This window comes from Poecilia reticulata, linkage group LG14, assembly GCF_000633615.1.
Source record: "Poecilia reticulata strain Guanapo linkage group LG14, Guppy_female_1.0+MT, whole genome shotgun sequence".
In the NCBI taxonomy this organism is placed as follows: domain Eukaryota; kingdom Metazoa; phylum Chordata; class Actinopteri; order Cyprinodontiformes; family Poeciliidae; genus Poecilia; species Poecilia reticulata.
In genome coordinates this window covers 11228441-11287742 of record NC_024344.1, presented here as the reverse complement: position 1 = coordinate 11287742, position 59302 = coordinate 11228441, and the positions used below count along the sequence as shown (strand labels likewise).

The 59302-nt window shown below is 40.7% G+C and overlaps 3 protein-coding genes across 7 annotated transcripts; 2 read left to right on the top strand and 1 right to left on the bottom strand.

The window, feature by feature from the left end:
- The first annotated feature begins 6289 nt into the window (after positions 1–6289).
- On the top strand, positions 6290–34155 carry LOC103475842 (voltage-gated potassium channel subunit beta-2). Of its 2 annotated transcripts, none has more exons than XM_008427760.2 (14): positions 6290–6910; positions 27343–27386; positions 27467–27504; positions 27663–27742; positions 27932–27976; positions 28382–28426; positions 28505–28548; positions 29696–29782; positions 29877–29962; positions 30049–30169; positions 30278–30372; positions 30502–30622; positions 31335–31423; positions 32802–34155. In XM_008427760.2, the coding sequence occupies exons 1-14, from the start codon at positions 6615–6617 to the stop codon at positions 32889–32891; spliced, it is 1281 nt and encodes a 426-aa protein (XP_008425982.1). In that variant the 5' UTR covers positions 6290–6614; the 3' UTR covers positions 32892–34155. The 2 variants fall into 2 exon arrangements, with proteins under 2 accessions (XP_008425982.1, XP_008425981.1); XM_008427759.2 differs by lacking the exon at positions 6290–6910 and adding an exon at positions 10836–12549.
- A 5156-nt stretch (positions 34156–39311) lies between these two features.
- Positions 39312–44840, bottom strand: LOC103475841 (sialidase-3). The gene is made up of 3 exons (XM_017308720.1): positions 44581–44840; positions 44177–44416; positions 39312–43538 (listed from the first exon to the last, which is right to left on the bottom strand). The coding sequence occupies exons 1-3, from the start codon at positions 44725–44727 to the stop codon at positions 42531–42533; spliced, it is 1395 nt and encodes a 464-aa protein (XP_017164209.1). The 5' UTR covers positions 44728–44840; the 3' UTR covers positions 39312–42530.
- Positions 44841–45080: 240 nt separating this feature from the next.
- xrra1 (X-ray radiation resistance associated 1) lies at positions 45081–52159 on the top strand. 4 transcript variants are annotated; one of them, XM_017308719.1, is made up of 17 exons: positions 45083–45231; positions 45311–45439; positions 46608–46753; positions 46812–46901; positions 46984–47056; positions 47140–47237; positions 47755–47903; positions 48315–48419; positions 48495–48595; positions 49157–49284; positions 49355–49448; positions 49532–49626; positions 50425–50556; positions 50656–50788; positions 50912–51027; positions 51148–51253; positions 51449–52159. In XM_017308719.1, the coding sequence occupies exons 2-17, from the start codon at positions 45418–45420 to the stop codon at positions 51592–51594; spliced, it is 1734 nt and encodes a 577-aa protein (XP_017164208.1). In that variant the 5' UTR covers positions 45083–45231; positions 45311–45417; the 3' UTR covers positions 51595–52159. The 4 variants fall into 4 exon arrangements, with proteins under 4 accessions (XP_008425979.1, XP_017164208.1, XP_008425977.1 ...); XM_008427755.2 differs by having other exon boundaries at positions 45083–45236; XM_008427756.2 differs by having other exon boundaries at positions 45085–45439; positions 46830–46901.
- Positions 52160–59302: the final 7143 nt, after the last annotated feature.

Genomic DNA, 59302 nt, shown 5'->3' with positions numbered 1-59302 from the left:
GGGGGGGGGATAAAATGGAAATGCGTGTCCACCAAAAGCCACCTCGCCATTAGGGAAGCAGCCTCTTTCATGCTGACCACCAGGGTTTGATCTCAAGTTTGTTGAACTTTCAGAAATTTAGAGAAGCTGCTAAACAACATCAAAGGCTTGTTTTTTTTCCCCCGTTGTACTGCAATAAAATCCATCTTTTTTTTTTCCTGCCTCTTTGCTGTGTTTTCCATGATTACAGTGCTTCATATTTGTATTGTGGTCGTCGTTATTTACCTTGACTGGATGCCTCTGCTTTTCTTTACATCGTAATTACAGTTTTGGCAACCGGTCGCCCTAATGTGCTGTTTTCACAGAAGTTTACAGGCCTAAAATCCAAATAAACACTCTCCACATGTGGGCCCCACTGTGCAGAGGACATATTTTGCACTTAAATGAAAAGTTGGATAAATGCATCTCCCCACACAGCAGGACAAAAGATTAAAGAGCATCTACCCCCCTCCACCACCACCACCACCTCCACCTTCTTTATTTTTTCCCCTCATGTGGCCCTGCACACGGCGTTTCAGACAGTTTTTGGAGCGACAGTCCATCAGAGCTGTTGTTTATACTGTAAAAACATGACCGCTCACGTTTAGAGCTGACCCTGTGAACAAGCGCGTTTTAAAACGCTCACATTCTGGAAATCTGCAGGGCATGAAGGCTTGTTTCTGAATGTGAGTGCGCGTGTATGCGTGTGTGTACGTGTGTGTCATGTTTAAGTGATTGTTGCCCACTTGGAAATTTGAGGAAGGGAGCATATGGTTATGATTTAACAGCATCTGGACACAATACAACAAGCTTAAAAACAGCACAAAGTGTGTGAGTTGGTGAATGCAGCTCCGTGATCAGAGATATAAATAAATATAATGTTGAATATGCACCACAATATGTGGCTGTGTACCTGGATAAAACAGCACTGACCAGCAGGCACAGTGAAGTTGGTGTATTTTACACCCTGAACCGAAGAATTTACACAAACACAAACCCGCAGAGGCACAAAACTCACTCCACTGGGTTAAGAGCTCCCTCTAGCGGTCAGAAAGTGCCCCGTCCATCAGAAAACACTCGTGTATTTTGACAGCAGCCTTTAAGTATGGTAAAGTTGGGGGCGGGGGGAGGAGGGCAACATAACGCATTAAACACATCTTCTCATATTTTTTTTGCCGATACCGAGGTTGAAAAAAAAAAAAAAATCAGCAGTTCCAAGAATTGATAACCGTTTTGTGATCCATTATCGGCCCGAATAACAATCAGCAAATCTCTCTGCAGCAACCAGCTTGTTTCACGCCTACAAAAATCAGCCCGTTTTGGTGGCTGAGTGTCTTTTCTCCAGCACAGCCTGTTCACACTGAGCTCTCCAAAAACTACCGTGTGCAGCCTGCGCCACAGTCTGGGCGGACAGACAGCGTGACACGGCGGTGCGCAGCTCTCATCTGTAAACAGGTCAAACACATTGCAGATATCTATCCGTCCATTCTGCCGACATGAACGACGCGAAGCCGCTGTGCTCCACAATTTCAGGCTGACACGTTTAACATTTTAATTTCTACGTGTATTTTTTTTTCAGTTCCGAGCAGAAAATTGCGTTAAACGCTTGGATTTCACACCGCATGCTAACTTTGGATCTTATTTTTTTTCACCTGTTCTTTTTTATTTATTTATTTTTTTGGCGCCTCCTGGTGGTCAGACTGTGGCACCAACAGTGAAAAGAAAATAAACACCTGAAAAAGTTTAATAGCGTCACTGCATCTGAATCTTAAAAAGCGAGCAATTATCATTATTGCCATACTCTTTCAATAAATTATGGATTGAACAGAAATGCTAAAAGCTTGGGAAGTTGTTTTAGAACTGAGGTCTGAAAGCAAATAGTTGCACAGAATTGTATTTAGAGAATTGTAGCTTTTTTTTTTTTTTTAATGAAAACTTTGTCTCCTTTTCTAGCCACTGCACGATTATGTACTTTGAGTTGTTTTGTCAAATTAAATCCCAATAAAATACATTGAATTATGATTTTACAATGTGACCAAATGCAGAAAATTCAAGAGACATCACAACTTTTTCACAGAGCTGCATGTAAAAGTGATATGTGCTCTGAGGACGGTTTGGCAGTGAAAGTCGACTCCTTCCCTATGAAAACAAAACAAAAATGCAGCAATAATGCAGCCTTCACAGATGTGCAGAGGCGCTGGTGTCATTTGCACTAATACCCCCTCTGTCAGAGGTGCTGAGGGTTTATGGGTAACGAGCCAGATGGCCCCTCTGTCCTTCACTGCACAAGACACAGGAAATTAAATTTTTGATTTGTCAAACTTAAGCTGAGCTGTTTTGTTTTTCCACAGGTCCATCTTTGAGCTGCGGCTCAATGAAGCAGAACTCAATGTTTTTCTCTACAAACGTTCCATTATCTTTGGATGGTGAAGTTTGAAAAGATACAGTCTTCTAATTTCATTTTGAGTAAGTTTGCTGGGGTTTCTTTTTGTTTGTTTTATTTCTGGAGTTTTTTTTTTTTTAATGATCTCTTGAAGAAATTTACCAACTTTTTTTTCTTTAGAAAAGTTCAAGCTGAAAATGTTTTCTTTTTTTTTCCCAAACACTAAAGCCTGCTGTAGCGATGAGGTTCACTGTAACGTCATTTAATACTCAGCATGTGTGCAGGAGCAGGAGATGAAAGGGCTGCTATGCCGAATCGAACTCTCAACCTTATTACATGGATCTGCTATTTATTCTGAGGCTGACAGATGGATAGGTTTTTATAAATCACTGCTGAAATCTAAGAACAATGTGCCCCTGACTGCATTACCATCGGTCAAAGGTCAATATCTCAACAATAGCTTTATGAAGGTATTTTTCCCCACATTGCGCCACGTAAGTCTGACCCTGGAATGAAGCCTATCATCTCTCATCTTTCTTTTTTTTTTTTCATTCTTATCCAAACATGGAAAGTGCTGATTATCAAAATCCAAACTTTTTCAAACTGTGTCAGACTCCAGCAATGTTTCCACCTCTGATTCTATTGAGTGTGTACGATAATAMATAAAGTTATACCATTTTTAATGTCTGTAAGGCATCAAATTGTAGCACTATTAATTACTTCCAAAGTGCCGGAGTGTTAGATTACAAAATATTTTTAATTTGAGAAGATTTAGTAAGATTACGCTGATGATTTGTGTTGCTAAAACAGATGCAAGACAAAGGAAGGATTACCAAAGAAGAGGAAAACTGGGCTTGTTCTCTTGTTTCTTGGAGACTCTCGTCCAAAAGGCTCCTTCAGTTCTGAAAACATTTTGAAGTGACGGGCTCATTAGTTGTGGTCGGGAAAATCACAATAAAAGTCCCACTGATGTCACTAAATGTCTGCACTTCAGAGGAATATGCAGGATAACTAAGAACTCTTACTTTCCCACTGCCATCACACTTCACAGGCTATGAACTGATACATATTTGCAAATAATTTTCTCTATGCTATATTTGCACTGCTTATGTTTTATTTGTGCTGTTTCGTGTGCAAAATGTACATAAATGTATTACTTTTACCCTATTGATGGTATTTGTAGATAACATTTTGCCATGTTTGTAAGGTTATTTCTTTATTTTTCACTCTTGCAGACAACAAAGCAAGTTTTTTTTTATTCTAAATGGAATCGTGTTTATGCTTGTTTTCTAACCTGAACTCAAAGACTCTACTGGTAAATGAAAACGACAGATTAACTGGTTTATTTTGATCTGTCAGTGACGTTTCGTAATTGAAGAGACGAGGGCTAACAGTTTGGTTGGTGGCAGTGAAAACAAGGTGAGCATGTTTGTGATTAAAAGACGGAGGGAATCTCTGCATCTGCTGCAAACACAGTGAAGAAGAACACCACCCACTCATCACCATACAGTATGTACAGGACTGTGTTCTCCACCTAGGAGTTACTATACTGCCGGACTTAACTGTGTCTATCTTTGTGCTGTTACACAACAAAAGACTAAAAACAGCCCAGATACCCAACAGTTACACAATGCGGACACCGGGAATGCCCACAGAAATCCACACGTACATATTCTTTATCATCTTCTCCCCTCTCATCAGAATAATCCACCACTCAGAGCTGACGGAGACCTTCACCCTGAGCCTGGCGACGCAGCCGCAGTGTCGGTAATTTACAGTGGGAAGATCAGGACTGACCTCCGCCAGCTGCATGTGGGACTGTGGTCAATTGAAAGAGTGATTATAGCAGCTTAATCCCAGATGATCTCTGCCTCTAAAAGCCACTGCAGCAGAGGGGGGAAAAAATGAATGACTGCAGCTCCGGAGTGCAGAGCCTGATGGGTCGGACATGAAGGAGCAGAGACGTTTAATCAGAGAAATGATTGGACCATCGGACTGTTAACGAGCCCAACATCAGTGCACTGATGCACTTTTATTCGTCCGTGAAGTCTTGATTGTTACTTAATGGTTTATGATTGATAGAGCAGCAGATGATGGCAGCTTGGTGTTTTTAGAGCTGAACAAAAATTGTTATGTTTTGTGATGCTATGAGGTAGAAAAAGGGCAATAAAAAATTTAGACATGAGATATACATTTATTTTGACTTTTAGTCGCAATAGCATCTTTTTTTTTTTTGCTCTGCATGACTTCTTGTTTTTCTGTGGGGGGAAAATGTAATGAATGAATAAAACACTATATAATCCACATTATCCATCAGCCTTACCCAACAAAGATAGTGAGCAGGACTAGAACTGCTATTATAATTATTCAAAATGACATTTAAATTGTGACATGTAGAATCAATTTTGAGATGCTTTGTTTGTTTAATTGTATAGCACGATTAAGCCACGTTATTATCTTTGTTTTTTTTAAAAATAATAATCTGTTTTTGGCTGCCACTGGTGGCCTTTTCCCATTTATTCTGACAGGAAGTGGAGAAATATGCGGCAAGAGTCCCGAGGTTGGGAAACGGACTCGGGATAACTGTGACGAAGACGATGGCCGCCGCATCGCCTCCACTACGCCCGTGACGCCCCATGCTGGATTGTTTTAAGGTATATAAAATTTTTGTTCTTATAATCTTTCTGAACATCATGCTGTAATTTTACAAAAATAGAAGAATGTTGTTTAGCACACAATACAAACCACGAAGATTTATCACAAATGAATCTTGAAGGTGTGGTGTGTCATTTCTGACTCTGGTAGAGTTGATTCTGAAGTGTTGTCCGAATCTGACGCGCATCCGGAGGAGGAGTCATCAGGAAGGCCCGATCAGCCAATCAGGGGCAAACGTTAAACAACTCAAGATAAACGGACTCTACTTCTCTCTTTAAACCATCTGTTTGTAGATGACAGAAACTCCTCTTGGTCTGAAGACTGCAACCGTTTTCCCTTTGAAATATTTAAATATCACGCACCATTTCAAACATGTCATGGTTTCACACATTAATAGTCAATATGGATATTTATGCTTCATTGTGGATCATCTTGAAGGATTTCTAAACAAGTTGAGAACATCGACCTTTATAAAATTTTCTCTCTAGCTTTTCACATTTCATAGCAGCTTTCATATAAACATATGGGACAATAATAACATGAAAAAGATCTTTTTCATGAGCTTTTTCCCCTCTTTGGAAGAAGGCCTGTTTTGACTGAATCTGAAGTTCAGCGAAGGCATTCAAAGCGATGTGGAAAATGTGACGTGCACGTGCGCTACCATACGCCTCCCTCTTTCTGTCTGTTGTTTGTCATTATTTTTATTCTCTTTAATTTTGCTGAGCCAGATCCTCTCCTCCGAACAGGACGCTTTGAAATCTGAAATTCCTCTCTGCCCTCTAGCAGTGAAAGCGTCTCACATTCTGCACTCTTTAAAAGTCTGTGTGAGGTTTGGGTTTCACGCGGGTTTCCACTGGCCTCAAGTCCCATAACCCGGCATTTGAGAGGATGCCACGTCCACTAGGCTTTGCTGGCAGCATGAAGCGTTGGCTGTGATGACACTGGCAGATTAAGTGATAGTGTATGCAAAAAAAAAAAAAAAGAGAGAGAGAGAGACAGGAAAAAAATCTCGCCGTTTCATATCCGCAGCAAAGGTCAGAGAGCCGGGCCCTCCCAGCCTCCATCTGATTTTACAGTAGCCACAGAAATACAGATACACCCAGGCGCTCTTAATCTGAACAAATGTAAGCTCGCAAATCCCTTCAATGTCCCTCCTATGAGAGATAAAGAGAGAAAGATCCTGATTACGTTCCCCTTCATTTTACTCAGAAAAGCTCCTCAAATCAGCAGGAGTCGTTCTTTGTGACTGCTTGCCGCTGCCTGACACTTCAGGACCGGCTTTGGTTTATTTTGGATATAAACTCCACAAAGGAGGAATCATTGCGTTTTGACATGTTCCAAGAGCTTTAAGATCTCGGTTTTTTTAGCAGTTTTGACGCCAGACTTCCTCGGGCCGGACGTTTCAGATCTCCGAGAGTCTCTCAAAAATAGCACTGCCTTGTTGTTTTCTTTTCAAACTCAGAGGTAGATGATGGAAGCAGGTAAAAAAGTGAGCAGAGCAGAGGCGGAAGAGCAGTTTTAATCAGTCCGACTCAGGAAGCCCGAATCCGGATTAACGATGTTCGCCAGTCGCGGTGCCAGCGGAGGAGGCAAAGGGGGGAAATACTCCGTGGAGGACCTCTACGGCATCAGCAAGAAGCCCAAGGCGTCCGCTTCCTCAACCAGCATCGTCGCCAAGACCGGAACCAGGAGCAGCAAGACCCCAGAGCGGAAGACAGAGTCGGAGGCCTTGGCATCCCAGATCCTGGAGGCAGCCCACCGGCTGGTGGAGCGACGGCGACTGGAGCTGTTCCTCAGGGAGTGTGGCCTGTCCCTGGCTGAGTGTGAGTCCGAGCGCTCGGCTATGCCATACAGGTGAGAGGGACAAGTACTGAGACATCAATGTTGCAGTGAGTGGAAAAAAAACCAACTATATTTGCAGATTTTTTTTTCTCTCTCTCTCTCTCTTCACTGGTGACCTAGAAAGAAATGTTTGATGTGGTTTAAGAGCAGAGAGGCCACTGAGTAAATGCAGCTGGAACCACAGAAGACTAATGGGACTCGCACATGAGTCAATGTCTAATTTTGACCTCCAACGACGGAATCATGGGGTCAATATCATCGGTGCAGAAGTTCATTGTTAATGATGCGTGCGTTGGACAGCGGCAGACGGGGATTAGTTCGTTACGTGGCTCTTTCCGTTTAAAGTGCTCAGATTAAATGGGATGTGAAAGCCTGCAGTTCTGTGTCGCCCTGGAATGAAAAACAAGATTAGAAGACACAGATCCGTGGCAGCAGGGCGTATGTTGCCTCTCTGGTGTGTTTTGCTTACATTGCCTTGCAAAAGTTTTCACATCCTGCAAAAATGTTTCACCATTTTGTCAAGTCAGTGCAATTACATCTACAAGTCTTTTGAGCCATGTCTCTAACAATTTTGCACATTTGGACACTGAATTGCTCAAAACTCTACACTATTCTACACTGTAGTCTTGTACGGAATATCACTGCTATTGTTAGTCTTGTTTTTTTTTTATATACTATTTTTAAGACTTTAAGAACTTTTTGTGGGAAACTTTAAATCTGTTGCTGTTGTTACACCTGAATTTCTCAGGTCTGTTTCTATTCTATTCTTTTATTCTAACTCAGATGGAGAGTAGCAGTTAGCATCGATGTTGCTGCAAATTTCCAATTCAGTTTAAGGCTGTACTTTGACCGGGCCATTCTGACTAATAATCTCTGGATGAAGGTGTACACCCACCTCCAGGTCTCAAGTCTTTCTCAGTATTTACCTCTATCTTCCTCCTATTACCTCTGATCAGCTTCCCTGTTCCCCAGCTGAACAAAAGCCTACCCGAAGCATGATGCTGCCTCTACTATGCTTTAAATTGGGCAAAGGTAATTGGTTGCTCAAGATTTCATTTCAGGATTTCAGCAGAAAGGAGGACTGAACACAAATCCGACTACATTTTTTTTTTAGTTGCGTAAATTCGTTTCCTTCTGTTTCTGAATTATGCACTGCTGTTTGTTGGACAATCGGAGAAAATCCCAATAAAGTAAAATTAGGTTTTTGATTGCATCATAACAATCGCAACATGTAATATGACCAAGGGACGCTGGATGCAAGCCGCTGTAATGAGCTTCCTCTGCAGGATTCAGCCTTAGAGACGACGAAGAGCTTCGTCATCCTCAGGGAGCTCAGAGCAAACCTGCTGCTCCTCTGAAAGGAGTCAGCTGAGGAGGTTTAACTATCTGAGGAAGAGGCCTCCAAGGTCCCCATCCTTTGAGTTTTAGAGCTAACAGTATAACTCAAGTCACAATATGGCAGAAACACTTGGAAACCTGTCACGTCGCCTCTAGGTGGCAGTGTTAGCCATGGTTGACGGCAACACACAGGGGAACAATTAATTTTATGTCTTTAATGTATGCAGTCATCCCTTATATTTGTCATATTTGTTTTCCCTTTATGCTCAGTTTATTCAGGATGGATGAGGCATCAAATAGTATGAAATCTTTTTATTTCTGCACTGAATCATAACTTGACAGGAAGGTGAGTCGTTTTTAAAGTAAACCGCAAGACAGATACTAATTATCATCCTCTCTGGTAAGAGTCAATTCAGGAAACCTACATTTTTAACCAACAGTAATAAGTCTTAATGCATCATTTCATCTTTGAAAGTTGGACATTTTTATGACTATAAAGCATTATTTGCTGTCCTTTCTGACTATATGGATCAGATAATGATCACTAGAGAGGCTTAAAAGGTGCGATTTATTTTTGAGGCAGATCAGAAAAGCCGCACAGCATGTCGCTCGTCAGGAAATTAGTCTCACACATCACACAATTTCTATTTTTAATCAGAGGCTATCAAATGAAAAGCAGATCTGGAGCATTTGATTGGTGCAGGTTGTATCCGCCTGCGAATGAGAAACAGCCTCACCTTTCAGGTCGGCCTTTCATCTCTCGTTGAGACTTTGAAGTTCCTGGAGAATAACAGCTAAAAAAGAAACACCTTTGTAATGAGCACTGATGCTGAGACAGCCTGGATACATGCATTAATAACACACACATTTGTCCAAACACTCCACCGCATGTGTCAAACTCAAGGCCCGTGGGCCAAATCTGGTCCACCACAGCTGTTTATGTGGTCCTATAAAAACATAAATAGAACTTCAACAGTTGTGTGGTTAAATATTATTTCATCTGTCAAATCAAATCAGTTTTTACTTGTATATTGCCGAATTACACCAATCAATAAATAATTGAAGTACTCATTGAATACACAGAAGGCTATATTATTTCTATTTTGTGAAATGTATGCATTATTTTAACAGTTTAGGTAGTTTTATTTGTACATTTTGCCATAACTGACTCTTTGAGGACATTCACCATTTTGCTGTGGCTCTAAGTGAAAAAGAAGTTGACACCCCTGCTGTAAGCCATGCATTTGTCTGCATGTAGATAATGCATATCTAAGTATAAAATGTTTTTTCACAGACTATTAGCGCATGTCAAATATATTTTCTCTCAAATGCAGATCTGCAACCTTAAAATTGACCAAAAGGGCATAAAGATTCAAACAATCACTGAATCAAACTTTATTTATTGAGCACTTTTCATACTTTGGGTGAAATGTTGTAAATTAATTATAATTTGTTGCAATATGCTCCTGAAATCAGCCCTGTTGGAAATGGAGACGTTGTTATTGCTGCATGAAGTGATGGAAGGAAGAAACAAAGACAAGGTCAATGTGATGATGAAGGTTCCAGGTGATTACTTGACCTTTGAACAGACACAACAACTTGTTCTAAAACTATCATAATATGAGGTCTGTACACCTGGAAACCTGCCCATCCCAGCTTCTACACGTCCTCAAATGGGTCAATCAGCGTCACATCCAGCTGCTCAGTGCCTCACAATCTGCTCTGGGGCTACAAACTGATTTAAAACATGAATGTAGGAACTAATGAATGCAGGATTGACATTTTTCCCCAAGGACTTAGCAGCCAAGGCTTTAAACACAGCCTCAGAGGGACTACTTCCACTCCCTGGGCAGCTAATAACCCATCTGTTTGAGATTAATTTGATGACACATACAGTAACACAAAGTAATATGTGAAGCTTAGACAATGCACTTCAAATAAAGACGCGTAAAGCCTTTAAAAAGTTAGCTTCTACTGACTTCCTAAGGAAAAAAATGTATGTAATTTTCGAACTGTGGCTGTAGCTGTCTCCAGAAAATCATTCCATGTACCACAAATAGCCTGCGGACCTCATTTTGGACATCTTCTATCCATAGAGAAGTTTACTCCAAGCCTTTAAAATGTTAAAGGAAAAATTGGGTCACACAAAATATAAACTGAGGAGTGGTAGTAGTTATTAAATTAATTGAAACCTCAGAGGAAAAAAAACAAACATGTTAAACACAATACATTTTTAATTGATCAATTTTTACTTGAGTAATGAAAACAAGGGCTTGTTTTTTCTTACATTTAATAGGCGTGAGATTTTCTACTATAACAAGATTATTTCTCTGAATCCAATAATCTTCCTGCTGTTTTGCTTTAGAGAATGGGTGTGGCAGAAAAATTAAAAACAGGGAGCCACGTGTGGAAAAACCAGGAGGAGAGCAAAAAAAAAAAAAAAAAAAAAAAAAAAAACCGCAAACTTATTGAATTGGTGAAAACTGATGCTTAAAAATGTTCTCCTTCCATTCTGTTTGGATTTATAAAAAAAAAAAAAAAAAAAAAAAAGGTAAAAACAGAATAACTAATGCCATGTCAGGTCCTTTGGGAGTGAATGTGACGGATTTTGTAGGGGTGGGGACACGCACACGGTTGGGAACCATTAATTTGGCTTCAAGATGTGAAGAAAGAAGTGTTGTCACAGCAGTAGCAACACAGATTGTGATGAAAAATGTAGAGAGTCCACCCGGGAGGAGAGACAGAGACTGAGAGAGAGCAACACACACACGGCACGCACAGAGTTACCCACCAAACCATCACACTGCTTCTGTGTCGTGAACATTTTGGCGCTACTGCAAACGGAGAAAAAAAATCCTGGGACTGACAGAAGAAAACTGAAGGAGAGCCGACAAGCGGGATCGACGCCTTAAAAAACCCCAAACAAAACAAAACAAAAAAAACCCCGCCTGCTGCAGCTGATTTTTTATTTTGGAGGAGGTGTTGGTGGGGAGGGAGAGAGAGAGGCCAGTATGCCGGCATTTTTTTCTCCTCCGTGCACCGTGAGATTCTGCCGCCACGCAGGAAACCCCCACAGCAGCCGCTGCTGCCGGTATATGAGCAACTTGATGCGCTAAAGGTAACGCCGCTGAATTTCGCTGCCCATTTCCTTTCCTTGCATCAGTTTGGTGCTGCGTGAAGCGATGATGATGAGGATGGTGAGGATGGTGAGGATGATGCTGCATCGGCGGGCTTTGAATGTGTGAATCCTGTACGGGACTCTCCTCCTTCGCGATGTAAATTGGAGCCACTAAAGTCTCTTTTTTTTAACCCCCTCCAGCTCTGCGTTAATTACAGTGACAACAATAAAAAAAAAAAAAAAAAAGATGCCTTTTTTTGACGCTTGGAGTGAGGATGCCAGTGGCTGTGATTGTGTCTCTCCTGCTGCGGCAGCTCCTCAGCTCAAGACAGACTCAAGTAGCCTTAGCTGAAGAGAAAAACAGCAAGCTGGCAAGTGCTGTATCACCCAACACAAGCCGAAGGAGCCGGTGCATGTATGTGGGGAAGGGCATCCATCACAGCACAGCGCAGGGGCTTCCTGGGAGCCGCCACATCCCCACATTCGTCTGAGGACTGCTGAGAGATTACAACCCCCCTCCTGATGGTTGTTGGAGGGCAGCCCCGATGCATCTTGTGCGTGTGAAAACTCTCAGAGTCCCCCTTGGCCAGCTCTGCATTAACAGAAAGGAGACAGAGCAGACGGTAACTCGGTGTGTGTCATGTTAGAGGCTGGAGTCTTGCCTGCTCGCACCAGCTCCCTGCCAAAATCTCTGACCTGCCCTGTCTGAGCCCTTTGTATGAGCATCTCTGCGCTGCCACAACAGAACCAGTGGTTTGTAGACATTACTGSCCGTTTTACTCCGCTCCTCCAACAACGACGACAACAAAAAAAAGGCCCCCCCACGTCTCTGACTGTCGGTGCAGGRCAGAGCAGAGGTCAGGATGCAGGTCTCCTTCGCATGCACTGAGCACAACCTGAAGAGCCGCAGTGAGGACCGGCTCTGTGGCCTTCGCACCGCCCCACCTCCAGGAGGAAGCAGCGGAGGAGTTGGTGGAGGAGGTGGCGGTGGCGGTGGAGGAGGAGGTGGYGGCAGCGGATCRGGAGGAGGTAGCAGCGGAGGAGGGGGAGGAGGTGGTGGTGGACAGGGGGGTAACGGTAACCACGTCTCCCAAGGCTCRGTGAAGAACAGGGAGGGCCCCGGGTCCCGGCAGACTCCACAGGGCCATGCCCACATGAAGGAGGCCATYGGGCGGCACACYAACATGAAGTACAGGTGAGTACGGGCCACAGGAGCAGAGCAGAGGCTGGGGGCTGGACACAGAGGGAGCGATTAGTTGTTCACTTTGACCTGACAGTACTTCCAGTTTTTCTTAAAGAATTATAATTACCACCACTCAGAATATCTTAATATCTTCCCTCTGTGGGCAGTCATCGATTACTACGATGATGGCAACGGTGGTAAGAGTAMATCTCTAAATCGGMGTGTTACTGGTTCAATTCCACCTGTCAGATGGTAGCTGTGGCTACTATCCAGTAGCTCGSCACCATCAGTGTGTGAATTGGTGAATGACTGATAAAGTGCCATACAAATCCAGACCATTTACTTTTCAAGGGGAAGTCACACCAGTTAATGCTTGAATACCATCTGTGAGTCCATCCATCAGTACTTTCCCTGCCACCTAACACATCGACTGTACTGACCAAACCCAGTCTGCTAAAGCAGCCTAAACATATATATTTATATATTTATCATGTATACATTTTCCAGTAAAAGAATTGTGAGCGTCAGACCCTTTGCTTCCCAAGAAGTATCATCAGAAYGGTAGTGTTGGAAAACTGTATGGCTATCTTTGGAGTTTTGACTGATGTTCATATCTGAATAATAATTATTGACACCTTCACAAGAGTTGACAGGAAGGGATGCCAGTTTTTTCTCAGCCAAGTTACGTCTATTTTACTTTATTTATAGTGGTTGGTTCTGTATTGCTCTGCTTTGTATGCTGTAAGCCAACCGTTTTTGGTCACTTTGTCTTTTTTCTATCAAAGTATGTGGCCATTTTGTAAAATCTAAAAAGCTTTCAGACACCGAGCTCGAGGTTGTTAAGTGAGGGACACCCTGGAAAGGTCACCAGTCAATCACCAGGCAACAAAGAGACACACAGAACAAACATCCGTCCATGCACATAATCGCAAGGCAATTTAGAGACACCAAATAACTCCACACTCTTGTTCTTGGATTGTGGGACCTTTTGGCTACAAACCAATCATAAATGTTGTTTAAATTGTCCTTGTCCTCCACTTCCAAACTGACTCAGTTGGCTATTTTGCAAGTGCGTATGGTTTGTGCAACAGCACTGGAAATGGTCTGTTCCTGTGTGTTTTCTGCATGTTTTCTGACTCTATAGGTTTTGTGAAAATCATGACCTGGAGGTTAAATCTGGCAGTCAGTAAATGCTTTGCAGTAGCAAACTSTGAAACTTTACACAGTTCACATCCACTAACATCAGCTTTTTTCAGATAAAGCCCCTACATATACTGATAGGTGATATGTATATGTTTAATATCTGAACCAAGTCAATTATAACTTTTTTGCAAAACATATTTTTTCCTCTGACATGTGACTCCAGTCATTTCACATGCACATTACTTAGCTTCAAACTTTCAAACTTAGTATAAAATAAGTTCCAAAATAGATGCTGTTTCTTAGCTAATTCCCTGTTTAYAAACCAAACCTGAACAAAAATACTAATTTCCCATGAAAAGGCAGCTTGCATAAAGACAAATTTGATTTGATTTCCTAAAATAAACTACAATAAATCAGATTTGGTAGGAAGAGGAGACTTTTTTTCACTTCGTCTTGGTGCTACCTGCCTGATTTTAAATTGCTTCCTGTAGGGTTATTYACTGTTTCCTACTTTAGTAAGCGACATAATAATGTCCAAATACAAAACTCACACAATGAAAGAATGCTACCAAAATATTTCTCCCAAAAACAAAACAAAGAAGCTCCAAAACCAATTGGATTAATAGTCTAAATCCCAATAAAAGACAACATAAAACATGGCATAAAAAGGTCAGAGCATATTTAAGATATTTAAAAGTCTAAAACTCAAATTATTTTTCATTTAAGACATTTTTTAGACCCTGTTCCAACCAAATCACACTTACAGGTGATAAGCTCAAGCCTTTCTGTCTCCATTTCGATCAGACTTTTTGCTCAGGTGAGCATGAGGTGAAATGTAACCAATTTGCTTCTGATTACCTGCGAGCGCCACCTACATATTATCCATTAGCTGGATGAGGAGCAGCCCTCAGAGTGAGCACTTTCTCTTAACGTTAAAATATGACATGAAAACCTAGAAATGCTTATGCTGATGGACATAAAAGCATAATCCACAGCAAACAGCCCTCTTGACTTAATGCAGATCTCKGCCTGGCCTCTTGCTGCAGATTAATACAAATCCTTACAGCAGTAACAGCTTTCTGCAGCATCTCTCCGGGTCACTCAGCTTTGAAAGCATTCCTTTCCCATAAAACAGCATTTCAACTGAGCKACGGAAAACCTTAGTTGCAGAATCCAGCTCTGAGTCACGAAGGCGGAACGAAATTTTGACGAGATAAACCAGCACGGAAAGCCCTGTTGGTGTCTGATTCGGTTTGGTTTGACGGATTTGAGCCTTCGCCGCGATAAGAACAGCAGCTCATGCAGCTTTGACGCACAGGGGGATTCTTAAAGGGGTGTGAGACCCAGTCGTACCAAAAAAAAAAACCCAAGCATGCAGTTTGATACCGAACCCAGTTCATGTGTTTCGTTTAGTTTGACTGGAACAGCCAGTAACTCGGAGGAGAGTTTTAATGACCTGTTTTTCTAGTAATCAGGTTGATTGAATTCCTGCCATTCTCTTCAGGCAATTTGGTTCATTTAATTGGATGCTTAAAAAGGGAATGAGGCTCAAAACGAAACTGGGATATCTCCTTTAGCGGCTCGTCCTTTTTAGAACTGCACTCGCACTTCTGATGTCGTCAGATTATTCTGCTTGCTCTGCTTTCTTCAAAGGAGTGTCACTAATAGGGAGCGCAGYGGCACAATAAGTCTATACAGCATATGGACAGCTAGGGTTGCCATTGGCAACTCCCCAGGCACTGCCTTTAGTTTTTTTTTTTTTTTCCTCTTTCATTCTCTCTAATCAGTAAGCGTGGCTGTCGTTCTTATCAGCCCTCTGTGTTACTGAGCCCGGTCTTTGCTCCAGCATCATCAGGCTGTATTCTAGATGAGGTGGATATTAAAATCTCCCCGACGAAGAGCGCGCAAACATGTCCGCGCACTGCTCAGATGAGACAGTTTATTTCTGAGCCGATCTGGGAGGGCAGCCTAGCATGACACTGATTGAAGCCAAACGAGTGCTGCACGAGAGCAGAAGTGAACAGTTGGTAGTGAATTTTGATCTAATCCCATTTTCCAGATGGCTCACATCTTTGCCTCCACTCGCCCTGTTTGACTACATGTTTTCTAAGCCACTTCCTACATCTGATTAAACTCGCTACTCGTCAGTCACCGGCAGGTGACAGACGACGGGCCCTGCTGTCTGGCCGTAACTCCCATGACTCCCTGCAGCCCTTGACTCCAGCTTTCTTACTGAGAAATCTGGCATTCTGGTGTTTCTGTGTGTTCAAGTCTTCTTGTGATGCTCTTGAGTCAGATTCCTCACAGGGAAACTGGGCTATAGAGACCTTATTTCTTCACATACAGCAGTGGATTGAAGACATGTTCATAACTCTTAAACCTTTTTACTTTTGACCTCGTTACAACCACAAAGGTTTTGGGCTTTTTGGAAATTATTTCCATTTCCATGACATGTTTTTTAAAGGTTTGTAAGACACTATAAACTGTTAACGTATATGGTATATAGATTGGAGTTGGTTTTGATATAGGCGTCAGCTTTAATCTCTAGATTTTAGATATCTAGTAAGATATCAACTCTTTCCAGTATTTTTGCAAAACCTTTAATTTACATTTTTTGGGAAAATGCTTGTTGCTCACTTCTGCAAGTAATGCCAGTTTCAACATCTTTGTCCTCTGTCTGTAAATTGCCGATATGCAAAATAGCCTGTTGTGCCACGGTTCCAAACAGATGTTGATGAGTTCATGGCTGCCGGGCAAATCGTCGCAGCAGCAGTCATCTGCATGCCTTTACATTAATGCAGGAGAAAAACACAGTTTATGTGAGTAGCGAAGCATTCACCATGCAAAGAAAAAGCAAAAGTCAAACACAATTCAAGCGTAAATAATGTTTGAAAGAACTTCAGAACATCAGGAAAAATTAAAGACAGGCAGACAGACGGACATCCTGCCGCTGCGTTGAAGTGTGAGGTCTTTGCCTTCCGTGCAGCAAAACTTTCTCACAGTTTCTCAAATGAATATTTTAGTATTCTTGAATAATCTGCCTCCAAGTGGTCTATCACAATGTAACACGTTCTGACATTTTAACCTTCGGTTCCTTGGGAAAAGGCTTCTTCATAACCCTGGAACTTTTCACATTTTATCAAGTTACGGCCTCAGCGGTTTTTACTTGAACTTTTTATGATCAGACCAAACAAACGCTAAGCAGTGGATTAAAATGTCGCTGCGTATTTTCATTCACCAAGTTTTGGTGTTATCACAGCTGCAGGTCTTTTGGGTTAAAATGAGGTTCTGTTCATAAAAACAATGACATTTAAGGAAGTGATATACTTCCACTAGCTTCACTCACAAACACATCCAGCTTCAAATCTTATCTTACTACAAAGTCTCTAAAAACCTCCGCCAAGTTTCTTCCAGATATTTCTCATCCAATCTGAGGAGAACCATCTCCACAGCATGATTCTACCCCCACCGTGTGTCACAATGAGATGGGTGAAGTGCAGTGTTACTTTCCTACCACAAAGCATATCGGATGTAGGTGAAAAAGTTTAATTATTGTCATGTCTGACTGGAGCACCTTCGATTATATGTCTCCAGTGTCTTTGGGAATGCACAAYTAATTAGGCCATAACTTTATTACTTGGGTTTCATGACGGTAATGGAGTCTTACAAACCTCTGAAGTCTACACAGAAAAGCTGCAGGTGCTGAGATTTAATTATCCACTGGTGAAATGCATTAGGCTTCTGAATTTAGGTCATTTCTGAAGTCATTTTTTAAATTTAGGGTTGAATACATGCACACACCACATTTTTATTTGAAAAGTTAAATATTGAAAACAATAGAAGTTTGTATTTACTGCATTAGGAAAGAATGATGGAGTTACATTTTACAAAGGTTACAATATCTCATCTATTTCACCTTTATATATTCAGTTTCATCTAGCAGTAGATCACCACTAAAGTAAAATGTAATCAATTTTCGATAGAAGTGTCCACTGAAATGTCGCTTGCATTGCATAAAACATGTGAACTTGTTAGTATTAGTCATAATATGTCACTGTTATTATATATATGGCAACATATATAAGTAAAAGTGTTTTTCTTTAAGTGATTGTACACACAGCTCAAGCAAGACTCATTTACTTACAAGCCCTGATTGTAACCTAATAAATCCCAAGCACTCGTTAAAAAAAAACAAAAACAGATTCATTTCATATAGTAGAGTCGTCATCATCATCATCATTATAAATTAAATTGTAATTACGCAATCTGGCCTTGTATTGTTCCAGTGATTAATAATCAGAGGGAAACAAATGCTTCGTGTGGCTCACAGATCACAGAGTGCAGCTGCTGGAGCTCTGACCTTCAGCTCTCCTCTCTCTTCCAGTCTCTGGGTTTTTGTAGCCGAGTTTCCAGTTGGATGAACAGATTAGTGACTCACCATGAGGGCCAGCATGTCTCAGGCGAAGCCCCCACTGTATCTTCACTTGCTTCATTTCAGCCTGGCACGTGATCAAAAAAGGACCCGACTTATGAGATGTTTTTTTCTTCTTCTTTTTTTCTGCCCACTTATTTTGTCACCTGCAGTTAAATCCTAATCTCAATCCTGGAATTTCTCATTTTAAATCATTTACCCAAACTGTACTTTGATTACCTGTGCTTAACAGCTTGTGAAGAAGTACATAAAAGCAGATAACTTAATCCCCTCAAAATGTGAGGCGACCTCTGGGTCAGCGTTGTTTGACGAGGGATGGATTTGTCAATAATTAACAGCTGACGGCTGCAGTCGTCAGCAGGGCTGCTCTGGACCGCCACCATCATAATCAGAGCCAGAAAATACTCATCACTTCCACTGAATTAGCGGTCTCGTCAAAGTCAGACATGGATGTTTTCCTCTGAGTCCGGATGGGCTCAGACAGAGATTTAGAAATGAAGTCTAACATTTTGTTTATCAGCTTAACCTTGAACATGTTGTAGGTGACTGCAGTCTGTTTCATAAAGACGTTTTTAAAAGTTCACATCTGCTTCTTAAGCTGAAGGATGAAAATTTTCTCATTCAAGGTTGGAAAAATAAACAGGAAGGACTCCTGAAGTCATGACTCCAGGTTAGAGAGTCATTATTCTCACCTCAGAATCCAATATGGCTGCCAGATATTTAAAATGTAGTAAACACTGTAGTGATACATCATTTATTTGTACTTCCTTTGGTTTATATTTCATTAAATCTTCTTGTAATGTTACTGTACAACCTATGCTAAAACAGTTAGCTTTTGAATGTATTAATTTCAAAAAGTTAGCATCGTTAGCCAGTTGCTCTTCTGTGTGGCTGCATATTGTTAGTAGCATTTCACTGTTTTTGTCCCAAATAATATTTTTAGAACCAAGTGCCACCCAACAAGCACTAATTTAAGCACTATTTCCCTGCTGAAGACTTATATTAATAGCGCATGCTTATCTTATCACACGCTGACAGCATCTGGATGATGCTTTGCACTTTGTGGCCTTTTTTAAACGGTAATCAGACAGGAAGTGGGCAGAGAGAAGTGAGGGTGAGGAGTCGAACTCAGGATGTGGCACCTGCCCTAATCACTGCTCCATGTGACGCCCCTCAGTTATTCCACTTAACGAAGCGTCCATCATTTATTTAGAAGACAGTTTGCCATGTTCACATTGCGGAGATTTAGTTTGGTGTAGGAGACCGTATGCAAAAAGCATGACAGGAACTCCAAACATACCAATAAATCCACAAACGGCTTATTTATTTTTAAGAAATGGGGACGTCCTAAACCTAGGAAACCATCAGAAGGTGTTGGGTGACTTCAAGCTGGATATCCATTCAAGAAATGCCTCACACATCTCACAACTGAAAGAGAGGAAGAGCAACCTTTTCCTCAGAGACTGACGGATTGTGACGAGAGAAAGCTCTCTCTGAAGTTAGTCCAACGAAAAAGGAGTAAAACTAGGTAACAGTCTCCTTGTTAGGGCTAAAACGATTCCTCGAATTATTCGAGCACCTCCATTATTAAAATTCCTCAAGGAAAATTTATCTTTGTCAAATTATGCTTTATTATTTAGCGCACCGTTTTACGGCCGGGTCATTATTTACATTGGGCAGCGCTCTCACTTCCACCTGTAAGTTGTTGCTAAGTGCTAGCAGCATAGCGTCGAATTTTACGGGTTTTCATCGATTTTTGGGGACCGCTGAGCAATCTGAAATTGCTTGGCGCGATGCTTGAGGTACGGCAGCTTTTGTCCTCCGCGAGGCGACCGTGTGAAAGCGAACGGTGGGAAGAGTGATGCCGCTGTATTTATACAGGTGAGCAGATAAAAACAGGAGAGAGAAAGAGAGAGAGTATTCTGATTACTCGATTAATCGTAAATATAATCTGTTGACCAATAATCTGTACTACTAAAACATCGGTTACTAAAATATTCTTTTCCAACAGACCTACACCTTTTTCCTTCCCAAAGAAAAAAAAGTGCGATTGACATTAACAGAATATCCTGATATCCTGACTGCATTATCTTTGTACCTTGTACATATCAATTAAGTTTACTTTATAGCACATTATAAGCATATTATAACTTTATAGCATATTATAGCACAGCCATGAGGCAGTTCAAAACACAAATATGAAGTTATTGAACAACAGAGAAAACTCTACGTCTTCTGAGTACCACATAAGGAGACGCCTTGCAAGGCAGTTTGAGAAAACGTTTTCCTCTTGAGAACCTTAAGCAAAGTCTGAATTCAACCCGACTTTAAACTCCTCAAAATAAACACAGAGTTTAAAATATAACGAGTCCAAAGCAGCAGAACTGTTTAGATCTCTGAGGCTTCAGTAGGATAAACTCCACTCCACTGGCTATTTTTCATCGTTATTAATTCATTGAGTTGTCATTTACGAGGTAGCCGTCTAGGGAAAATGACACATCAATGTATTCGTCTTCCTCTGTCTGCCAGAAATCAAACAGCAGCGCAGGGTGGTGACCTTTTCACACAATCAATTTTATTAACTCTTGAATTGTGGATATGACTCTGAAATTGACTTGATGTTCCGTCCCCATCTTCAACCAGGGACGGAGCCACACACACATTTATTAATATGCCTTTTTATTTGAAAGGTCTATTACCATAAATATATCTCCCAACGCCAGGCGGCTTTAATAAATGTATTCTGAGCTGAGAAGAGTCACGACGGCCGAGAAAATGTTATGGTTACTGTAGAATCGGAGGAGGGCGGCTGAGATTGTGTGCCTATGCCTGCATGCGAGGGAAAGTGAGCGATTTTTGGCCTTTTTCCCACTTGCTTCACTCTCAGCATGTGTATTTTATAAATAGTACAGACCTACTTGTAAAACTGTCTTTTGTACATCTCAGAATAAAATATCTTCACATAACACGCAAAAAAACCAAGTGTTATAAATAGTTTGAGTTTTAAACAAAACCCTCATGTCAGAATTAAAACAGTCTCGTCCAGCCAATAAAATAAATTGACACAGAATCTGCTAAAGAGCTGAAGGACTGGCTTTATTTGTTTAATTTTGACCCTGCATTGTGTTCAAAGAAGGAGATTACTTTTTAGGAATTGTGGTATTAACTGTATTATATGGATGGATAGATAAATGGATGTATTAGACCAGCACATAATTCTGAAGTGCGAGGATTCTTATTTAAAGCCAGACTTTAACTACAGATGGTACATGTGCATAATATATCGTCTTTTCCAATCTAAACGCTCTAGGTGTAGATTTAGGGTCGTGAATCTAAAACCCAATGTCAAGTTTTTTAATCCCACTAACAGGTTTTCTTATCTAATTTTAATTTCTCTGCAAGCCCACCAGTTTTCTTTCAAATTATTTGAAAGAAATTCACATATTTCTGGACTTCCAAAGAAAAATGCACTACTATACTTGAAAACTAGTGGCTGACATTTTCAAAGCAGCCAATATGGGATCGCAGATGTTTTTATCCTGTGATTAAATGACACTAATAGATTCCAAGGTGCTGTGTTGTATGTTACATCTGGGAATTGGCTTAAAAGGGGCCTGAATGCAAATGCATGCCACACTATTTTAGATAGTTCTGATTTTCTACTAATCTAAAGTATCATCACATAAAATCCCATGAATAAATAAAGTGAAGTTCTGCGGATGTGACGTGAGAAAATGTGAAGTCCAAATCCAGAATCAACAGAACCGAGGCGATGGCTCCCCTCCTCCCATCTCTGAGTGGAGCTAATAAGTTTGAAAACCATGAACAGGTGGCAAAAATATAAAAAAAAATAACATTCAGTATGTGAGAAAAAAAAAAATCTAATTTTGGGCGAACTGACCCTTCAGAGCTTGGAACACGGCGTTATTAAAAGACAACAGACTCTCCACCATCTTCCCACAGCTAGTGTTCAGAAAATGCTCATATAAGCACCAACACATACACACAAACACGCATGCACGCGCGCGCACACACACACACACACACACACACGGTTGTTATTAATATCTAGTTGTGCTTCCCTCTGGAGAAAAGCCTGCTCAGCATGTGTGTGGCATTTTATGACAACTGCAAGGGGGAAAAGAAAATCTCCATCATCTGCACCTAACCATCTGTATCCAGCACCTTCCTTCTGTCTGGGGTGAGAACTAAGTGTAAATGTCAGCACAGGTTAAAATGCTGACTACACCATGACAACGCACCTGTGTGCGTGTGTGTGCGTGTGTGCGTGTGTGTGTGCGTGCGTGCGTGTGCGTGCGTGTGTGTGTGTGTGTGTCTACTTCTCTCCCTGTGTCTCTTTCCTTTTCCCCTCATTAACAATTTATGCACGGAAGATCCCGGTCTTTGTAATCATCTTATTTGGATATTGTGATGTATGGCAGCAGGAAATCAGAAATGAACGAACAAACACAGGAGGAGAACGCGGGAAGCCGCACTTTCAGAGGCCACAGAGAAGCATCTGTGTGCCCTGCTCACGAGTGCATTCATGCGTGTCCACATGTAGATCTGTCCCTGCGTTCCAGCGCAATTCCCACTGAGCGTGAACGTTCACAACTGTCAGCCTGCACATTAAGGATTTTGTCCGTTTTGTTTTTTTTTTTTTTTTTTTTTTTTTTTTCAAAATATGGGCTGAGCAGTCTGCTGACGTGTGCGCGAATGTGTGTGCTGGTGATACAGTGGAAGAGGCATGACGGAGGTGGCGAGAGGAAAGGAGTGAGCATGTGTCTCTCCAGACTCTCTGATAGTAATTCAGCAGACTGCAGCACTGCAGAGAGCTGTGGAGTTAAGAGTGGGAGGAGGAGGAGGAGGAGGAAGAGGATGGTGGTTGTGTGTGTGTGTGTGTGTGTGTGTAGGGGGGAAGGCGGTGGAAGGGTTAGCTGTCACACACAGGAACGATGACGTCCTCCGCTGCCCAGAAATAAACAAACAAAATACGATTTTATGGGACACGGCAATCAGCACAGTTCGCCCAGTTCTGCACGCCATTGCATTCGGCTCCCGGCAACAATGCAATAACTCGCAACGCTCGGCAAAACATGCCACACACTCGCATCACGCACTCCCATCCTTAACGGGCGTATTGGATGCAAGCGTACAGACAAAAGGGAGACTTGCAGTTGTGTAACGGCTCTCTTGGATGCTTGACATTCTTCTAATGCTGACTCATGTTTTGTTTTTGTGCTTGTCGCACATAATAACCTTTGTGTTTGTCATTGTGGAGCAATTTGAAGAGGAAAGTATGGAAAGAGGCTGGTGTTGTTCTGCTTCGCCGGTGGAAGACAGCCCTGGGCTAAATAACAGGCTGCGAAAACGCAACACACCTTACAGTTTTCCTGAAAGTTTCTCTCAGAGCGACTGCACGCACATTCAGCTTAGAAATTTAGCTACAGGGATAATAATGTGGGCTTTTAATTATGCATTTGAACAGCTTTTTTTCGCCCTCCCAACAGTGAAGTGATTTCACAGCAAATGAATTTTGGAAAGAAGAAACAATACACTCCAGTTTCTCTAACTGAAAAAGTGTTAAAACTCTCAAAATGTTGCAGAGACACATGCACTTCTAGTTGCTATAAATGAGCTTCTGACATAACTTATATGTCCTCTTATCATAAATGGTATTATTTATTTTTATTGGTTGTTTTTTTCTTTTATATAAACCTAAACATCATAAAATTACCCACCAAATTTACAATAGGAATTGGGTTCTTATTTTCAGCCAGCTTTGTTTATCCTGAGGTCTTTACAGTCAAATGAGGCAAATATTGAGCTTCTTCTGATAAGACATATGTTTGAAGAAGTTAATGTAAGGGTTTCAAACAAAACAAATGCACTACCTGTTAAGCCTGGTGGTGGCAGCAGCGAGCAGTATTTCGGTAGCTTTAAGTGGATGGAGTAATGAAAAAGAAAACTACATTCAGTCTTTAAGGGACGACGTCCTGCAACTTTAAGATGTCCCTGGTCCAACACAGATTTATCAAATGTCTGAATTTCCTCCTCAGGATGAAGTCAAGTTCTCCAGCGTCCTGATAATGACCTCATTATTTAACTCAGGTGTGTAGAAGGACAGACAGATTTAAAAGTTGCAGGACATCCTTGGACCCAACAGGATGTCCGTAAAGGATGTTGGTCCTAAACACACATGCAAGCTGGTTATGGAGTAGATAAACCCCTCAGGGTTTGACTCCAAACTCAACACAGATTTGAAGTAAATAATTGTGTTAATGAGTTAAAGGCAGCTCTGTGCAAGAAAATCAACCGTTTTAAATGTTTGCCAAGACTTGTAACAAGAATATCCAGTAAGAACAGTGCTTATGGATACTATTACTACAACTAAACTTGTTCTCTGTTACAGATAAGAGCGCTTCAGATGTATAATTATAAACCTCAAAGTAACATGACTGGCGTGACGGTGACACGTTCTCCGTAAATAAACTCTTTGCAGCAAACGAGTCCGCTGATTTCCATCAGGAAGAGCTGAATGTTTAGCTTAAAATCCGCGCAGGCAGGGACAGTAGCTTATTTTACTGGGCTCACTATGCGGCCAGTCGCATGCAAAGAAAGACAGCGACCTCGCATCATACTGTTATGTGAAAAAAGAAAGAAATGAAGACAGAAAAACCGATTTAAAACAAGTGAAAATATGAATAAATAACTGATCTGACATCTGCTCTGAAAGAAAAGCCACTTGTTTACATGAACTCCCTCAGTGTGAAAGGAGCAGAGCTGTTGTTGCCTGATGAACCAGAGCCAGATCACCATACAAGGATTTAGCGACGCACGAGGCCCACAAACACATTTCCCTTCATCTGTCATCCCCGGCCTTTCACCTGCGCGGTATTTTGACGTGGTTTAATGCAATGGCATAAACACTTTGCATCTGACACCCCCACGCACATACACCGACAAATGCTGCACACGCAAACGCTTACATATGCAGGGGAGGGGGGGGCTAAAAATAGTTCCACGTCCAGCATTTAAAAATAGACCGGGACAATAAAAGCGGGACTCGTTTGGCTGTGTCTAAATGCTTTGACAGTCTGTCTGTCTGCATTTGGCCGTTTGTGTGCGGACGCAGGCAGACAGGCAGAGGAGGGGAGGAGATGAAAAGACGAGCAGCGATGAGTTTCACCGCAGTTCTGCTGTCCCTCCAGCTGGCTCCTCGGCTAATTGGGATGGGGGAGAGCGAGCTTAAAGGAGGAGGAACAGGAGGAGAGCAAGCATGAAGCCCACGTCAGCTTCAGCTGCACAGGCTGCTGTTTGAGATGCAGCTCTCTGCTTCTCCCTGCCAAAGCCTTCAACACTCTGCTGTCTGGATAATCAGAGGTGGCAAGCTGGGTAATGGACTCCTCTATAGCTTATGGGGCATTTTGGGTCATTTATAGTAAAGACCAGAGAAGCTTTTAGCAGGAGCTGATCTCCAGCTGCCCCCCCGGAGTGGTTTTAGTGACCCACACAACTGTTCACATATAACGAATAAAGGTCGCCTATTCAAAAATAATTAGGCAGAGTTATCAAACTTAACCTCGGGCAGAACAGACTTTCACTTCAGCTGCAGAGGAAGAGTTCATGCCTAGAATAGAGGTAGTATTCAATGCCATGCAAAGGTTCTTACACCTTTTTAACTCTTCCTCATTTTGTCACTTTGATACAAAGTATCGTTTAATTTTGACGTTAAGCATGCAGTATTATGTAAAATCAACTTTTTTGAGGTTTAAGTGATGTTATAATGTTATTCCCTCATCAAAATCATGACTGGACTGTTGCTTTGATCCTTTAATCTCCCATGGCAACCGCTCAGGGTGCAGAAACGCTTGCTCTCACCGAGCTCCGCCCTGTGCCCCTCCAGACTAGCGGCAGCAGCAGTTAGCAAACACCTGGTGAAGCTACGCATCTGCTAAGATCATCAGCAGATGATAAAGAATGACTTCTCAGTGCAACACTCCTCAGAATGACGTCAAAGGCTGAATGGAGGAATGCTGTTGTGATGACAGGAGTGTCGGAAAAAGCAGGAGCTTCTTAAAGAGACAGACGCCCAATTTCAAGGAGTTAAATTGCGAATTTACATTTCTTTTAAGCTTTATTTGATGTATGTTTTTACACAAGTGAAGGTAACATAGTTCAAGGTTTCCTAGAAAACTTGCTAAGCCTGGTGGTTGAGCTCCAGGGCAGTCATTCATCCAGCATCCCGTCATGTTTTTGAGTTAAAATCTTTTTTAAATTGACAGGAAATTTGAAAATATCACTTGATAATTATGTGTTATTGGAATATTGGAAGATTAATACCTGAACACCAACTATGCAGTCTTAAAAAATGCAATTTTTAAAAAAAAAACTTAAATAAATAATCAATAATTAGTCTGGTGGTGACTTAAGTAAAACCTGGTGGCCCGCCAGGCTTATAATACACTGGCAGAAACCTTGATAGTTTCTTGATTGTGCTGTAAAATGGCACTATGTGCTTGAAAAATACACAATACCACCCTTTAAAGAAAATTATACAGATTTCACATTTGTTTTATTGTTTTAAGTGTTTTTCTCTTCTTTTCCGTCTCTTTCATCTAGTGAAGTTCATCAGTCAGTGATAATTGTTCCTTGTGAAGGGAAGACGTGGGTTTTACTTTGTTTAGGTCAGATGCAACATTTGAGCCTGATTAATGCTTGGACCCTGACTGAGTGAATCCAAAAAAAGCCCTGATTTCTTCCTTTCTCAGCTCTTCTGTGGATTTTATTTCGTGCTTCAGATAGTTGTCCAGCTGTCTTGAATAGTTTCCAGGTGTGAATAATGTTTCTCACTGCTGGATACAAACATTTTTTTTTTTTTGGAAGTGGAAGTAGAAACCTTGCCAGATTGATTGGCAACAACATTTGCTTCTCTAAGATTACTGCTTTTTGGCATCAATTTGCCATACCTGAAGGCACAAATGTAGGTTTTAAACAGGCAGTCTCACTTTCTGATGATAATTCTTTTAAATAATGTTCAATTTTCTGCATCTGCCTTCATACTTTTTTCACTGCAATAAAAATTTTAAGGCTTTTTTCCATTTTCTTTCATGTTGTTCATCCGATATATGAACAACATATAGCATATTGTCTTTAGCTTTAAGACAAACAAACGATCAAAGAACTAAATGTCCGCTCATGAAGTGGTTTGTCTCTGTTTTGTTTCACAGGAACCTGGGGAAGTCCGGCCTTCGTGTATCCTGCCTCGGGTTAGGTAAGTTGGGTTTGAAGGCGCTGAAAAATTAATCTCTCTTTAAAATCCTCCACACCAACGAGCCGTCTCCTGCTATTCAGGCACCTGGGTGACATTTGGATCTCAGATCTCTGATGAGGTGAGTGCAGCTCTGCTGGTTTCTGTTTCCTCTCCCACTGGGTTTTGCAGAACTAACACATTTCTGTAGGGATTTTATTTCTACTTGTATAACTTTCATGTGCTGCCGTGAACGTGTAGGTCGTCTCCAAACTTTTCTGATTGCTTGCGTTCCCGCAGATGGCGGAGAACCTGATGGCCCTGGCTTATGAAAATGGAGTCAACCTGTTTGACACGGCAGAGGTCTACGCCTCTGGAAGGTCAGACTCCATCATCTACTTTTTCTTCCATCTTTTCAGCAATCGTTACATCTATCATTCTTTTTTGTGAGAAACAAACCAAGAAAATTGTACATCTAAAATATGTTGAATTTCCGAATGGTTTCATGCAAGCGCAGGATTTAAAAAAAAAAAAAAAAAAAGACTAATCTCTGGTTTGTTTCTCCACAGAGCGGAAATCACCCTGGGGAACATTATCAAAAAGAAAGGGTGGAGGTGATGTGAATCTTTTTTTTTCTGTCTGACTCACATGGATGTAAAATGCCTACGAATGTTGTTTTTGTTGTTAATTCATGTTAAACATTTGCTGATAATCCCTCCTCTAAATGCATCACATTGCTTTTAAACCCAATCTCAAGGGAAATTTATGCACTTTAGAAAACTATAGAGCTTTGACCTAATGCAAACTATAAAACCATTAAATAAACATCATACAATATGTGAATAAACTCCCAGATCAGAACCTTGTTGCCCAAGTTTCACTGCAACATAGTGAACAGAGGGAATATTCCTTTTTGAACTTCTTACTCCACCCGATGAGAAGAAATAAGCCAAATTAAAATAGGCTTTCTCCTTTTAGGGTTTATAGATGTAAACTCACAGTTGTGTCCCCTTTTTTAGGCGCTCAAGTTTTGTCATCACAACAAAAATCTACTGGGGAGGCCAGTAAGTCCAACTCTACGGATTTATTGTTTCCTCAATACTTTCCATATAACCTTATAGTCTGTTTTTATCACTGCACAGAGCAGAAACAGAGCGAGGACTCTCCCGAAAGCACATCATTGAAGGTGAGACACATTCTGCTCTTAACATTCAAGTATTTTAACCTACAATTACATCTGAGTCTCTTCTCAGTCTTTTCATTACGCTTAAATTAGAACATACAGAATAGCAGAGGAGAAATATAAAGCACAGTACGTCAGCGAGTTAAAATGTCAGAGAGCCTGAAAAACAACCGACAGGTAAATTATGAGATGCAAACAAACAATCTAAACAAATAAAAGGAAATTAATTTCTTTCCTCCAGTAGGAAGGAGTTCAATTTTGTTTAAATTGAACAATAAAAGCTACCGTACATGTGACTTTTAATAATCTGTATAAGAATAAGGGACAGGGCTCTAGTTAATTTCTAAATTCAATCAACATGTTTCTTCTGCCTGGACATAACGTTAATGTTTTAGGTTAGCCTGAATCATGGCTTTGTTCCCGCAAAGAGTCTAAAAATTAGGGTGATGGGAAGGTGGCCTTCCGACCTCGAAAACATGGATCTCCACACCAGAGAAATGATCAAAATCTCAATAAAAACATACAAAAATGAGCAGAGATGCTAATAAATATTGGTAAGGTTCTAATTAATTTTCAAAAGGCCATTTTTCATAAAATGTTCACAAAAGCAGTTTCCATATTAGATTCTCCTTCTACGTTGTTTTGGTATATTTCGCGACACATCTGCCTAAATTTCTTAGTTGAATTAAAAAAGCCTTAATATTTTTTTAAATGTATTCATCAATCAATCAAATGTTATTTGTATGGCACATTTCAGCAGCAAGGCATTTCAAAGTGCTTTACATCATTAAACACAAACCCACAACTGACGAGCAATTTCATCTCTTGAATTTTTTTTTTTCTGTTTTTCACTAATTCTAGTCAAAGTAAAATGTCTTCTCCAAAACCTGGGAGGCTGTATCTTCTTTAAAATGCAGCAACTTGCTTGTAATTCCAAATGTTTTGAATGATAAGATCAATGTTCAACTCAGAGATTTTCTTCATAAAACTTTTTTTTTTTACTAAAGATCTATGAGGTGTGTGAACACTACAGCTACCTGTGTGCATTGCTCTTATGTGGTTATCAGCAGCAAATTAAAGCTTTTTCTTAAAACACATTTGTGCCTAATTGAGTGTATCAATCTAAATGCCTTACCGCTGTTTTTCTCAGGTTTACGAGGATCCTTATCAAGGCTCCAACTCGATTATGTGGACTTAGTTTTTGCCAACAGAAATGACGTGAACAGTCCGATGGAAGGTCCGTTTTAGACGCATCTAACATATTTGTCAATAAAGCGTAACTTCAAGAGGTGTGATCTTTAATAACCGGCTTAACGCTGTGATTTTTGCAGAGATTGTTCGGGCCATGACATTTGTAATAAACCAGGGCATGGCCATGTACTGGGGAACCTCCCGCTGGAGCGCAATGGAGATCATGGTGCACACTCAGAAAACCGCAGTCGATACTAATTCATTGTTTTCAGCTCTCCTCTTTGCTCATTCTGGCTCTGTTTCGGCCTCCAGGAAGCGTACTCCGTTGCGCGTCAGTTCAACCTGATCCCACCTGTGTGTGAGCAGGCAGAGTATCACTATTTCCAGAGGGATAAAGTGGAGGTGCAGCTTCCTGAACTCTACCACAAGATCGGTGAGGCGTCCACGTTCCTACACTTTTGGCCACTCGGATGAGTTTAATAAAGGCTTCGTTTTGTTTCACTGGGTTTCATTGTTCTCTCTCTCTCTCGCTCTCTCTCAGGTGTGGGGGCGATGACCTGGTCTCCACTTGCTTGTGGATTAATCACAGGGAAGTACAGCGACGGCGTGCCCGAGTGCTCCAGAGCAGCGATGAAGGTCAGTTTGATTTAAGCGGCTCTCGTCGGGGACTTCTCTCGCTCAGAATAAGCCTGGTTATGTTTCTCTACCTCAGCAGTCTGCCTATGCAAAAGTCACTGATTTTCCTCAATGTTGCCTCTGCTGAAGGGATACCAGTGGCTGAAGGAGCGAGTGAACAGCGAGGAAGGCAGAAGGCAGCTGGCGAAAATCAAGGAGCTCCATCTACTGGCAGACAGACTGGGCTGCACCGCCGCTCAGTTAGCCATAGGTACCACGGCAAAGGGTCTGGTTTCATGACGACAACATAAAACATGTCCACTTTCATGTCAGTGATGTGTGAGAAGAAAGTCGTGTCTGAAATCTGGTAGATTTTCTATCAGGTGCCTTTCTTCAGGTTAGACATGGTCAGGATTAGGTAAGCAGTTGTTTATGTGGGCTATTCGCTCTCACTAATGCAATGACAGGTACTGACTTGTTATTAGCATGATCACAATAAGCTGCTGTTTAACTACACCACTCATCATTTCTTATTTTAATTTGTGAGACCTCGGGATATTTATTTATTTWTTTATTTATTTTTGCATAATCTTAAATGTTTGATTCTGAAAACATTTCTGGGTATTTTTAGATTTAGTTTTCCCCCCATTGATCTTCAGAAACTGTCGAGACAAAGATTTGTTCTGCATCTATTTAAAGTGCACTTTCATTAATTGTTTTTATCTTTGGCGCAGCTGTTTACTGTGATGTTCCTCATCAGGACATCTCATCTGATCTACTCTGTATATTCCTCTGGAAAGTTGCCTTAGCATGTTCTCAGCTGTGCCATCATCCCCACACCAAATGCAAACATCGTTTAGCTTTTTCTCGTACTCTGGCCAGTTTTTTGCAAATTTGCCATTTGGATCCTGCGCACTGAAGGAATAAGGAAAAGTGCTTCAAAGTAAGTCAGCAGCTCATGGTTTTGTGTTTATCTTCTGCAGCCTGGTGTTTGCGAAGTGAGGGTGTCAGCTCTGTGCTTCTGGGTGTTTCTAACACTGACCAGCTACTGGAGAACCTCGGCGCTCTCCGGGTAAAACGTTTCTCCTTTTTTCTCGGTATTCTTTCTGCTGAGCCTCGCAAAAATGCTGATACCACTTGAACACCCTCCAYATTTTGTTTTTGTTTATCCAGGAAAARCTTTTAGAGGCTGCAAARGACTTGGGCAGAGCGGAAAAACTACATATCTCTCCATACTACMCTATTATATTGACGACATAATTAATCAATTTGACTGAATTATCTGTGCAAAATGAAACAGCGACTTGTCAGTCTGAGGCTCTGATATGCTCACTGATAGAGGAAATTGTTATTTTTTTAGTTTGATATTCATTTAATTAAAAAAACAGTCATATACAATAGAAGGAAATATGCAGATCAACAAAATGAAAGGCAACAGAAAGAAAAAACTAAACTAAACAAAAACATAAACTCAACAAGAAAACAATTCAATTTGTAGGTAATCCATGGTGCTTTGCTGGTTTTATGAGTGGCTTTGATAAAATGTTAAAAACACATGTGAATATATTTCACATGTTCTCCTCTAAGAGTAAAATCTCAGACTCTGAARGGACCTGCCGGTCCGGAGGGCGGTACTCTAACCGGGGATGTTATGAATTCTCTATATTGAATTGAACAAATGGTTTTTTWAAAAAAATATGACTGCTTATTTTTCMTTGCACCTTTCTGGAGATGGGAGTCAGAGTGCAAAGAAGAGTGTTGAGGAAGAGCTCAGTCAAGTCAACAAACAAATCCAAACTAGCTCAAAATTTGGCTGTGCTGTTTTTATTCTCCCAAATCTTTTCGAGGAAGTTTTCTTTCTCGCATTTCTTACAACGCAGCAGACAGCCTCCCGGCCTCGGGGAAACCTCCTCGGGGAAACCTCCTCGGGTAAACCGCGGCTTCTCTGAGCCCGAGCCGGTTCCGAGACAGAAAAGGGCGACTGAAGAATGCAAATTACGCACATTTACTATGAGTTTACCTCAGAGAGAGAAAAAGAGAGAGAGAACTTGTATCAAGAAAAGCTGAACATTCATTCCCAACCAAAAATCCTCTTTAAGTCTTTTTTGGATTTCATATTTGTTCATTTATTTCTCGCTAGTGAAATATCCCTTTAGTGCGATTACCAATAGTTTAATGATTTATCTTTTAGTGACTCATTAGRGTTTGAGGCTGATGAAACTGATTGTTTTATTGAATGAGACTGATATGGTTTATTTTATGTATTTAGCTGGGAACCATTTAATAAGCTAACATCACTTTTTTAAAAATTGGGCCAATGTTTGAAAAGGTTCAAGTCACATGAGCTTCTCTGCAAGGCAACACACATATAGACACAGTTGTTTAAAGCAAAAGATAAACATTACAGAGTGCTATTCAAACTGCCCTGTTTCTTTCCYCCCTCCCTCCAGATTTTATCCCAAATGACACCACAGACCATCACTGAGATCGACGCCCTGCTGGGAAACAAACCACACTCGAAGAAAGAGACGCGTGCTTGAAGATGCGAAACAAACAGTGACGGATGACGTTTCATGACAAGAAAACCGTGGGAAGCTTCGCTTTTTGCTCCGCTGTATACTCAAATTGCATGTTCTCCGCAACATTATGCTTCCAGTCTGTGCGCATACCCATTTTTGCGCAACAAATCGTATTATGTACAACAGAAAAAAAAAAAAAGAAAATTTCTCTCAGCTGTAAAAAGAAAAAAACAAAAAGGATCACATATTGCTCACTGTCAAACGTTCGCAGACTTCATAGACGCAAAGTGACAAGCTTCTGCCGTCCGCAGGAACTGAGAAACGTTTGCAACTTTCAGCTGCAGTCAAAGCACAGGACAAGGCCCAACGTGGAAAAGAAACCCCACCTTTTTGCAACATTTCTGGTTAAATGGTGCTTTCGCTGGACGTGCAGGYGGGTCTGCTCCCCCTCGCAGCAGCCTGCTATGGGGTTTGACGTTCAGCCAGCAGCCAGAGGTCAGAGGTTAGCACCCATGTGTCTAGCTGAACATTTCCCATCATGTGCATGTGACTGGTCTGCAACGCTCACTGCTTTACAGGGTTGGGAACATTGGGTTACTTGTGAAATAAAAAACAATAATCTAAAAAAAAATGATGAAGCAGTACAAAATTAACCATTTATTTTGGTTAGCAAAAGTCACTTTAAAAAAAAATGCAAACAGATATTATTAGTGGGTGCAGTTTTGAAGACTTTCCCAGCCCTGCTGCTTTCCCAGAAGTCTTTTTGCCTCCTCTGTTTGTAAACTGTGCGCATGTCCCTTTAAGAGAGAATTAGCCCCAGTCGGGCGTAAATGTGGCATGGCTTTTATGGCTTATGTAGATTTGCAGTACCCTTGTAAGCCAATGTTTTGTGTTTTTCTTTTTTTTACTTGAGTAGTCCTGCAGTTTGATCCAGCACCCTGMTGCCGGGGCCTCGCTTTAACGAGTCCCCACAATCCTGGGACACGGCCGTGTCCATCTGACCTTTGACCTATACCCTTTGTATTGTCTTGAACTGTACAGAAAAGTGCAGACGAAAAGTGTCAATACTGTAAAGACTGTACTAAAATAAAAGGTTTGCGGTAGCTGAAGAGTTTGAAGGCGACAGCTCTGGACACACTGTGGTAAAACTGTACTTTTCCAGGCGTAGGAGAAAAAAAAGTTTTATTTAATATGACACAAAGAGCCCCGGGGTAAGAATTAGCAAATGTATTTTTTCTTCATTTTTTTTCTTGAAATTTAAAATATATCTTCTCTGCTCAAATTTCTTGAGAGTACGCCTTCTGTATCCCTTTCTCTTACACACACGCACGCACACACACGCACACACACACACACACACACACACACACACACACACACACACACACACACACACACACACATATTTTCTTTGCTCTTCTTCTTTGTGTTGACTTTATTTCCAAATGACGTAAAGATTTGTTCATTTAGTAATCTTCCAAAAAGAACAGGGCAACATTAAATTAAATACAAGCAGCTGTTCTGGCTCACATAATGCTTTTATTCTTTTCTCAATAAGCTCTAATTTAATCCTTTTTTTTCTTTGAATTGAGGAAACGAATGAGAAATTACAAAATTATTGTTTTTACAGCACAAAGTCTTCATGACTACCATCAGATGTTCTTTACATGTCAGCATGTTTCTCTTCTAAAGGCCCTGGGAACATTTTAAAGTCTAAAACAAAACTATTTAAAATAAAAATCTAGTGGGTTCCTATTGAGCCTTTCAGCTAGATAATGACCTAAAGCATCTGAGCGTAGAAAAGGATCAGCGTTCTTCCAACGTGGTTTTTTCATGTTAAAACCTAAAAACGTAAAGCAAAGATGAGGAATTAGAAGTAAAATCTCGTGTTTTTAGGTTTTTGTGACCCTGAGAAGCTGGACAGGAAGAACGGTATCGACCCAGACCCGGGAGTCGCACAGAGAGAAGCTGGCCTTGCTCTACTACTGACTCACTTCAGTAAAAACGTTTATTCATTAACTTTAGCTTGTTTATTAGACATCAGCAGCCTAATCACTAAAATATTTCAGATTCTTTTCAAGCTTTTTTTTTTTTTTTGCATGATATCAAGCAAAACAAACACCTGCAGGTTTCTGCTTCCTCTAACTGAGCCAGACTGATAACATTCAGAGCACAGTGCATTCCTCWGAAGCTCACCAAATCTGTTTTCTCCATTTCTGCCTGAACCGAGAGTTTGGTTTCAGCCAGAGATGCAGAACTGGCTGAAATAAACCCTCGACTCTGCATAACGTTTCAGATGAAACAGACAGTAAGCAGCTGAAATACTTGGAACGTGACATTCATTCCTATTTTTCATAAAGTTTTACCAAACTGTTTTATTTTTGACCCCCCTAAGTTTATTTCTTGACAGAAATTTCATCAATTACCGTATTTTCCGCACTATAAGGCGCACCTAAAAACCTTAAATTTCCTCAAAAGCCGACAGTGCGCCTTATAATCCGGTGCGCCTCATATATGGACCAATATTGAGCCACAACAGGTCTAGAAACTACGGTAAGCAGCCGCTGACTTCATTTTCCCCCGTAGAAGAAGAAGTGCGCGGTGCATGCTGGGATAGTTGTTAGAACGCTGGTTTGTTAATAAAGTTTGATAATACATTTAAAGCCAGGGGGGGCGGGGCAGGGGGAGAGAGACGGAGACTGCAGCGGCAGCATGTCGGTTGGTCTGTGTTACCCAGAAAGCAGTTGGACACAATATCGCAACACCGTGAGTGAAACAATGACTGGGGCAGCCTACTATATAAAGTACTCGGGGACCATTTCTTTTCACATGTGGATGTATAATAATAGAGTACGGAACAAATTCGCAACCCAAAATGAAGCGTCTATTCTATGCGCCTTATAATGTGGTGCGCCTTATATATGAAAGGAAGTTTTAAATTAGGCCATTCATTGAAGGTGCGCCTTACAGTGCGGGAAATACGGTAGTTTTTTGTACATTTTTAATATTCACTAAAAACAGCTTTATTGTCCAGAATAAAATAAAAAAATATATATCTTACAAAAGCCCAAATCCAAAAAATAACTGATATGATTGAGAAAAAAGGTGGAAAAAACCGTAACTATCTTCAACAGATCGTCTATTATGCAACAAGTGGGAGAAAGTGGGACAAGTGGGAGAAAGTGTTCAGGACATTTGAAAAGTACAGGACACAAGAATTAGCAACCAGTAAAAGGTTATTTTATGTAAATTTAAACCATTTCCTTCAGCATGACCCACGGAAAGGTCAGTTCAGTAAATCCATCATTTTACCAAAATGAAAACGTGTGTGCTGGCTCTATGTTGTTAAAAAAAAGAAAGAAAGTAAAAGCTTTGTAGAAAATACTAACTGAATATGATAATATGTACTTACTGAACCTGAAGCATTATTGCTGCCTTCCAAAACGCGCTGGAGTTCACTGACAACTGAACTTTGTTTCATTTAAAGTGTAAAACACAGAAAACACACTCTTTCTACTTAAATTGACATAACTGACTTACCCTTTTGTTGTGAATGTTTTAGTGAAATCCTAAAAGTGTTTACATCCCCACCAACACATTTCTGAGTCGGAACATTTGTTATGTTTCTGTAAACGAGTGGAAACATAAATATTACATCTGGGCAGCTGGAGTCAGTGGGAACAATGGTCATCTTTTATTCAGAAGGCCAGGATTGTTTTCCCGACCCAATATGGTGCAAATATGTCATAATATTTTAATTACAAAAGTTAGTTAAATAAGGAATACACAGTTCCTTTCACAAGTGTTCATACTGCTTGAACCTTTTCAGAGTTTGTGGCGTTACGACTACAAACTACGTTTTAAGGTTTTATGTGAAAAGAAAATGCAAGTTGTGCTAATATATGAAGAAAGTTAAAGAGAAACACATTCTCCCAACCAAGCCTGAAAACTCGTTTCGTTTCCAGGTGTTGGACTGAAAACAGTGAGTTTTCAGAAGAACGCTCTGAGAGACTTTATTAGTTTTTAACCCAACCCTGCTTTAAAGTCCTAATGTTACACGCCGACCATTAAGTAGCTGACTTCTGAAATGAATTAGTTGCACTGAATTTTATTTAGAGGCATCAAAGTAAAGGAGGTAGAACATAAATGCATCTCACTTTTATTAATTTTAAAACTATGCGTCATTTTCTTCCATTTTAAAATCATGCAATATTTTGTATTGGTTTATCACATGAACGATATGTAACGTGACAGATGTGGAAAAAGCTCAAGGTCGACTAATACTTTTTCAAAACTATCAGTAAAATCTTAAAATGTGACTAAGTGGCTTACATTCAAATACAGATTCTGAACACCATACTACATGTTTGTTTCCGTAAGTTACAAACTAACTTGGAAGCAGGTTCGGACGATTCCGATTGTTCAAAATAGAGAGTACTTCCAAACATTTCAATTCAAGCCTTTAATAAAATCTGAATTTAAGTCAGTGCTTGTCCTCTTGGACCCAGGATTCAAAGTGCCAAAAGTTTTTCCTCAGGTGAGCCACCAGGACTCTGAAATGGACAGTGCAGAACCACGGCGGTGTGTCCGGCGCTGTCTGTGCCGGGACGCCACGCGCGCTCACGGCAAACAGAAAACATCTGTGATGCCGACACTTACAAGCCTCACTGTGACTGGGATCCCCAGTGCCATCGGAGCAGCAGATGAAGCATATGTGCTGAGAAAACGATGACTCCCTCACTGCCTAACAGCATCGTAGACAAACAGGTTTTGCTACATGATTCATCCTTTGCATGAGGAATGAGGTTGGACAATGTGAGAAAAAAACACACACACACACACACACACACGCAGATAGAGAGAGAGAAGCAGGCAGCCGACTGATAAGCACATCTGAGATCTACAAGCTCCCACATCTAATAAACCACTCTTCATACTATCCTTAGGTGTTGTCTCTTTGCCAGGTAAGGGATTATTTTTGCGATCAGACAGGGTAATGAAATCCAGAGCAGATTGTAGCTGCTGCTGTCAAACTAAGGGCACAGACATATTCTGCAATTTCCTTACAGCTGGATTTTTCTTAGAGCAAGACAAACCAAGCTGAGAGAGCACCTGGGAATTTACCCAATTTGTGACAAAACAAGAAAAAAATCTGCTGTCCGGAATTACAGACCACTGTTCTCTGTTGCTTTTTGAAAATTAAAACTGAAATGAAGGTGAGGTTCTCATTTTAGGCAAGTAAACACAGAAATAAAAAAAAAATCTCACTTTATATGGGCAATGAAGCGGAAAAAAGTTTTAAGTGACATCAAAAATAAGCCTTGAGCTTTAAAAAGGATTCGTCATTACAAAGCCACTACCTCCCATTAGGATGTAAACACATCCTAACATATATGTTTTTCTTAGTGTGAGCACAGAGAGCTTGGAGGTAATTTATCTTAAAATGAATCTCTACATTTAGTCTCTTCTCTAATGTGTTTTTCCTTAATGTGTCCCCAAAGTCTGCACWTCTGCTGAGTCCCATTTAATTCCCCAGATGGATTCACGACGAGTCTGCAGCACCGTCTCAGCCTCTGCTCACAGCTGAGGGAACGAAATCCCGTACGAACAAAAAACTACATCTATAAAAAACTATATATAACCTGTATCTGATTTTAGAACAGGACCTGCATGTTGTTCATGTCAGAATTACAAACGTTTCCAGATTCAGTGTTTATTAAGATCATTATGCTGTTTTCTGCTAGAGAAATGTAAAAGTTCAACACAGATTTAAGGTTTACAGATCTGGAAAACATGAAGAAACCCCACTGAAAACCTCCCGGTTATTCCACCAAATATTGATTTCTGAACTCTTCCTGAGTTAAAACATTAATTTTGTTGTTTCTAAATGAATATGAACTTGCTTTCTTTGCCCTTATTTGAGATCTGAAAGCACTGCATCTTTTTCCTTATTTTCACCATTTCTCATTTTCTGCAAATAAATACTAAATTTTTGCTTGAAATTTCGGTGAAATGTCGTGAATAAAAAAAACAACGTTAATTTTACTCAAACATAAACCTATAAAGAGTAAAATCAGAGAAACTGATCATATTAAGCTTCCCAAACTGAATGTTGTTATAAATATTTTAGAGATGTCTTATGAAAATAATTGRCAAATGGGTGGATTTTTTGTGAATAATTTGTTATTATAACCCACAAAAACATCCATAAGTTGGTGAATCCATAAATACTGACCCACTGTAAAGTCATAATRGTTCTGAGTAGCTTTACCTGCTCATACACCAAAACGTTAAAATGTATTTGATTTTTTTACTAAAACAATTTAAAAAGTGCAWAAAATACTCAGTCTGATTGATGCTTCACTATAATCAGCAGCTGGTTTTCAAATGAATTTCTATCATCAGTGCAACAACATCAAGAAAAACAAAGGACAAAACATGAACCAATTGCTCACAAGCTCATTTTATTTTCTACTAAAACACACATCCCATGCAGGTTTTTAATCACTTTTCACAACAGCGAAGAGAAACACAACGAAACGRCCTGGAGGCMTTTTGCCTCACGACGATAGGCAAATGAGATGTTAAAGTCGGTACAGTATTTTGTTTTGTGCAAATTCTGAGTGGCTTCTACGAACAAGTGAGTCTCCGTCTGCTGTCACGAGTTTTTACTGCAGAGAGCCGAGCTTATTGAATCACAGTCCTGCACATATTTACAAATTCAGTCTGGGAAAGAAAAAAAAGGCCTGTTCACAAAATCACGTTTGATGTGCAAGGAATAAATAAAGTATTGCTTTAGAAATAAATATTAAAGCTCAATGAATTTATTTTTATCTGGTGTGATCAGATGAAATTAGCATATTAGAAACGGTTTCAAATAATAAAAGTAGAACCGTTTAGCCAGTCGCCACAGATGCAAATAAAAGCAGTGTTTACATTTTGGCAAAAAAATAAAAAATGGTACCGTTGAGATTTTTGCTGTTTGGCAACATCATAAATAAGCAGCACTTAATTCTTCTATGTCAAATTTAGAGACATRGAAGTTTTTCCCTGTCAGTCGTGACCATAAATAATCCCAGCTGAAGGCAGTTCGTCGTCAAGAATAACAACTATAACTTTTAAATAATGGTTGGAATTACATTTTAGCCTGGATCACAGTAATAACTACAATAAGCTGGCAAATAAAATTATTTTTTAAGATTTATTCTAATGAATGACAGTCAAATTGTTGGCATTTCACCCAGATTGAACTGAATTGTTGCTGTGAATAATTTTCCAGAATAAAAATTACCCATAACTATAATCACATTTGGCCATCACAGTACTGAGGGCCTCTGAAGTTGATCCAATCTCTTCTTTTAACAATCTCCAGATTATCAATATGATGTCAGCGCTAATAAAAAATATAAGTAAAATTCCTCACTGCTCTCATTCTGGTTGGTAGATTCTCCCAATTCCTCTAGTCAAGTTAYGTTTTGGGCCCTTAAAGAGGCTGTAAAAAAGCATGCAGGATGTTCAATAGCTCACATTTGACGGATCAATCCTGTCATAGTTTCTGTTGTGGGAAATTATTCTCTACCGTTTTATACTTTCACACCATCCCAGTATATCTGATGTGATTTTAAATAAATAAACCATCCTACATRTACACCTAGAATTAACTTTCAAGACTTTTTACACGTCTTTTAAGAGGCGTACTAATAAATATTGAGAAAGCTTTAAATATCTGATTTCAGACCAAACTGTAGTAGTTACATTTTCTAACCACTCACATATCCAGTTTCTACTAACCCATGTTAAGTGCAACTGTGAGCCAATTTTGACCAYGACAGTCTTTAACTCACATGTAAACAGTCTATTATTCCAGTGCGGTGCAGCTAAAACTATAAAATATACGTTATCATTTTGATGTACAAAGATAAATAATCCATCCATTTCTTTCTKATCAGGTAAATAATTGTAAATCCTTTCTTCACAGTGGAAGTGCAACACCTAAAAAAATGAATTTCAGCAGTTCTTCACTGGATCCATGTAAAARTCCATGACGGTTTCAAACGCTTAAAGGGCAGATATCATATTTTATGAGAAAAATAATTATCGCATGTTATTGTTTTAAAGCAGATAAAAAAAACCATTTAACAGCGCTGTAGTTGYACGTCTTAAAAACAGAAAGTGAATACAATAGATGGATGATTACGTGTAATCCGTTTGTTTCATGCACACAAAACTCATGGTGAGTGCAGTTGTTTGTGAGCATAAAGTTTATCAGATAAAAAAGTGCTTTTTACTTCTTAGTTGTCCTCTGACAGAGCAAAACTTCTACTGATTTAGAGAAAAACAGCTCTCTCTCTCTCTCTAAGCTGTTGATCTGCATTTTCAGTCAATAATCAGCTTAAGCTCACAACGCTTTTTTTTTCTGTGAGCTAAATGAACACGAGTCTCACTGCAGCGTCAGACTGAGTGTCTATCAGTAGCTTAACTTCCCCTCCCTCTGCCACATGTCTTTAGGGACAGAGCAACTGCTAACTGTAGTGATTATTCACTACCATGGAGTATTGGAAATACAACACAAAGCACTTAAATCCATGCTTAGGGTGCTGGTTTATTAGGTTTCCTAGCTCTCCCAGATTATCTGGAATATACATCTTTCCTTTATAAAATGAAATTCAAGCTGGTAGCCATTTTGTTAATCAATAACTTTCAGTTGTGTTTTCACAGCTGCCAAGTGATCAGCATCTTCCCTGGGGAGTTTTTTTTTTTTTTTTTTTCAAATATTTCCTTAAAGAACATAAAAATTATATCTCATGGGCTAAAAGCCGGAACATAATTGGAAAGAAAAAAATAGTGTAAAAAAGATGACATATGCTCTTTACAGCTTCATTATACTTAAACAATCGTACAAAGGCGTACCTCATTTTCCGAGTGACAATCTAAAATAAGACTGATCCTAAGAGCTCAGCTGAATGAGCTGCTTCAATAAAAAAATTTATAAAAAAAAAAAAACAACAACTCACATATGTGGTTCAGCATGTTTGGTCTCTTCAGTAATGAACTGCATGTCAGATGCACATGTTCACCTCCCCTGTCCTATTTTATTGACAGCTATAGTATGACCCTCCCTGTGACCTTCACAGGCAATCCACTGACGACGCTGCTGCACAGCTTCCATATAAAACAATACAGCAGAAGGCATATGTGAATTAGAGTATACTAAATGTAAAGGAGAGGACTGGATGGAGGGAAATCTGCGGACTAGTTTGCAAGGCCCCCTATGATCTTCATAAGAAAATAAAGAGGTAGGCTAACTTTGCTGAGAAGAAAAAGTGACACTTCAATAAGATGCTGGAACGGCTTTGAAGTGCTCATCAAACATGCCACACACAATACCAGCTTTAAAAATGACACAGCAAACACAGCATGCGTAAATGAACCACAAAACCTATTAAAAACAACCCTATGCTGTTGCATAATTATAATAAGACTTACTTCACTCAAGGAGACCAGAAAGCACATGACTCATGCATGCATCACCATCTCCAGAACGTAAAACAGCAGTAAACACAGATGAATGTTACAGCACGGCACGTCAGGGGTGTTTTGATTAGATTTCTTCTAGTGGTGGGATAATATAAGGAGATCTCTGTCAATAACGGCCCAAATTCAGACCATCTTCTTCTCTTTCTTATCACCTGTCTGCATGACATCGTTGAGGGAAAAGGTCATGAAGGCAATTTGCTCCAGTTCGCTTTCCTTCCCGCACTCCAACAGGCAGGAGAACTGATCCTTGTCCACATTGTAGGCCAGGTCCGAGTAACCGCTCGGCCCCCTGTGGATGATCCTGGGCCGGTCCCACCCGGACGAATGCAAGGGGGATCGGTTCAAGTACACGCCCATGTCCCGCCGGTCGGACTTGTTGGTCGGGTGCATGAACAGGAGCCAGGTTTGAGTGTCTGGTGAGAGGAGTGACGTGCCACAGGCCTTGCTCTCGGCGTCGTCGTTGGGAACGAATTCGGGCGCGGGGAAGCCGATGACGCTGCCCTGGCAACCCGAGGGCTGCTCGACGAGCTCCCTGGCCATGTGGGGCTTATCGAAGTAGACGCCGCTGTTTTCGCTCAGGGCTTCACACCTGTGGCCGCCTGTGTGCCGGGCGTTGCAGTAAAGGTGGCTCCTTCCCTCGTGGTCGATGATCTCCGCCATTTCGCATTCGCATGACTTCTTTTGAAGCATCTTCCCGATACGCCACGTCTGTCCAAAGTCCTCGCTGTATATCGACAGCGCGCGTGGGTACACTGTACAAGGAAGTGGGTAGGAACAGCATCTGTACGGGATGTAGTAGGCGTACGCAGGAACGATCAGCCTGCCGTTCTCCAACTGAACGCCGTGGCCAGGCCCGACCGCGAAAGTGGCCCATTTGTGTATGGCTTCCCCGATCACACTCTCTGTAAGGTCCATCGCCTGGCTCCAGGTTTGCCCGTCGTCACTGCTGCTCACGCGGCAAAGACGGGCTTTGTTCTTACCTGTCACGATCTGCTTTATTTCTGTGGTGTTTTCCCAAATGCAGATGAAAAAGAGGAAGAGCGTCTTGCTGTTTTTCTCATACACAGGGCAGGGATTCATTGTGCGGTGGTTTGGCAGAAATGCATTCGAAATCTCCTGACTCGACGACCACTGAAGAAGAAGAAGAAATCAACTTTTATTAGCAGATTTATGCATATGAAAGAAACCAAAATCATAAGTCCAGGTTGCCAGAAGTCATTTATGAGACATGTGGAAGAAAGTGCTCAGAAATGACCAAAACTGAACTATCTACAATCAACATGCAAACCAGTATTGTGTGGCAGAAATCTGACATTGAACATTGGCTTAGACACATCGTCCCCACAGTGGCAAACGATGGAACCAGCATCGCGCTTTAGAGATGCTTTCTTTAGCAGAGAAACAGCAGAGCTAGAGTTGATGGGAAGATGGAAATAAATAGGATAAATTGTGCTAAGATGAGGCAAAAGACTCATCTGCTGGAGGTTCACCTTTCAGCAGACAGACATTACACTAGGATAATCTTGATCAAATCTTATTGACATGTTAGAATGACCTAGTCAAAGTCCACACCTCATTCCAAAGCTGAGATTTTCTAGCAAGATTTGAGCCTTTCTGTCCTCCAAACAATCTGAATCTGAGCTATATAATTTGAAAACCTTTTTTATTATTTTCCTGTTGGTCTATCACACTGAATCATTTAAAGTTTGTTTTTGCAACGAAACATGAGAGAAAAGACGTGATGCGTATRAATACAAAGGTGTAACAACCTGAACAGATCCATCCTCTTGTAGCAATCCTCTTCTCATAACCAGACGTTTGGCGTCGTGGTCATGAAAGGAGGTTCTTTTCTCTGCAAAGGCGAGGAATGTGTGACAATGCCTCAGGTAGAGCAGAGCTGGAATCCTGTATGTGATCCCACATGATTCCCTCTCAAACAAAGTTGTTTTAGGGGGCTCCTCGACGCTCACACCTTTCGATGATTTGTTCCCCATGGCGAATGAGAGTTCCTGCAACAGAAATGTTTCACACACACACCAGTCCTTTAAAATCTTGCAGCAACAACCTTTGACAGAAGCTCAGCCTCGCAGGAAGAGTTCACACTCCAGTGCTTCCTCCTCACGCACACACACGCCGCAGAGCGTAAACACCGAGCAGGCAACGGAGCCCTTACCTTCACCTGTCGCTCTTGACCTGCCTCTAGCCTCGGCTCGGCGTTACAAAGTCCATTTGGCTGCGAAACCAGGAACCTCTGATGTTCACGACAGTGATGCTGGAGGTTCATGCAGAAACGAAGACGGTAACGAAGCGAGAAGCACATTGACACTCACTTCCGGGATTGCTCTGAATGTGACGTCGAGTTTTCGCGTGAGGTTTTCGGTTTGTGTTTATTTTGTTAACGCAGTGGAGGCGACGTTTAAGCGTTGCTAACAATGACAACAACAATTGAAGCCACCTGGTTGGGAAAAAAACAGTAACGAGGAAATACATTTTACATTTACTAATCAAATATCTGCTGCACATACTCGCTTTCCGTTAAATTGATGTGGCAGGGTAGCATCTTAACAATTTAGCTACTCTTTGATGAGTCTTTCTTCCGCATCTRAACCTCTTTTGCTACCGCCACCTGCTGGATGAGAGGACACATTCTCTCGTTTCAGTCTGTTGCTAGGATACAGAGCGCTACACCACTCAGCATAAGCTATACCGAGACATCCGGTAGCTTTAAAAACAGGCGTAAAAAGTTTTTGACGACAGGAAAACGTGAAGTCTTTACCTAACACATTTTCTACAGCCAGGAAACCACAAAAAGGAAGGACAGAAAGTAAGGTAATTAAGTCATATTAATTAGCGGCTCGAAAGCAACACAATGTTTTGGATTTTATGTTTATATGGCTCTGCAGTTTGCTAAGAAAACAGGGAAAACAAGGACAGGATCTGGATTTTCTTAAATGAAGAGAAGGAACACAAAAGACCAGAGCAACAGAAGAACAAGAACGTACAGAAAAGGATGAAGAAGACTCACAGGAAAGGTGAAAACAAGGAGATTCTTTTTTTCCCCATCTATTTTAAAAACTGCTATGATGACCAGAGTATGCTGCACACATTCTGTCTAGCATTCAAATAAACAAATGAGAAAATAGCAATGTCATGTGACTGCACAGTGGTGCAGTTGGGTGTTTGCCTTGGAGCAAGAAGGACAACATTCAGTAGGCTTAAAAGATCTTAAAAAGCAACACATTACGTCTCAGTCTAAAGATAAAATTTTACATCTTTCAGTGAGGAAAAGATTACAAGGCCATGTCTGAGGTTTTAGCAAGGGTGTAACAGTGACCCGTCCAGAAGGTCAAAAAGAACCCAGTAATTGTTGAATGGTTGCGATTCAACAATAACAATAAGCAAGAGACTGGGGGGAAATGGTATCTGTGGGAGAGTTTCAAGACAAAAACCACCAATACAAACCATATAAAAGCTTGTCACATATTTCCAAAGAACATCTTGATGTTGATCCCTAAGAACTTTGAGAAAATATTGATGATACGGCCTAAATAAGTTGCCACTTTGACTGAAATGACCTTAAACTTAAGCACAATTATGTGTTGAAGGGACTATGTAGCAGAACAATGGTGTGAAGTACAGCAGCAAATCGACCTCTTAATGAACCCAGAGTGAAAGCTTTGGTGTGGCTTAGTCAAAGTCAAGATCAAGTGTGGCTCATTTTAAGTAATCTCTTGGACCAAAAGTCCTCCTCAGCAAAATGAAACACTTGTTACCAATTTTCACAAAAAGCTGATGGCATCCGTTATAATGACTATGGAGCCGTAGTTTTGAACCTATCAATTACATTGGAAACATTTAAAGCTGCTTTTTGTATTCACTCAGGTTATCTCTGTCACCTAATATCAACAACTATTTGATGATTTCAAACAAGGTGTAGGACTTCTGTCAGTACAAAAAACATCCACCAGCCTGGATCAGAAAATGTTTCTCAGTAATTTTTAAAGGTTCAACAAAAATATTTTGATGTTGTTAGGAGGAATAAAAGGCTGTTCAGAGTCACTTYCAATATGTTATCGACTAATTTTACAGTGTTTTTGCACAAACATTTTTATTCTTAATGTTGCATAGATCCAAATTTTTGGAAAAAAAAAAAACTATCTGCATCTAAGTTTTGTTTTTTGTTTTTTCTCCAACTTGTAGAAGCCATTTATGGGCTTATCACATACAGACAACCAGCGCAGCAGAAGAACAAGAGCAAGCAGATATTGATGAAAACGCCTCAAACGAAAGGCGCAAAAAAGGACGCTGATGCTCCAGCTCCGACCACATTAGATGGACACTTATTGGTGAGAAACAGTAGCACGTCGCTGTTTAGATCATTTAAAATCGCTGCACTGACCGTAGTTAGTTATTTGTCTGCAGCTCCAGTTACACTCTGTAGTTAAGCCGTCCCACCTCTGCTCCGTCGACATCAGTGAGCAAAATCTGACTTCTGTAAGATTTTTATTTTTTTTTACACTTTGCATTTGATCTTCTGTTAGTGACGGCGACTAAACAATCCTCTGAACTTACACAGGTTGAGCCAGAAGAGCTGAGGGACTTTGTAAATGTAGCCTACGTCGATGCATCTGAAAACTTCCTCTCTTTAGGTGACTCATTTCACACTGATTCATCTTCAGGTTGATTTTCTTCCTTTTCTGTTTGCCGTCTAAAACCCGGTCGTCCTCTGCAGGATCATTCGGCTGCTTCACGTCTTTGAGAGAACTCGATCTGACTTTCAATAGAATCAAAAACATGGATTTTGATGTTGCTGACTTCCCTCATTTAGAGGTGAGATCGCCTTAAATGCAATCTAGAGATGTGGAAAAATAATCATTGATTGTAAAAGTATTCAAGTCATTTCGACTTCTTCACATTTTGTATTGATACAACCACAAACTCCAATTTATTGTAATAGATGAACATGAATTTGTGCATAATGACTTTTTTTTTTTTACTTGTATGCAAAATGCGACGTGTGGTGAAAAATAAACTACACATAACCCTGAAAAAAGTGAAAAATGACAGCATCATCCTGTACAAATGCCTTTTTCTCAACAGGCCTAGTCAAAGTCCAGAACTAAATCTAATTGAGGATCTTGATAAATAAATTTTTCAGATGCTCATCTGAAAATAGCTCAGAGTTTGAGCTATTTTTGACACAATTCAGTGTCTACACGGTCAAAGCTGGTAGGGAAATACTAAAAATAAAGAACTACACTGATCGAAGGTTGTGGTTCTGAAGAAACAAACCGAGAAGGTTTTAGGATGTGAATATTCCTAATGCAATGTGCTTTAATTCCTACAGGTCTTAAATTTGTCCTTCAACCGCTTATCAGCCGAGGTTTTACTCCACTTAGGTCAGTTTCCACGTCTTAAAACTCTTCATCTGACTGGAAATCAGCTCAAGAGTCTTCCTCCCAATTTTGGTCCCWCACACAGCGACCAGCCTGACATGTAAGAACATCAGAAACAACAAAGTCTACTTATAATATCGAAATGTTTCTGTTTTAATTTGATCACCTGGTGAATTTGCTGATTTTTTACTGACTGCACACTGACATCCTTTTATGCCAAAAAATCTAAAAATAAATCCACTCCAGCAGTATTTTTCAACCCCACACACTGAACACACCAGTAAATTGGCCACAACCTCTGAAGTAGTTTTAAGTCTGACCAAAAGGTGGCGCACAAGTGCACCAAATTTCTATTTCGACTCTGATGCGCTTTGAAACTGCTCAGAGTTGACACTACCAACCTTCTTGCCTACATTATTTAAATTTACTGTTTATTGTTAGTGTGGGCATAAATAAATCTTACAAATGAAACAAATTGTGAACATTTTCCGTTTTGCTTTTGTGCTTGCAGGCTGTCTGAAGAGGGAGCCAAACCGTTTGAGGCTCTTGAAGTCCTGATGCTTGACGAAAACAGACTGACCTCCAGTGTCTTCTACAGCCTTACCAACCTGAAGAGGTTCAGTGTTTGTTATTTTATACCTGATGCAAACTCCTCTTGTCATCTACTGATGTTGGTGAACATTGTGCACAGGCTGAAGCATCTAAACCTGGAGGATAACTGTATCACAGAAATACCTTGTAAGGAAGTGATGGAGAGTTCAGAACCAGCTTTGAGGGAAGACAAAGAGGAAGGTAAAGAGTGCAATTCTCAATCCATGAGATTAGGAGATTGATTTTTATCATTATCATCATCATCTGCTTTATGACTGAGGAGGATAAACACAATCCTTCATCTAGTTTTCTTTTGTTTTTTACGTCGTAGCTAATTTCTTGTAGGCATTTCCTGAGCTGTGAAGATCACTGGCATGTTCTCTTGTCTTTCACATTTTGGAGAGTGCTTATGAGGGATGGGCCTTTGTGTTGCTTTGCATTTACAGGAAACCAGGGAGTTTGAGATAACTACACCGTAAAAAAACAACAACAAAAAAATGTTTCTAATTCACGGTAAAATACCGGCAGAATTTTACCACATTAAAATTCTGGCAAGTTACTCAACCCATAACTTAAATATGTAACAAACAAATTACAAAAGTTATTTTCATTGCAACACGTCTCAAGCTATTTTGAAATATCAATGGAGCGCACCTTGGACACATCACCAGTCAATCACACAAAAACAACAAAACATAAAGCGTGGATGGTGCTGAATCATTAAAATAAATCTGAAAAATCTCACGATGTCTCCCTTTTTAGACGCTGAGTCTAAAATCGACCACCACATTCAGATGATGAAGATGCTTCAGGCGCTCAGAGAGGACGGCTGCAGGCGTCCCGGTGTGTTTCTGCCTGAGCTTCAGTGCCTCAATCTGGCCGACAACAAGGTGAGCGGCGTGTCGGCGCTTCAAACCATCTCTGGTCGTCGGCCACAACTCATCAGCATTCTGCCGTCAGATCCCCTCAGAGGAAGCCGTGGTTGCTGCTGCTCTTTTCCCAAAGCTCTGCGAATTGGATATTGGCTGCAACCCTCTGACCGCACAGAGCGGAAGTATTCCTGCGTTCTGGCAGACAGTTGTCGAAGGCGGTTGTTGGATTGCTCAAATTCACTTTCGTGTTTTTGTTTGAACCCAGGAGAAACGTCTTTGCTGACTTATTTCCTTCAAGACAAGCTTGGAATAAAGATAAAGAGAAAGAAGCATGAAGATTTTGCAAAACTTCCCCCGCAGGTGTGTGTTTATCCAGGACGGGAGGCGGGGTGTGTTCTGTACTGACAGGAACGTTGAATATTTGGATTCATGAAGACAAATTGACTTTTTATTTTTACTTTTCATCGTGTTACAACCACACATTTCAATGCACTGTATTAAAAAATGAAGTTCAAATAAACATCTGAAAAGTGCGGCATACATTTGTGTTCAGGCCGCTTGAGTTTGTGCGTCACAGACGACTGTGGCTGAAATAACACCGTCTCTCCCACCTTTATACAGAAACAACCTTTGTCCGTTTTTCTTTGCATCTCGAGCTTTGCAACAATTTCTCAATTCGATTTAGGTCTGAACTTGGACTAGGCCGTTCTGAGACAATTCACACCATTCCATTACAGCTCTGACTTCATTCAATTTCCAGGGGTTGTCGTCCTTCACTTTGGCCCAAACTGAAGTTTTTTGCAGTCTCTATCACTTCTCTAACTTCTTCCATTGCCTAAATTAAATCCATTCATCTTCCCATCAGTTATGTTTTGTACTCAACAATCCTGTAAATTTGAATTCGGCTGTTGCTGGTACTTTGTGTCTTTGTACTTAATCATGTTTGTAAGAGGGGCTGGATGCAAAACGTGTGACATACTTTCCACATTCATATCTGTCAAGATGTTTTAAAACCATGTTTCAATTTCCCTCCACAACATTTGCTGGAGGATCTTATTAAAACTGAGTAAACTGTACTGCGGTTAATGGCTGAGACATGATTGAGTTTATGGACTATGAGCAGCAGATGCATAATGACTGATTTTCTTTTTCCCACAGAAGCGATTTGAGTCGGACTCGACGTGTGAGAGACCCTTTCGGGGCAACAAAAGTGACCCGAGAACAATACARCCCGAGGACAAGAGTGAAAGCAAAAGTCAGGAAAACGCAAAACTCTTCTTCATTACTCAGGTTTGTGCATATTTACTGTTTAAGAGTTCAAATTCTTAAGCTCCCAGTGGGTTATGTCAAATGACTTCCCCTTCTCACATTTTCCTGTTGTGTTAACAGTCAGAAGATGAAGCCAAGCAGCTTCAGCTGGCTTCTCCGTCGACTCAGGACGAATCTGCAGAAGACGGAGCCCATCCGGGGCGACCCATATGCTACGACATAATAATGGATGTAGAACCACTCCCCAACATCGGTGCGCAGGGACGGATACGGTTCTCTCTGCAGCTGTGTGATATCTTGAGAAAACAAAACTCTGACCATGCATTCACCCCCGGAGGGACTCGTCATGTGCCTTTTGCTCTTTTCCTCTCGACAGGAATCCAGACAGCTGTTCAGATGCTGGATCAAACACTGAGGAATCTGAACATCTACAGAGACTCCAAACCCTGGCTTGATAGCATCCAGACGCCATACACAGAAATGAAAAAGAGGGTTTGAGTTTCCTTTTCTTTTCTTTTTGCCACAGATAATCTCTTCACATGCACATCGATGCTTCCAGGCTGCGAAAGAAATACCAACGTGCTGTTCCCTTCTTCTGCTTTTCTGGAGCAGATAAAGGAGCTGCCACCTCTGAGACCAATAATGCAGCCGGTCCAAAGGGTTGAGGAGCTGATCAAGGAAATAAAAGATAGTAGGGCAGCCAAAGTTGTTTCCTTAGGTATGCAGGTCTTCTGAGTTCTCGACATATTTTAGCATCTGTTGCKGTTTAACGTTCACACAACCGCCTCCTGCCAATAARACGTACTTCCTGCTTTATTGGAAGAAGTGTAAATATATTTTTTTAGCATATGGGGGCAGAAATAACTTACMCAGTTCAATCTCACATTATTATCAATGTGTCTTTTCTGTGCAGCCAGCGTTTTGCACAACACAGCAGCAAACAGTAAGGACTACAGGGAAGCTCTGTTTCTGCTGAGGAACATGAAGAAAACACACAGGATGGTCCATGACAGAACAATGGAACAAGAAGCCAGACTGCAGCTTGAACTTCCACATTAATACATGCTTTGTTGATGCAGGAGGTTTTTTTTTTTTATCATTTTTGACCAGATCTGGACCCTGATACCGTTGCTGTGAGTGGAGTGCAGTAAAATTAGTCTCACATCATGGACAAGAAGTCATGTTGAGCTTTTATTTATGTTTGATTTAACAGCAAGTAGATTCTGCTCGGCTAACAAGAGACCCTGAGAACGAAAGCCATAGATTTCATCCAGAGAATCACAGTTTCAGGTTGAGCTGTAGAGAAAATGTGTCTCYGGTTGTGACTTCATCTGCAGAAAATGTATTTATCTTAAGCTGTCTTTTTTCTGACAGTTCGGGGCAGCTGCCTGCACCACATCTGCGATCGCAGTTAATCCTCTAAATGTGCATTATATGCATCGAGCAGAACTCACTTTGGCCAGAGTTGCWTTTTTATTTCTCGCAGCGCCAGTTCAACTTGTAAGCTTTGATGCATTTTTCGAATCGTGGCAAAACGGMAAAGGCCTTCCTCCRAGGTCTGCGGACTCCTTCGAGTTGATTCTAATCTGGTATTTGTTATGATTAAAATGTCTTGTTGGTTGTATATTATCCTCTCTAACCTAATTATTTACAACCCGTGTTATCAGGAAGGAGCACCAGCACTTTTGGAGCTGGAAGAGCTCRAGACTTTGAACAGACCTCTGCGCAGCTCGGTATGATTTATGATCCACATTACCGAAGCAATTCCACTTTGGGTTCTGGAAAATTAACAAAGACGCCTTACCACTACAAAAAAACCAAAACCTCATGCGTCTTGTGTTACAACAGCCACTGATTGCAGCTTTCTGAGATTTCCAGTCGTGTTCTGCTCACGCTGTTTGTTCGCTCRTTTAATTTCACGGCTCTGTTGCTCATATGATTTCCATTATTTGTCTTCTGAGCAGCTTGCAGATGTGGAATGCACATCCAGCCTCAGCGGGATGAATCAGCTCGCAGCGTCGGGACACTTCAAGTGGGGAGTTTAGCATGTTTACGTTCATTTCGGGGATATTTATCTCCTCCTGTTTGCAATGAATAATAAATGAGCTGCAAACACAAAGTAAACTTTAAGATAAAGTGTCCATCACCCAATCAGGTGCATCAGCTCATCTCAGTTTGGAAAAGTCTCATAAGTTGTCAGTCAAATTCATACGACAAAAAGCTTGAATTTTGTTTTTTTTTTTTACTGAAAACTAAACTAAAAATCTAAGCACTAAGTCTAAAATGATTTATTTAAAGTCTCTATTGTCCTGAAATTACAGAAAAAAGGGACAGAATGGGGACAAATGTTTGAAATTCTCAGCTGTAAACTGTTTATTGAGGATGAGTCAAACTAAAAATGAAAACCTCTCAGCAGTGTTTGTGCCTCTGATTCTGGGAATAAAAAGAAGGTTTATTTGGACTTTTATGACATATTTTAACCCAAGAAGGTTGGTTAAAAGGCAGGGAGAGGGGCACAATCGCTCTCCTGCGGTTTGAGCTCGTTTATTGGTAAATTTACTCTGAATGTGTCATCAAGCCACAGACACCAGGCGCTCCTGTCCACAGGAGGTCCCATTTTTACTCATTTATTTCAACATTTTGATTCGAAAACCACTCAAGAAAAAGCCATTTGCGAAAACGCTCACAAACAAGATGCATTTATTCCCCACACAGTGAGTCCAGCTCATAACACAATCTACAAGACAGACAAGCTGCTGCTCTAAAGCGATAATAACAAAGAATGTAACACTTTAATTCTTGTGTGAAAGCTGCGTTTTACATTCTGCAGTTCTCTTGTGCAAGAGGTCGTTGTACACGTTTATGAGCTTCTCGGTTCTGGCCAGTGATCGGTTCTACAAATGGTTTCATTTTGCGAGCGCACTCCTCGTCTCAAATATACAAAACGCCGCAGCAACCTTCCAGGAATTAAATGTGCCCTCATTAAAATGATGTGGAAAGACACAAAAACCTCCGTTATTTGCACTTTTTGACCCACCCTGTTCAGTGCAAAACAGACACATTTCCATCTTTTTTTTTTAAAGGTGGGTTTAAGGCAGAAAACCTGAGGAAAAATTATCTTTGAGAATCTAATAAAAATGAATTTTAAAGGAATCTATCAGCACAATGTGTCGACGCTAAGAGTTGACGCATTTCTTTAATGAAGGCCAAAAAGCACAAGATGATCCCCCAAATAATCCTAAGCATTAGTTATCGTTCTCACTGCAATATATCAGCACTTTCAGCTAGAAGACCAAACCCATTAAAAGGACCAGAGAACATATGAAACTCCAATCATGCTGAGCTTATTTAATCCTTCGGAAATGTTTGGAAGTATAAGATGAAATTTCACATATTTCACTCCTGAAGTTGAATCTATGACCTCATTTGTGTATTTTGTGGATTTTTGCAAATGAAATTTAAGCTACTTAATTGCCACTATATCCCCATCTTGCAGAAAACTCTCAGATGGATGGGATTTAATGTCCTCTGATGTAATAAATGAAAACGCACATTGTTTCAGTTTGCGACTGGTTTGTTTGCCACCTTGAGGGGATTTTCCAGTAATGTTCCCGTGTTGCCTACATAAAAGAAAATCTGAAGATTAAAAAAACTCTTTGGTCGGAGAAAAGAGTAAGCCTGAGCAGTAAATCTTTAAAAGCAGAACAAAGGCCAACGACTTTATGATGCTTTTAAAACTCTTCGCCCTGCACTGCAGCTTCATATTAGACCTCATCTCAAAATGTTTTTACAAAACTAAACCGTTTCTGACTGCATGCATGTCACATGAAACTATTCACGCGTCTAGGACATTTTCATCTTATCAAGGTTTTTATTTTGTCGTGTTTTTGTTCCACTAACGTCTCTAAAGTGAATAAAACTAAAACAAAACTGAAGTCACTGTATTTGAAAACCAGACAACCTAACGGAGCCAAAGTTTAAATTACACCACACAGCGGATGATGGTTTTCAGTGAAGTCAATAAAGTTTTTTATATCCTGCTGGAAAACTCACTTTTCTAACTTGGCTTTTCGTTCAACTTTACTTGTTTATATGTATTTTCTTTTTTTTTCTTTTTTTATCCTGCGTAATACATGTTGCTGGTTGAATTTAATCACTTTGGTCAACTTTTGTTGATTTTTTAGCTGTGCTGTAAAAAAAAAAAAAGAAACGTTTCAATGTAGAATTGGAGAGATTTGAAATGAGATACCAACTGAACGATTGAAGAGTAAAGTGGAAGGCAAATTATTTTTCAAAGTTTTTATTTTATTTTCTTTGCAAATTATGGTCCTTTGGAGATTTAAGGAAATGAGAACAACAAAGAGGGATACCAACGTTCCTCTGACTGCAGCCACTAAACCGATAAACAACTCAGTTTGGGAAACAACTGACTGATACTTTGCAGTTTTTCATCTGGGGTTCATGCGTCTCCCCGTTTCTCGTAAGCTGCCCCTGGCAGCTACTAATTGGAAAACCACCATTAGTTACAACTGCCAGTCTTTTGGGTTTTAAAGTCTCAGCATGAGGAGATGATATTTTTAAAAGAATTTTGTGCAAACCAGTTCAAGCTCAGTCAGACTGGAGYGGATGCTACATGGAAACAAACAGGCCTCTCCTGAACTTTCTCTACCCCTCTTGACTTTTAGCATGAAGACATGATGAGACAAGTTAATAACTGGAAACACATTTTTATCCGTGCTTCTTTGTGATATAAAAAAAAATCTGGCAGGGGAACTGGAAACTCCATCCGACAGCAAAAACAACAGGGACACAGTGAGGAAAAGCAAAGGTGGCCTGAGCTTCAGGAAGGAACATCTTTAAATGTATTTTCATKTTTWAAACCCCGTGTTACACGTGTAACAGTTGTCGCRGCGATCAAGACTGAGAAAATGTTTGGGTCCGAGTCTCGGACTGAGAGCCGGCAGCTTTCAGAAAAACCCAGCAAGAGGCTCAGACATCAGATTTGGCTCCGGGGAGAAAAGGCTCAAATACCTCATCGACACTCCTCATTACTAAAAGTGCCAAATGAGTTCACCACAGGCTGGACCCACTCATTATGTCTTTTGAGAGACAATTGAACTGTAACGCGCTTATCGTGTCGAGCTGGAAAGGCTTCGGACGCTCTGAATGGAGCCTTTTATGAAGCGCAGGCCAGAACTGTGAAGCCGTTCATCGTAATTCAGCCTCTCGTCCTGTGTGAGGGCAGGAAGGCTGAAATGTCTTAAATATCTGCCCTGCCATTGTGCACGATTTCCTGGAAAGACTCCAACCGTCAGCTAAAAATGATCAGAGCCAGCTCAATTAGCGAGTGGATAAGAAATGGGGAAGTAGAGGGGGGGGGAATCTGCTCTTGATAGATTTCGGAAGYATTTTGATGAAGTATAAACTCAAGGGTTCTGCTGAGCGCCTCTRTCAGCCATGAAAGCAAACACATCTATCAGACTCAATTAACTTAACACAATTTGGCCCTCTTGGAATCAAAAGGCTGCCTGCTTGATTTGAATGCTTCAGTTCCTCTCAACTCCTGGCAAGGAACAACTTGAGCTGAGCATTTTTTTATTTTTATTTTATTTTTTTTTGCATTTGTTTGCAAGATTATGATTGCTGCGAAAACAACGAGAAGCAGAGGAGTAAAAGGAACAGGATCTTTTCCTCGCTCTGCGTGACGCCCTCTGATCGTCTCGCCTTGGACTTAGCATGCAAAAACAAAAGTATGAATTTTACAATATAAGCAGAAATGTATCGCCTCGACTCGAACATTTTCTGCYTTTTCCTCTCTGGATCTGRGCGAGCGGGGTGAGGAACTCATACACACAGTGCTTACAGAGTGCGTGATTTATACCCGCTGACTGCCCCCGGCTGTTTTATTTGCCCGAGCCAAGACTAAGCATGCATAGCTGAATTGGCCCACAGGACGTATTCAAACATTCACGGAATGCCAACTGGAGGGATTTTCTGCAAAAACGACAGATAACAAAACAAATGTGCACATTGTTTACCTTGATGGGRTGCGCTGGGAATTGACACCGAAAGGAGTGAGGTTTTTACATGACTGAAATTAGATTGGTGAAAAAGACAAGCTTGACAGCTGCTGCTTAACAGACATGCTGCTTGTAGACTGTCAACTTTACTTTCAGAGCATTATTGCCAAAATAAACGTGGTGGGTGGCATTTACTTTATGTTCCACATCCTGAGCATTTGTGCATTTACSAAGAGCCGCATCTGTCTTTTCTTGTAAAGTGGAGCAACAGTTTGAATAGAAGAAGGAGAGCTGCCATCGATACAGTTACAGCCAAGCATGATTTAATGTTAGACAATACAGTTTTACCAAGTTGCTCAAAGTCTAAACTGGTATTKTTGTAGATTTAAGGTGTAAAGTTTACCTTCGACCAAACGCCCCCCAAAAGGCATCCCAGCGCCCCCCTTTTGTAAAAATGTCCGCCAGCGCCCCCTGCCGTCCTCTGAACGCCCCCTGGGGGGCGGTACCGCCCACGTTGAGAACCGCTACTCTATACAGTCRCTCTCTGCATATTTATTTAAACTTTATTTAAACAGCATGATATAACATTTTCATAGTTTTGCGATCGTAACTTGGTAAAACCTTGGAATAATATTAYAAAACTTGCCTACTGACCRTAACCCGTCTGATCCATGCAAACTGAGTCAAGCTGGCCTGATTAAAAACAAAATAAATGCATTTTTGCTAAGGGAATAGGTCAGAAGTTTTGAAGAGAGTTTGGGTAAAAACGTTTTAAAGGTGTGAACCTTTAACCTGCAGCAGATCACTCTCTTGGCGTCTTCTTTTACAACGAATTCACAATATTTGGTTTCAGAAGCTGAAGCTATAAGGGCAGCGAGACGCGTGAGTGAGGTCACTCCTTTTCTCGTAGTTAAAGTATAAAAGTACTGGCATAGAAAAGTATTAAACAAAGGAATGAAGAAAGTACTGAGAAAAGAAATATCTTTGTCCAAAATAAATCAGTCTTCTAAAGTAAATCACGAAATTTTTATCGTCTCTTGGTTCAATTAAGTTGTCATGATTTATTTTGATTTGTTACTGCAGACTGTGTACACCCTGTTTTTCTGAATCCTAAGTGGACCATTAAAAATCAAACCAGACTCATGACGACTGAACCAAAAAGCTAAACGCACAATAAAGAAATTTCACTTGCACTTCCAAACAAATTTAGACCCTTTTTGACTCACCTGTCATCACTCCAGCTAGATGAATCATCCCCCACGTAGCGCCTATTACAATCAGAAGGAGGCAGATGCTAATGCAACTTAGGTTATGACATCATTTTGTGATTTTTAGCAACTTATAACAATTTACCTTACTGAGGAGATGAAACTGGAGTTGTTTTAAGACACTGGATGTAAAATTATCTTGTCTTCAGCCTCCAGCATCAGCTGAATTTATGCAAAATGTAGATGCGAAGATAGCATCTGCCTGCTCATAGGGAACCTCACTTCAGAAATGCTGATCTTTTCACAAAAGCTAAGAGTTTAGCACTCTCAGCTTAAGTTGTTTTGTTTTGTGCTCACAGTGTTTGGCCAGAGCTCCTTCTCTCTGGGCAGCGAGACGGAGAGATGGCTGCAATCAGTCGGGTCAGAGAGCAAGCACAAGATAATATGAAAGCTCCTTTTTTTTTTCGTGAACATAATGAAACCGTGGAGGGGGAAGTGCGTCATTTTCAAAATATTGGTCCATGCCTTCAGTGAGAGCTGGACAGAGCTGTCTGGTGCAAAGTGTGAAAGAAACACAGTGGGTCATTGTCTAGAAGGGAGGAGGCCGAGTGGAGGGAGGGAGGGAGAGAGAGACAGGGAGAGCATGTCGAAAGTTCACAGAGGAGGGAAGTGAGGTTTTTCTGAACCGCTCAGTCGACAGAATCTGCAGTCGCACGGTGACCGAGTCATGGGAACCGCAGTTATGAAGTGACACCTGTTGATCAAGCCGGGGCTGCAGAAAGACGGCTGGCAGAGCCACTGAGCAGAGATCCGATTCTGGTGCAAACTGTTCGCTTCACAGGACTGGTGTTTTAAGGTTAGGATGTCGCCTTAATAAAAAAAAAAAAAAGACTTTAGCTGGTTCATGTTGAATCAAAACAGATGCCCCTGGGAGGGGGCAGATAAGACAGAGCAGACATTAACCCCCAAAATAAAGGCGCTAAAGACTTCTGTGGTGCAAAACAAAACTTTAAACCAAAGGAAGACTTTTCAAGCAAGCCAGCAAAGAGAGATCTAAATTAAATCATGATCTTAGTTTTATGGGGAAGATTTTAAACTCTCTAATAATCCTCTGAATTTTTTTTTGCACCTTATTCCATTTCCATCCATCCATTTTCTYTACACCCTTGTCCCTTAGTGGGGTCGGGAGGGTTCCTTATTCCATTTATCAATCCAAATTTTTTTGCAAACATTACAGAATGGGAGCACTTTTACTTGACTGGTTTAAAGACTGTCTTTAATAAATGCACATTTTCTTTTAGTAGACATTTTTGTTGACTCAGTAATGCAATTCCTTATGCATGTATCTCTCTTCCTCAGCCAAAGTTTTAATGTAAAAAATAATTATAAGGTAATCCATTCTTGATCACTTTATTGCAGTAATTCAAGGAACTATTTACCATGGCTTTATGGTTCTGTTTTGGTGTCTGCTTTCAAACTAAAACAACAACAGATGAAAGTTATTTCATGGTTTGTGTGTCTGTGTGCGTGTGTGTGTGT

Bases quoted from the DNA above. Each gene is read 5' to 3' on its own strand.
- LOC103475841 (XM_017308720.1), bottom strand. From the start codon at position 44,727: ATGTGCTTCTCGCTTCGTTACCGTCTTCGTTTCTGCATGAACCTCCAG. The intron at 44,417-44,580 runs GTAAGGGCTCCG...TTTCTGTTGCAG, and splicing joins GTCAAGAGCGACAGGTGAAG to GAACTCTCATTCGCCATGGG. The intron at 43,539-44,176 runs GTTGTTACACCT...CTTCTTCTTCAG, and splicing joins AAGAGGATGGATCTGTTCAG to TGGTCGTCGAGTCAGGAGAT.